Genomic DNA, 72,089 nt, shown 5'->3' on the forward strand with positions numbered 1-72,089 from the left:
TACTTCGTGAGGCGCAATCTGTTGCATTACTCACTGAACCACATCAGTTACCCCTGAGGCTGCAAGCAGACCAGAGAGCTCTGTATCACATTGAGCGTCTGCACCGCAAATCGAATGGTCAATCGTTCCTTCACCGTCTCATTCACCACCCGTTATCTCGCATGGGAAAAATGGCGGCATTATTTATGAATATCACTGACATTTCTGAACATGCTGCTTCAGTTACGCCTCCTCTTATATCACGATATCAAAGATATCACGAAACACGCATTCCCCATTTACCTCACAATTCCTGACATACACAAAAAGTCTGATATGCCTGTTTCGGCAATATTACAATTGGCTCTGTCTCACATGTGGCTCTATCTCACATGTTCGAAAGGTTTCCAGATTATCTTCAAGTATTCACAGATGCATCTGTACACAGCGACGGTCAAGGCGCCTCTGCAGCTTTTTTCTGCCCTTCGGACTCAAGTACGACATATCTTTCAAATACCTCATGTGGAGCTAGCAGCGATTAATGTTGCACTGAAATACGTGCAAGAGGAGTTAACCACATCGAAGATTGCCATCTTTACGGACTCCCGCGTTGCGCTTAGCAGGTTACAACGAAGTCAGATTGATTGCCCAGCTGTGCACAGCATTACTGACTCTGCAAACAAAATTTCATCACGTGGGGTATCTCTCGTTGCTCAATAGATACCTTCACAGGTAAGAATCGCCGGAAATGAAGGAGCTGATCGGCTGACTTGTACTTGCACTCATAACAACTGTGTCTGCCATGAAATTTTGTGCAAGCTTGATGACGCTCGTCTGCTGATTCGTCGCCCCCTACTCAAGCAGCATCCAGACCAGCGCGTCGCAAATGCAACGTTCCCGCCCCGTGCTCGCGGTCGAGGCTTGCCTCGTCGCGCTAGAGCGCAACTAATCAAGCTGAGGGTTGGCTGCGTGAACGCGCGCGAACGTTTATGCAGACAAGGACGTGTGGCCAGCCCATAGTGTACGTCTTGCGGCTGGTGCGAGACACTTCAGCACCTGATATTCGAGTGTCCCGCTTTCAGTGCGCAGCGCATATCTAGAGGAACGTACCCAGCGACTTTCATCGACATCCGTTGTCATCGAAAAATCGCCGGAGTAGCCCTCTAAGTGGCATGGGGAACGCACAAGAAAATGGGTTCACGCTTCAGAATTTTCGGTATGATGAACTAAGCTGAGCAGTGCAGGCTGCTTGACGTTCGGAGTCATACAATGACGCCTGTCCAACGCTCACAAAATTGGCGGTCTGCATTTCGGCGTAGACCCTGAAGGGATATACAGCTGGCTGTCACGATGGCATGAGTAGATATGCAAGCGGTTGAAAAAAAAGGAAAAATTGAAAGCTTCAGAAAAAAAGACAGGATTTTTTTTCTCAACCAGGATAACACTGAAAAAAAGAAAAAGAAGAACAGAGCTTCCCCGCAGAATTATTCTCTTGCGATGCGACTCCTTCCAACGTATCTAAATGTTTTGTTAAAGGGCCCCTCACCAGGCCCCATAGCAAATTTTGGTTATACGCTGGAAGTTGTTACATATCTTGTAGGGAGCGTTCTGCCGCAAAAATGTTTCATGTCGGCTCATCATAGCCGAGATGGAAATATTTCAGTGCCGCGAACCCATGAGTTCAGCAGGTGGGCTCCACTGCATAGCGAGACTCCCTCTCCACTCGCCCCATCTAGACTTCGCAAGCGAAATTCCTTTCCTGCGTTCTCCCATGCCTGACGTCGAGGATCGCGTGACGCATACGTCATGAGACCCGCCTTCACTTTTTTTTTTCTCCTCGCTTTTTTTTTGCGGTGCTACGCATTTCCGCTGACGGCATCGCGCGCGAGCTGTTGTCTCGTTCGCGCAGCGCACGATTTTGCGCGCTATGCACAAGGAAACATGACTAGCGGTATTATTCAGTGCTGCACGAATACTGAGGCAGAACAAGCGAATCGCAGAGCATCATCACGCGCTGGAACACGGTAGAAAATGGCATAGTTTCTGTACCTGCCCACGTGACCGCACGACCGTGGGAACAAGCAGACGAAGCGGAAGCACATCTCTCTTGCTTCGGTGCGAATTAAAACAAAAAACATGCAGGCATTCCGTTTGTGCGTTTTATTATTTCTCTAAACTTCATTTCGTCAATTCAAGCAACAGGTCATACAAATAACAGATGGTGCCTTGAACAATTCTCGAAGTCACGTGTCACCACGAGCAACGTCACACTGCGGACTCGAGTACGTCATCCTCCGGCTTGAAGCGCGGCGACCGCGGGAAGGAAAAACGGCGTTCGGTTTGAAATTTCAGATCTTTCCGCGGGGCGTAGCGATGTAATAGTTTGCAGACACGATCGTTACCGCGCAATGTATGCTCTGCGCTTGTCAGCTCAAAATGGCCAGACCTGGTGATGCGCCCTTTAAGGCCAGCATAGTTTCGTCAAACGAAGGAGTCTGCGAGTCCCCGAAGGAGCTGGATCCATCCACGTAGTGGCAATGACTTTGCTTCAACCAACCCTTGAACACCCTCGCCTGTCGCGTACTGCAGATTCCCCCTTCTGCGGCATGTGAAAGAAACTGGTCTGAGGTAGGGAATGTGCACACCAAGCTACGCTGCAGGCTCGCAGGGGATCGCGTGTAAAAACCTGTGTACATGCACTCGAATCTCAGTGTTTGGAAGGCGCTTCTTGCACTGCCCAGCGAAGCGTTGACGCGGCAAGCGAAAATGAACCGATCACAGATTGACACAAATGTTTGTCTTGACGCTTTGATACTCTAGTGCACTCTAGCTTTGATGTGACATCAATGCCTTGACGTGTAATCGTGCCTAGATTTTGAACCTGCGGAAGCTCTGCTTGGATTATTGTGATGCAATAATGTAATAGTTATATTCTTTTCAGTATTAGAGAAATAAATGTGTCGAGTTTATCATAGCTATATGTGCAATCGTCTTTCTTTTTCAATGTTTCATATTTCTCTGAAAAAGAAAAATATGAAAGAAACCAGCTTTTTTCACGCCCCTCAAAATTTCATGCAATTTTACATCTCTAGGCATGAGTATATCCCCTGAAGCTGCGCTCAACATCACATTTATCTTGTGTTATAAGAAAGCATGTGCCTGCTGATTATCAAAAGAGCAAATTGAATAATCGCGTACGTACGGTTGTAATTTTATGATATTACTTAAGCACGTTGAAATCAATTTGATGCCAATGCATTCAGTGTCATTTGAATCGATCAGCGAGGCCGCATCGATCCTCTTTGCTGGTTCGCTGAAACGGAGAAGTTCGATAACACGGTGGAAACTAAGCTTGGTAAGGCAGCGTACAACATACACTGCATTTCGCGTTCACCTTTATTCAAATGTGCACATCGGTTTAACGCTTTTTAAGCTCGAGGCGTTCATTTGCGTGTTTGTTTTTACCTTTTGTGCTCACACACGTCACCAGTCCCGGCCAGCTGGTGTTCATTCTTGCCGAGCCACGATACTGACACCGAAATTTACTAAACTCGGATGTTTATGCGCGCTTCAGCTCTAGTGTAGGCTGTTCCACCTCTCACCCGAACTGCAACTGCGTGTTCTGCAATAAACTGAGTGAATCCATTCGTAACAGCTCCTCATTAGATACAGTTGCTAATTCAGTGGAAAAACATCTCCTCGCTTTACAGCTCTGATTTACATACTCCGGTTTGTTACCGATCTTCATAGCCTAACACTTTAATCTATGAGTGTTATTTTTGTATGATGCATTATACGCATGACTACATCCTGTTTGTCACGTTCATTAGGTGTTTTATATCACGTGTGTTTCCAGGTGTTTTTTTTTCTTTCTTGTTTGGTTCTTATTTTCTCAGATTCTTCTTCGTTATAGCATATTGTACCCAAATAATACATTTGTGATGAAGTACTTAATTATTTTGTTTAGCGAAGCAAAAACCTTTGCAATAACACACTCGTGATTATATAATTTATTTATATTCTTTGTTCGCAAATGCTACCATATTTACTAGCCCTTCCTGTTATAATCCCATGAGGGATTGACAGTATGTGAAATAAATAAATAAATAAATAAATAAAAGCCAGAGTTATAGGAGCACTAAGTACTAGCATCACATGAGTTTATATTAGTATGGTAATGATTTCGAACCTTACTTTTATTGATTTGGAGGGAAAAACTTCCTTTTTACTGAATTGAATGAAGGCCATACTTTTTTTTTAAATTTAGCGCTAAAACCTCAGCGCCGGAACGTGAATGCGACATCAGAAATTTTAACGTTTCTTTATCGTATTGGGGCCGCTTTGGCGTAGATAAAGTCCTCGGAACTCTTAGGTCGACTATTTGGTTTCTTTAGAGCGTTAAGACGAAGCTTTAGCTCGGGTGCTCCTATCCAAATACATGTAAAAGGAGAATTCGTTTTTCTCGGCAACCACTTGCCAAAATTTGACGAGGTTTGTTGCAATTAAAAAGAAAAAACTTAAAATCTAGTGACTGCTGGTTTCAAATTTCCGATTTACATCATCAATGTATTATTAAAAATTGGCAAAAATCGATAATTTTCAGAAAACGAAATTATCAAGTTTACAACTCTGTAACTCAGCCATAAAAATAATAAACCAATTCTGCGAATTGCATCTAATAGTACATCTAAAACGGACAAAAATTTATATTGCTACGGAATAGTATTTCCAATGTCGAAGAGGCGATGCAGGATGAAGACGACGACGACGATTAGAGGCTAGCGCCGGCTGTTGCCTCGTGGCCAAGTGCGGCGTGTTTCCTTGTAAATATATAGATTTTCGTCTACGTCTTCCTACGTAACATATCTGGTGGAGGTGGACGTTCCCTGTACCTCGTCACGGAACTTCGCAGTGGACGGTACGTCGAGCTTTCCTTCATGGCTCCCGGCGACGACAACTCGACTCCGCCGGCTCCGACACCTGCTGCCACTTCGACGACCTACATCACTCTCCCCGCTCCCCGTGATCCTGGGGTGTTCTCGGGCACAGATGGGGAAGACGTCGAGGACTGGATCAGCCTGCACGAACACGTCAGCCGCAATAACCGGTGGGACCCTACTATCATGCTCGCCAACGTAGTCTTTTACGTCGGTGGCACACCTTGAGTTTGGTTTCGGACGCACGAAGATGAGCTCACCTGTTGGGATTCGCTTAAGCAAAAGCTCCGAGACTTGTTCGGCAACCCCTGCGGTCACCAACTTGCCGCGCAGAAGGCGCTTTCCGGCCGTGTGCAGACGTCAACAGAGCCCTACGTCACGTACATTCAGGACGTATTGGCTCTGCGCCGCAAGGTTGACGCCCACATGAGTGAGTCAGACAAGGTTTCCACATCCTCAAAGGCATTGCCGATGACGCCTTCAACTTGCTCGTTTTCAACAACGTGGCGACGGTGGATGCGGTTATAAAAGAGTGCCGCCGCCTGGAACTCGCTAAAAGCCGACGTATTGACCAACAGTTTGCCCGTCTGCCCAACACCCCAGCGACATCTTCCTGTGCCGACGCTCCTCGTCCCAACAACACTGGCCGTGTTACCATGATCGTCCGGCGTGAGATCGAGGCCGCCTATCCGGCTACCTTCGACTCCAGCCCCTCCAACGTACCTGCAGTCTCGGTTTCACTGATCCAGGCAGTTGTCCGCCAGGAGTTCGCAAACATGAGTCTTCACACCATCTGCTCGGCCCATCGCCCTGATACCCACCCGGCTTCTTCGATTCCGTCCCGTCCCGCATCTTCTTACCCACCACGTTTCCGCAACCCATCTGAATAGCGCACTGCTGACAACAAGCCCATTTGTTTTCACTGCCATCGAATCGGGCACATTTCTCGGCACTGTCGCAGTCGCCGGAGTTCCCCGACCCAGTCTACTTATACTGCCTACTCTCGCCCCTCAGTTGGCCCTTCTCGTCCCTATGCCACCCGCTCCGATAATGCCGCCACTGATTCTCCTGCGCCGAACCGCCCCTAGTTCTTCGCTGAAATAAAAACGGGTCCCAGATGACTGGCTGGTCGCAAAAGTGGTTCCGGTTCACAAGTCTGGTGAAAGGCAACATATTGGAAACTATCGGCCAATTTCACTCACGTGTGTATGCTGCAAGCTACTTGAACACATAGTTTCAAAGTCAATCTACACCTACCTTGAAGACAAGAAAGCTTTTTTCCCAACCAGCACGGGTTTCGACAGCAGCTTTCGACTGTCACGCAGTTGATAGAAACGATCAACGATTTTTCAGATTCCTTGAACAATAGACAACAGGTCGACGCTATATTTTTAGATTACTCGAAGGCTTTCGATCTGGTTGTCCATAATGAATTAATTAAAAAACTGATGGAAATGAATATAAATTATGATGGTGTTATGTGGATCCGCTGATATCTTACAGATCGGACACAATACGTTGAAATAAATGGTAACAAATCTAACCAATTAAAAATAACCTCAGGCGTTCCACAGGGATCCGTTTTAGGACCACTTCTTTTATGCGAAGCATATTACGAGAGCTCAACCCAGCTCCTCAGGCGCGGCGGTGTCGCCTTCAATACCACGTGACACCGTGACGTCACGACAGAGGCTGATTTCTCGCGCCGTCGCTCGGGGCGTCGCGGCGGTATATAAGCAGCTGCGCTTGCCTCTGCTAGACACTCACGAGGTGAGATGCCTCCTGGAGGCAGAGCTGCTCGTTGGAATGAGAAGCGAAGGCTGCGGCGTGCTACAGAGACTGATTTTCTAGGTGGCTTTGGCTCAACTCTTGCAAGATGGGCTGGGTGGGAATCGAACCAGAGTCTACGGAGTGTGAGACGGAGACGCTACCACTGAGCCACGAGTACAATGCTTCAAAGCGGTACAAAAGCGCCTCTAGTGAATGCGGTGTTGCCTTGGAAACGAGCTGTTTCTCAGGCGTGCGTCTCTTGCTCAGGCGCACATTTCGTTGCCGCGCCGAACGCTGCGTTGCTCGACGCTCACCGCGTCCAATGCGGGGCGCGTAGTCGCTGCGCCGTAGCCCATTGTCTTACACCCCTTGGAGGGTCGACGGGAACGCTGTCGCGTCCCACTTTTGAAGGCGAAGCAGAGTAACGCATGAGTTGTTTCTTCGTCTAGCCGAACCAAATATAGCCAAGCAACAGCAGTTCACCAGGCTAAACAGTGGTTCAACAACTAAAATAAAGGCTAGTATGCTTCGCATCCTGGGCTTAACCTTAGCTAAGCCACAGCCATTTTTTTCTAGTTTACATAAATGATATTGCTCATAACATAAGTAACGACATAACCATCCGGTTATTTGCAGACGATTTTTTATTATATCCTGAAATCAATAACCAAAACGATCAGGTGTGACTTAGTCAAGCCCTTAAAGCTGTAGAAGTCTGGGCCGCAAAAAAGTAAAATGAAAATTAACGAATCTAAATCAGTCATGCTCAGAGTTACAAACAAAACAAAGCATGTTATTGAGTGTAATTATGAGATGAACTCAACAATTCTTACCGAAGCTGAAACAATAAAATACCTAGGTTTAACAATTTCGAAAGACTTAAGTTGGAAAGCACACATAAACAGAATTTGTGGAGCTGCATAAAAAAAGTTATGGTTCCTTCGCCGAAAATTAAAGCTAGCAACGACACCCGTGCAACTACTTGCATATTTAACCTACATTAGACCAACGTTAGAGTATGCCAGTGTCATTTGAGATCCGTTTCAATCCGGAATTATAAACCGCACTGAGAAGATACAGAGAAAATCTGCAAGGTTCATTCTTTCCCGGTATTATCGTACTGACTCTGTTTCCGAAATGCTTCGGTTGCTTGATTTGCCTCCACTGGATCAACGGCGGAAGTTAGCTAGACTTAAATTTCATTTTTCGTTATCAAAAAGCCACTTCAATATTGAAACCATGCCCTATCTTGCTCCCAGGCAGGCTAGAAACGTCAGATCAAGCAATCATTGCGTGTTCTCAATTCCAAAAACATATCTGGACATGTACGCTTATTCATTTTTTCCGCGAACGATTAGGGAATGGAACAGTTTGCCGGCGTCTGTTTTGCAGTCGAGTAGCATTGAAATCTTTGAGGAACACGTTAAAAACCTTTATGAAATTTATTCTTAGTGGTGCCGTGCAAACATTGTCCCACGATTCTAGAAATACATACAATAGTCTTTCTTTTATACTGCTTCCAATATCACTGTCACAATGTTAGAAACATGTATTTCTTAGCCAAACTATTGTATTTGTATTTCATTATTTGTTTCGCATTGTATTTCCAACATTCATTGCTTCATGTCCTATTTACGTTTGTAAAGTGTTTACATTTTTTACGCTATGTGCAAACCAGCTGTGCCCACCCTGTTACGGCCAAGACGGCCAACAGTCATCATCATCATCATCAGCCTGGTTACGCCCACTGCAGGGCAAAGGCCTCTCCCATACTTCTCCAACAACCCCGGTCATGTACTAATTGTGGCCATGTCGTCCCTGCAAACTTCTTAATCTCATCCGCCCACCTAACTTTCTGCCGCCCCCTGCTACGCTTCCCTTCCCTTGGAATCCAGTCTGTAACCCTTAATGACCATCAGTTATCTTCCCTCCTGATTACATGTCCTGCTCATGCCCATTTCTTTTTCTTGATTTCAACTAAGACGTCATTAACTCGCGTTTGTTCCTTCACCCAATCTGCTCTTTTCTTATCCCTTAACGTTACACCTATCATTCTTCTTTCCGTAGCTCGTTGCGTCGTCCTCAATTTGAGTAGAACCCTTTTCGTAAGCCTCCAGGTTTCTGCCCCGTAGGTGAGTACTGGTAAGACACAGCTATTATACACTTTTCTCTTGAGGGATAATCGCAACCTGCTGTTCATGATCTGAGAATGCCTGCCAAACGCACCCCAGCCCATTCTTATTCTTCTGATTATTTCCGTCTCATGATCCGGATCCGCCGTCACTACCTGCTCTAAGTAGATGTATTCCCTCACCACTTCCAGTGACTCGCTACCTATTGTGAATTGCTGTTCTTTTCCGAGACTGTTAAACATTACTTTAGTTTTCTGCAGATTAATCTTTAGACCCACTCTTCTGCTTTGCCTCTTCAGGTCAGTGAGCATGCATTGCAATTGGTCCCCTGAGTTAGTAACTCGGCAAGGCAATATCATCAGCGAATCGCAAGTTACTAAGGTATTCTCCATTAACTTTTATCCCCAATTCTTCCCAATCCAGGTCTCTGAATACCTCCTGTAAACACGCTGTGAATAGCATTGGAGAGATCGTATCTCCCTGCCTGACGCCTTTCTTCACTGGGATTTTGTTGCTTTCTTTATGGAGGACTATGGTAGCTGTGGAGCCGCTATAGATATCAATAAGTATTTTTACATACGGCTCGTCTACACCCTGGTTCCGTAATGCCTCCATGACTGCTGATGTTTCGACAGAATCAAACGCTTTCTCGTAATCAATGAAAGCTATATATAAGGGTTGGTTATATTCCGCACATTTCTCTATCACCTGATTGATAGTGTGAATATGGTCTATTGTTGAGTAGCCTTTACGGAATTCTGCCTGCATGGTCCTTTGGTTGACAGAAGTCTAAGGAGTTCCTGATTCTATTTGCGATTACTTTAGTAAGTACTTTGTAGGCAACTGACAGTAAGCTGATCGGTCTATGCTGTCCCCTTTCTTATGGATTAGGATTATGTTAGCGTTCTTCCAAGATTCCGGTACGCTCGAGGTCATGAGGCATTGCGTATACAGGGTGGCCAGTTTCTCTGTCCCCCATCCTTCAACAAATCTGCTGTTACCTGATCCTCCCCAGCTGCCTTCCCCCTTTGCATATCTCCCAAGGCTTTCTTTACTTCCTCCCGCGTTATCTGTGGGATTTCGAATTCCTCTAGACTATTTTCTCTTCCATTATCGTCGTGGGTGCCACTGCTACTGTATAAATCTCTATAGAACTCCTCAGCCACTTGAACTATCTCATCCATATTAGTAACGATATTGCCGGCTTTGTCTCTTAACGCATACATCTGATTCTTGCCAATTCCTAGTTTCTTCTTCACTGCTTTTAGGCTTCCTCCGTTCCTGAGAGCATGTTCAATTCTATCCATATTATACTTCCTTATGTCAGCTGTCTTACGCTTGTTGATTACCTTCGAAAGTTCTGCCAGTTCTATTCTAGCTGTAGGGTTAGAGGCTTTCATACATTGGAATTTCTTGATCAGATCTTTCGTCTCCTGCGATAGTTTACTGGTATTCTGCCTAACGGAGTTACCACCGACTTCTATTGCGCACTCCTTAATGATGCCCATGAGATTGTCGTTAATTGCTTCAACACTAATGTCCTCTTCCTGAGTTAAAGCCGAATACCTGTTCTGTAGCTTGATCTGGAATTCCTCTATTTTCCCTCTTACCGCTAACTCATTGATCGGCTTCTTATGTACCAGTTTCTTCCGCTCCCTTCTCAGGTCTAGGCTAATCCGAGTTCTTACCATCCTGTGGTCACTGCAGCGCACCTTGCCGAGCACGTCCACATCCTGTATGATGCCAGGGTTAGCGCAGAGTATGAGGTCTATTTCATTTCTAGTCTCGCCGTTCGGGCTCCTCCACGTCCACTTTCGGCTATCCCGCTTGCGGAAGAAGGTATTCATTATCCGCATATTATTCTGTTCCGCAAACTCTACTAATAACTCTCCCCTGCTATTCCTAGTGCCTATGCCATATTCCCCCACTGCCTTGTCTCCGGCCTGCTTCTTGCCTACCTTGGCATTAAAGTCGCCCATTAGTATAGTGTATTTTGTTTTCACTCTACCCATCACCGATTCCACGTCTTCATAGAAGCTTGCGACTTCCTGGTCATTATGACTGGATGTAGGGGCGTAGACCTGTACAACCTTCATTTTGTACCTCTTATTAAGTCTCACAACAAGGCCTGCCAACAGTATTTGAAAATAAATAATATATTCTCGTTCGCCTTCGCCCCAACGACGACAATCTCGCTCCCCCCAGCCTCATCGCTCCTATTCGCCGACTGCTTTCGGACGCCACCCTCAGCCGGAAAACTAGACGATGCAGTGCCTCGAGGTGACGCTGCATTGCTCCCTATGTCGCCAAATCCTCTACTGACGTTGCCCACTCATCTGAACCTTCTTGACGTGCAAGTCGACGTTGTTTCTGTATCTGCTCTTATAGACACTGTGGCGCATTTGTCGGTAATGAGCGCTGACCTTCGTAACCGGCTGAGGAAAATAATCACGCCCGCCACGACGCCTGTTGTCCGTGTTGCCGATGGCAGAACAGCCCCCGTAATTGGTATTGTTAGGAATGGCCGTACGGGGTGACAACTTGCCACCTATTTCAGCCAGCTTCACGTGTTCCAATCCAACCGTACGGGGCGCACTTCAGAGAACTGCGAATAACCGGCAGCCACGTGGCGCGGGGTCAGTTCAGGGGAGTTCTCGAGGGGAGGTAATTGGCGGAACCTCCCCATGAGCTTTTCGAGACAACAGACAATGTGCTACCCGGCGTGCCACCCGGGACGGAGAAGTGTTCTACGAAGCCCCTCTGACGTCGGCTCCGGACCTTTACACCTGTGTGTGTGCGCGGCACTGAAACCCGTGCAACACGTGTATGTGAGCCCGCCTCCTCCAAAAGGGCGGGTCATCTTCAATGATGTCGGACTATGACGTCGAGCGGAGAGGACATAAGCAGCGATTGTCGGCTGCTAGAGTGTGCTCGTTGTGTGCTCGTTGTGATGCTAGAAATGTACTCGTGAGCTGCGTGCTCGTAAGCTGTTTGCTGTGTGTTAGTCTTGCGGACTCCATATGGGAGCCACGCTAGACTGTCGATGTATGTCTTGTCTAAAATGTTAATATGTAAATAAATCCGGTTCACCGAGTTCCTCTTTACGACCTTCAACTCCTTCAAATGGTGGCAGCGGCGAGATCGTCCGACGACTCCTACATCTGGTTGACAGCGGTGGGATCGTCCGACAACTCTTTTACAGTATGTGTGCCGCCCGCGTCTCCTTCGCCGATCGCTCCACTATCGTGCTATTCACAGTTGTCGCCCACTGTCCCCACGACATCATCCTCGGCTTAGACTTCCTCTCCGCACATTCTGCTCTCATCGATTGCTCCACCAGCACTCTCCACCTTGACCTGCCTGTTCTGGATCGCGCTGAACCACAACCCAGTCGCCTCAATTCTGTCGACTTCGTTCGCTTGCCACCTTCGGCGCCGACTTACGTTTACTTCGTGTCATCCCCACCAGTCCCTGACGGCCACTACATCGCGGCTCCTATGCAAGACGTCCTCCTTACACGGGATCACAGTACCTCATACAGTTTTATCTATTACAGCGAATTGCGTCTGCCTGCCAGTGGTCAATTTTGGCTTGACGACACAAGTGCTGCCAAGCGGGATGTCTCTGGCCGAGCTTTGGTCATTCGAGAATCACTCAGTAGCATCTATTGCAGTAGACGACAATTCAGCCGATCCTCCTCTACCATCGCAGTCGGCAACTTGTACCATCGCCGACTTACAGAAAATGATTGCGCCCGACATGCCGTCCGAGCACGCTCGTGAGCTCCACCGCGTTCTGTTTTCCCCCCACGATATTTTTCACTTTAACGATCGTCCTTTGGCCCAAACTACAGCTTTTAAACATCGCATTAATACCGGCGATGCCCCTCCTATTCATCACCGCCCGTATCGAGTGTTCCGTATCGAATGCTTGCCAAGAACATTATTGAAACGTCATGTAGTCCATGGGCGTCACCTGTTGTACTGGTAAAAAAGAAGGATGGCTCATGGCGCTTTTGCGTGGATTATCGGCACCTTAACAGGGTTACCAAAAAGGACGTGTATCCCCTACCTCGTATTGATGACGCCCTTGACTGCCTCCACGGTGCTCGCTATTTCTCCTCTATTGGCCTTCGATCCGGCTACTGGCAGATTGCCGTGGACGATCTCGACCGCGAGAAGACTGCTTTTGTAACACCCGACGGTCTTTATCAATTCAAAGTGATGCCGTTCGGTCTATGTAACGCTCCTGCCACTTTTGAACGCATGATGGGCTCCCTTCTTCACGGTTTCAAATGGTCCACGTGCCTGTGCTACTTGGACGACGTTATAGTATTCTCCCCAACGTTCGCTACGCACCTCGAGCTCCTCTCAGCAGTCCTGGACGTTTTTCGTCGAGCCGGTCTGCAACTCAACGCATCGAAGTGCCAATTCGGCCGTCGCCAGATTACCGTCCTTGGACATCTCGTTGACGCGAACGGAGTGCAACCGGACCATGGCAAGTTCCATGCTGTTACGCACTTCCTTGTTCCAAAGTGTGTCAATTTCACGGCCATAGCGCGACCACTAACCGAGCTTTTGAAAAAAGACGCCCCTTTACAGTGGGGCGATAACGAGGCCTCTGCATTCTCGCATCTAATGGACCTTCTCACAACGCCTCCCGTTCTGGCCCATTTCGATCCTTCTGCGCCTACCGAAGTCCGTACTGATGCCAGCGGTCACGGAATTGGCGCAGTACTGGCACAACGCCAGCGGGGCCACGACCGTGCTATCGCTTACGTCAGCAGGCTCCTCTCGCCCGCGGAGCGCAACTATTCCATCACTGAGCGTGAGTGTCTGCCCTAGTTTGGGCGGTTGCGAAGTTCCGCCCACACTTATATGGCCGACCCTTTTCCGTTGTCGCAGACTATCACGCGCTGTGCTGGTTATGCTCACTGAAAGATCCTACAGGAAGACTTGGTAGCTGGGCCTTACGCCTCCAAGAATATTCGTATTCTGTCACCTACAAATCTGGCTGACTACGCAAGGATGCTGACTGCCTGTCTCGCTACACGGTAGACAGTATAGTACCGCCAACGGCATTCTCTCTGTGCCTGCCTTCGTTAACATCGCCGATGAGCAGTACTGAGACCTATCGCTGCGAGCACTCATCGAGCGTCTGCGCTCTTCACCTACCGACGCATCCGTTCGCCGATATGTCCTCCAGGGCGGCATTCTGTACCAAAGGAACTTCCTCCCTGACGGATCTGATTTTCTTCTTGTCGAGCCAAAACATCTACGACAAACTGTGCTCTTTGAGATGCATGACGCACCCACTGCAGGACATCTTGGGGTAAACCTCACGTACGACCGCGTCCGCCGCCGCTTCTATTGGCCTGGGGTGCTATAACGTAAAACTATTCCAAACTTTTCTATTCCAATTCTCTAATCATCCCTCCGCGATTGGTCAAAAATTTTTTTGCACCACCCCCACTTCACCTGTCTGTCACGCGACGTCACGAAAACCGCGATAGCTAACCATCTGATATGACGTGTACAGTGCTCACGGAATGAAACGCGACAGCGATTATTTGGTAGAACCCAGCATATGTGCAGAGAACTCGAGAGTACCATGTCATGTCGCTATGAATCTGGTCACTAAAGGTGACTCTGACTCCTCTCTAAGTGTACACACCAAAGTTACGTCGATGTGACACGAACTGCAGCCGGTACAAACGAAAGTCTGGGCATTAGTTAGCCCTAAATTGACGCGTTTCATTCCGTGAGCACTGTACACACTGATTATGTATGATTTGACCGAAAGAAAGAAAAATAGTTATTTCTGATTCGACGCCTTTTCGCCATTAGCTCCCGGCTATTGGTCAGAACTTTTCGGGCTGCACCCACTTCACCTGCCTGTCACGCGACGTCACAAAACCGCAAAAGCTCACCGCGTCAAAGTGACGTGTACGCATTAAAGATGCAATAATATGCCGAACAAAACTGAATTTTCTTCTGAATATCCGCAGGCTGCCCCGTTCCGAAAGGAATAAAAGATGGCAGCCGACGATCGCTCGGGCGCTGGGTACTCGCACAAGCCGGAGAGCATGGGTTTATTTGCGTATAATACAACTTTTTGTGTGGCCCTGCAACGTTTTCGAGCACTTTCGGCACGTTTACGACCTCATTCTGCCAACTCTTCTTTGCTGAAAATCCGTTTTAGGGTCATTCTTAAGCTTCCGTTGCATGCCGCCGCGATTTTCGACTAGCCACCGCAACCTAAGTAAGGGAAAGCGGACCAATCGCAGACGCCGGCACCACGTTCTTCATCCGCTTATCAACTTTCAGTGCAGTGGCTCGGCCCTATGGAATCCCTCTCCACCTGAGCGTTCTCATCGCCTCTTTTCAGCCAATTAGAAAGACAAGCCGCTCAGTGTAGGCAATGTTCGTTTTTCAAGCAAACAAAAGTGACCTCCTATGAACGAGAAGAGCGTTTGATTGGTCTGTCCAGACAACCCTGCGGGTGACCGTCCGGTGCTTGCGTCGGCGGCTACGCAAATTTGACGTCAGGAGATTGGAATAAAAACATATTGGAACAGTTTTACGTTATAGGGCCCGTGGTATCGCTCGCTCCGTCCGACGTTATGTTGCTGTCTGTGATCCCTGCCAGCGTCGGAAATCACCCCAAGTGCTACCTGGGCTGGATGACCGGCAGGTAGCACGCCAGGTGCTACCTGCCGGTCATCTCCAGCCGATCACCGTCCCTGTGGGACCGTTCTTTCGTGTTGGATTAGACCTCCTCGGTCCCTTTCCCACGTCATCCTCTGGGAACAAATGGGTAGCCGTCGCAACTCATTACGCCACCCGATACGCTATCACGCGGGCTTTCCTTACCAGTTGCGTCACTGACGTCGCGGACTTTCTCTTGCGTGACATTATCTTGCTTCATGGCGCCCCGCGACAGCTGCTTACTAACCGTGGTCGTAACTTCCTCTCGAAAGTTATCGCCGACATTGTGCGTTCCTCCTCCATTCAACACAAGCTTACTACCTCATACCATCCTCAAAACAACGGCCTGACAGAGCGGTTAAACCGTACTCTTACCGATTTGCTGTCCAAGTACGTTTCCAAGGATCACACGACTGGGACATTGCCCTTCCTTACGTCATATTTGCGTATAATTCTTCCCGGCATGACACCGCCGGATTTTCTCCATTTTATCGACTGTATGGTCGCGAACCGACCTTGCCCCTTGACACGGCACTTCTTCCTGCTGCGATCTCAACAAGCGAGTATGCGCGCGACGCCATCGCCCTCGCTGACCATGCACGCCAGCTTGCCCGTACTCGACTGACGGCCTCGCCAACACTCAGCAGCGTTAGTACAACGCCCGCCACAGTGGCGTACAGTTTTCGCCTGGTGTGCTCGTGCTCCTGTGGTCGCCCTCTCGTCACGGCTTTTTTTTTTTTTTTGGACCGTATCGATGTCGGAAAGTCTGCTCCTGGCCAGCCACCGCACTGGGTCTTGCCTCGCTAGAGGCTAGGCCAATCACTGGTAGCGCACCCAGCCCCAACAGCCATGGAGGTGCGATCGCAGGGCGAAGACTTCGACCCGACAACGTTCAGACCCAGTGAGTGGACCACGATACTCCGCGCGTACAGGTAGGCAAACCAAGCCCGGAAACGCTGGTTGTGCCTCCTCATGCAGGCCTCGAGCTCTGGTTACGCGGCGCCACTGTACCGGTACATGCAGCGCCACATGCGGCCATCCTCGGAGATTTCAGGTTGGGGGCACTACTGTTTACGGCCGCGCCGCGCACTGCGCTATGGGTGGAGATGGCGTTGACGAGTGATCGGCGTGTGTTGTTTTGCGGCTTTCTAAAGATAGAAAATATCGATGGCTACCTCAAGAAGAGCTGCTTACGCATGGGTGCGAGGTTGTACTATAGCATGCACGTTTACGCAGTAAGAGAAGAATCGGTGAACGCAAGAGGCCCGTCGGACATCGTCGGCAAATGTGTCGCCCAGATGAAAAGCGTGGACTACGATGTGCGTCTTGAGGTGAACCAATCCTTTCTTCAAAAAATAAAGAAGTGCCTCAATATCGCTAACCGCTTCATTTTTTTTTCTTTTTTAGTTGTCAGAAAATTGCTGAAATATTTTGCACGCAAGCTGTACATGCAAAGCTGGCTGCGGAGGCTGGTGCAAGCACGCCGCGGCCATGGCGATATTCGTAAATGAATACGAATATACATCGTGCACTGATGTTCCATGTGCATGGAAGAAACCATCATCGCGTCCCAACGTCGATGTCAAAAAAGTCAATCAAGGAAGTCTTTTCCCGTACGGGAAGTTCGTTTTTTACTTTTTTTGTGTGTGTGATGCGACTTTGCCGCTGATTGACGCAATCAATTTTGCAAGTCGACCTTCGCGAAAACCAATTCTGCAGATGGTGAACCCTGCTGCTCTTTTCTCGCAGTTTGCAGGTGTAAACTGTGCCATTAAGGAGCTTGAGGAGGGCAGGGACATGATCCAGGTGCCGTCGACGGCACATCTAGCAGACGACAGCTTCGACCGAGAGTTGCTAAAAAAAAAACTAGATAAGGAGGGCAGCATACACAGTGCGCTAAGGGTCACTTCGACCTCTCCTTTTATTCTGAAAAGTGAAAACATGGTCTGGTACAAGGCGGCATCACTCTTTTTGTAGCAAGGTGGAAATATTGTTGGAATGTACGCTGGGTGCTGAGCGATGTTGCTTCTCTCGTTTCCGACGAAGTGAGCACTGCATATTCGCGTTTCATTCCTTTTCGGTTGCCACAGCTCTCCCTCTGAGCTGTTAGAAAGCAAGAAGATAACGTGTCTGAATACATAAGGCGCACAGACTGGCATTATAAAGGCAAAAGGCGCAGCCCATCAGAAACAGGTCAAAAGAACACAGACGACACACACATTTGGCGCTTTGGTGTGTGTTGTCTGTGTTCTTTTGTTCTGTTTTTGATGCGCAACTACTTTGCCTCCATCATGATATACCAAGAAGCCCAATGTGCAACATTATACTGGCATTAATCGATAGTAAGACATGTTTACCTTGCTCGGCGGACAGCTGCGATCCACCTCTGTCTTCTTTCATTCTCATAAGATTGCCTAGGAAAACGGTAGAATTTGATCGGCGGCAGTTATCCAGCAGTGTTCCTGTAGCTGTTGTGACAGCCATAAACGCAGCAATACGGCGAATTGCCTTTCCTGGACCCGGTTTTCACAACCACGCGACGAGGCGCCATGCTCCCCTACGTTGTCAACGCGTCCACTTCGCGTTCACCCCCAACCTATAATCGCCGTCACCCGCGACAGAGGGCGCTACGTGCGCGGCTTGAAGCTGCAGTGCACGAGGCCTGCCGCACCCGCCGTCGGTGCTCCGGCCGACACTGCCCCTGCGACCTTCAAGCCGACATACCGTGCTCAATAACAGCTGCGCGTGACGCACGTAATCGCATTGCGAAGTAAGCAACTTGCTTCACTCCCTCCCGGCACTATAAGGGTAGTCTTTTGACCAAGAGGAGGCCTCGCTTTGAACGGAGCCATGGCGCAGCCACTCATGAAAGCTCTGCGAGTCACCGCCGCTGACCGGGACCTAGAAGCGTTTCACCTCCGGACTCACCCGACGAATAACACCTTCATGGTCGCTACACCTCACGAGCCAATGGCCCTTCACCTCGTCCAACTCAAGGAAGTGGCCCTTCAAGAAACCAGTTAGCCCGTCGCCGCCTACATCGCACCGCCGCCCGCTGCTGCGCGCGGAGTCATCTCGCCAGCCTACTGGGCGGAAACACCGGAAAAGGTGCTACAAGATCTCCAGACTCGCAACCCGGAAGCTGATATCATCGCAGCCCGCAGAATGGGTACGACCTTTTCCATATTGATCACATTTGCGCATGGTCCAGTCCTTCACACCATACGCTACATGAGTGTAGCGTATAGATGCACGACGTATAAGGGAAGTCCAGACGCGTGCACAAACTGTCGTCGACCGGGCCACAGATATGACGTGTGCCCCCACCACAAGAGTGGTCTCTGCCCGCGGTGCAGGGACAAGCATGAGCCGCAAGATGTTCCCTCCTGCATCCCGATCTGCATTCTCTGTGGGGGGCAGCACCTCACGGGCACCGGCTCGTGCAAGGCAAGAAATGCCGCCACCAAACGACTTAGCCCACCGCCCCAGAAGACAAAGTGCCCTACCAAGAAGGACTTTCCTCCGCTTAGCACGACCCTCCCGTCTACCTCTACATGGGCTTCCAACGTTCCCAAGACGAACATCATGACCTCCCAGGACTCGGACGTGAAGGCTCTGCGGGATGAGGTAACGCAGCTCAAGGCAGCCCTCTCTACCTCCACCCCTTCTACCCCCAACTCCATCATCCCCATCTTCTTCATCCAGCCCGTCCGACCAACCTCCGCAGAAAAAGAGGAGGCCTGATGAGAGCCCAGTCCAACCTACAGACCTGGAAGCCAAATTTCAGGACCTCGCCCAAAACCTGGAAGCCAAGTTCACAGAGCGTATTACTGCGCAGGTCACTGCACAGTGTCAGGCTGATTGAAGCTATCATTACCGGTATAATGGATAGGGTCATATCTAGCATCATGGCCAAGGTTGAGGAGCGGTTAGCTAACCTTATGTCTGGACTCTCAGCGTCCTCTCCTCCCGCAGTCCCAACTTCTGCACTCCTCCTTCGCCCCGCCACCCTTCAACATGGCTCCTCCAAGGGACCATAATTCCTTACAAATTATTCAATGGAATTGCAGGGGCTTTCGGCGAAAGCGTGACCCTCTGCAGCAGATTATCGCCAATTCGTTGTCCCCACCAGACATTATCGCTATCCAGGATGCCAATGTTTGCAGGCAACTGCCACGATACGCTGTTATCCCCTCTGACTCCACTGATCTTCCTCTGGTGGTTACATACGTCTGTAACACCTTGCATTACGCGGAGCACGACGTTACCTCCCTTATTGCTCACACCTTCATCGAAATTTTACCCCACACCCCTGCACAATCTCCCCTGTTCATGCTTAACTGCTATCTTCTCCCACGACAGCCGATTCATCTACTTGCTCCACTCCTGAAATCCGTAACCCAAATGGTCAAATCAAACCCCCTACTGGTTGCCGGTGATGCGCTCACGTGGACTGGGGCTATCGACGCACCAACCACAGTGGCACAGTTTTATACAATAATACGTTATTACTTCACCTGACCATCTTTAATGATTTTAGCCTACCTACGCGGGTTGGTAACAGTGTTACTGCCGATACTAGCCCAGACCTCACACTTGGTAGAAACTTGGCCCACCTACAGTGGGAAACAACGCAAGCCACACTAGGCAGCGACCACCACCTGATTCGCATATAGCGGTGAACTATCGCCGACCTCAGCGCAAATTTACCGCTAGGCACACTAATTGGGATCAGCTCCGTAAATTTAGGCAAGCGCAGCCAGCACAGGACCCCTGCGACCTAGACATCTGGACTACTTAGTTACAGAAAGACATTCGCCAACATACCCAAACGCTCGATACTACTCCAAACACCCCCGTTATCGACAGTAAGCTCGCCCACCTTCTTGAAACTCAAGAGAACATAACGCGAAGGTGGTGAACTCAAAAGCACAACAGGAAACTAAAACTCAAACTCACCCAACTTCAATCCCAAATAGAACACCATAGTGCCACTCTTTGCAAAGGTAACTGGGCTCAGGTTTGTGACGGCCTCCGAGACAATCTCTCCACAACCCGCGCTTGGTACCTGTTACGCCACATGCTTGATCCCACGCAATCTAAAACTCAGACGCGTCTTAGCATTCGCCGCCTCACTCATAGCCATCGGCAGGACACCGACGCCTTCCTCGCGCAGGTGAAATGCACCTATACCACCCCAGGTCCTCCTTGCAAACATCCCCAGTACACGGGCTCACCCCAACCACAGCTTGACGCTCTTATTACAGAATCTGAATTTCGCGCAGCCCTGTTGAAATTGCGCAATACCACACCCGGGGAAGATCAAATTACGAATGCTGTCATCCGAAATCTTCATGATGTCTCCATATCTCACCTCGTTACCTACTTTAACGAGTGCTGGGAGGCAGGTACCCCCCCTCCCTCCTGGAAGCATGGAAAAATTATATTTATCCCAAAACCCCACAAGCCCATCACCCTCGAGAACATCCGCCCCATTTCTCTTACATGTTGTCTCGGCAAGACCTTTGAGCACATAATCCTTGCCCAACTGACAGTGTACATGGAAGAAAACCACCTTTTCCCCCACAATATGGTGGGCTTTGGTGCGCATCTATCTGCGCAGGATGCCCTACTTCAAATTACGCACGATGTGCTTGATGATAACATCCCCCATCTTACTACAGCCATCCTGGCGGTTGACCTCATTAAGGCATTTGACAGAATTCAACACGCTGCCATCTTACGGAAACTGCAGGAACTACAGGTAGGCCCTAAGACCCACTACTACAATCGCGCCTTCCTCTGTGGCCGCCCTGCCTCCTTACACATTGATCAGCTCAGCACACCCTCTTATACACTCGGTGAATTTGGAACCCCGCAAGGCGCGGTCCTCTCCCCCCTTCTATTTAACATTGCTCTCATTCCCTCAGCCCAGAAGCTCAATCTCATCCCACACCTAAAACATACTCTGTACGCTGATTATATTACCACATGGACCACTCATGGCTCAGACGGGGAAATTGAGGAAACTCTACAATTAGCAGTCGACACGATCTCCGCTCACGTATCATCTATCGGACTCGAGTGTTCCCCCTCTAAGTCCGCGCTTCTCCTAATTACACCAAAATCTGCCGCTAACTCACCCATCCAAATCACTTTACAAGGATCCCCTATCCCCATCACTCCCACCCTGCGCATTCTTGGCCTCTACCTGTAGGATTCCGGACGCAATGACCATACCCTTAAAACACTCGAGGCCTCCACGCAATTAGTGTTGCAGCTTCTACGCCGCGTATCTTCCCTGTACAAGGGTTTAGACGAAGCAGACAACATGAAAGTTGTACATGCTTTTACGCTTAGCCGCATTCTTTACGCCACTCCATGTCTCAAGCTGAACCGCACGGAAACCGAGCGCGTGAACTCCATGATCCGCCTTGCAACTAAGGAAGCCCTAAACCTAGCCCGCAGTACTAGCACAGCCAAACTCCTTGCACTAGGCATGCATAACACGCTTCCTGAACTAGTTGAGGCACACCTTCAGACGCAGTACTTAAGACTAGCCGCGAGCGCCACTGGCCGCCATATCCTGACCTCCCTTCGCATCAACATACCCGCTAATCAGTCAACCCTTATGGCCATTCCGCGACACATTCATACACCCCTCAATTGTAGTGAAACCCCTTCCTCGAAACGTCCATCCCCAGTATCACATCTCTCGCCGCGTAGCTCGCGCAAATGCCCTCCACAAGTATTACGGACAAGTCGAGAAAGCCATCTGGGTAGACGCCGCATGTACAACGCATGAAGCTGTAGCAGTTGCTTGCAACCCAACCTTACCCGACCCCTAACTCACCATCTTCCCTCGGGCTCTACACCTGAGGAAGCAGAGGAGACCGCCATCGCCTTAGCCCTTGCCTTTTCGGATGCTGAATACACCTTCAGAGATTTAAAGACTGCTTTGTCCAACTTTGCCAGAGGCAGAATTCACGACCCTGCCTGGAACTTGTTGAACATCCCCACCTAGAATTTACCACGCAGGGTAGAGCTCCGATGGGTGCCGGCTCACTCTGGGAACCCCGGAAACGAGGCCGCCGATGAATTGGCCCGAGGGTTAATATGCCGGGCTCAGGATAGCCTCGATCCGGGTTTCTCGAGGGAGCGGATGCACAGCTTTGCGGAGCTCACGCAAATACCCCGTTTGGACCGTCGGACTTACCCTCCTCCCCACCCCTCCCTGACGCACTCCCAACAGATCTTCTGGAGACGCCTCCAGACCCGCTCTCTCCCATCCCCTCAGCTGCTATATCCCACTACGGTGGCATCTCCCCTACATGCTCCCTATGCGGAGACCCTCGCGCCACACTCTCCCACATCCTTTTTGGCTGCCCTGCCGATCCTCCCCCGCAGGGACAGCGCGCAATCTGGGAGGACTGGGAGGTCCTGCTCTCGTCTACGGACCCGACATCGCAGCTTACTGCGGTGGCACGGGCTGCCGACGTCATGAACAAAGGAAGCATGAACGTCTCGACGTAGTGCGGGACCGTGCGGTGGTCTAGGGACCCAGAGGATACTTGTTGTGCGCAAACAAACAGGGACGAAGAATAGGGGCAACACAAGGACGAGCGCTTCGTCCTTGTGTTGCCCCTATTCTTCGTCCCTGTTTGTTTGCGCACAAGTATCAATATGAATATGTTCCAACTAGGCCGACTCGCAGTTATGACCCAGAGGAGTTCAAACTCACTTGCTATGAATAAAGTTTTTCTGTCTGTCTGTCTCTCGTCACGTCGGACTTTCAGAGAAGCTCCTTTCGCGATAGACAGCCCTACCCCGTGCTGCACCAGGTGACGCCGGTACGCGAAATTGCTCCTGTGCGTTCAACCTCGTCCTCTACTCTGGCATGTAGTGATGTCGTGCACGTCAGTTGGCTCAAGGCCTACTACACTGCTTCCGAGTCCGGCCTTTAGTCGCTCCGGGACGGCGCTTTTGCCGCCGGGGGTAGTATTTCTAATGACGAAGAGGCGAGCAGGGTGAAGACGACGACGATTAGAGGCTAGTGCGGGCTGTTGCCTCTTGGCCAAGTGCGGCGTATTTCCTTGTGAATATACTTGTACATAGCTTTTCGTCTGCATCTTTCTACGTAACAATAATATGTTACACATGAATGTCAAAAGATTTGGCAATATGGAAATGCAGCTTTTGTGGAACCCTTGTATACACAACCTAACAAATTCACGTAAGGTATAAATTGACTTATCGAATTTGTCCGCTTTGAATGATCTAATGGATGCCTTTTACATAACCGCAATATCTGTTTTTGATGCTCAGCTATTAATCTATAAACTTCATGCGTCTTTTTTTTTTCAAACTTTCAAAATTTTGAAAATCTTCATAAAATTCAGGCCCTAAATCGAAATTCCGCTACCAACAGTCACTAGAATTTAACTTTCTCTCTCATATATACAACAAATTTCATTAAAATCGGTTCAGGGGTTATTTCAGAAAAGCGTTTTTGCGTTTTACATGTATTTGAATAGGCCGCGTTGGAGTTGGTCATTACTCAAAAGACTAGCGCAAATAACAGGGACACAGACAGAGGAGGCGACAGGACGAGCGATTAGCGCTCGTCTTGAGTAATGATGTCATACTAACTAGCCCAGCTTTCTGCCTTCGTCGGAGCTGGGCTCGAGCTAAGGTTTCTCCTAAGTACGGAAGGCCCGAGAAGTACAAGTGAGCTGATTTATTCTCCATTCATCTCCCGCGATTGCGTCTTTTCTGGCTTATGAAGCCTCCTCTCATGCTGAGACTGACTGTTTTGATACTGCAAAAGCCCAATTTACTCATTCGCATTGACCTTATTTTCTTTAGTGTCTTATGTCCTCTGAGATGTTGTGTCGCGTGTGAAAGACTCATCACAATCACGGAGGCCATGCAAAACTGTGCACTTGCAATGCGCCGCCAGAGTGTTCCGAACGTTACAAAATTGGGCATCACTTCATAAGTTATATACCATAGCTTTATGTAGTGTCTTTGAACTTCTATTAATTTGGAGCCGTACCTGTACTTACTTTCATCCCAACAGTTCAATCATGGTTCCATGCTGCGTGTCGCAAATTTACATTACATGAGGAAGCCTGAAGCTTATTTGCACTTTGCTTTAATAATACGTACCTAAAGTTTAGATTGCACTAACAAATTACGTTACCTACACTTAATGAATTGCATTGACTTCTAGCGTCCTCTTTGCAGATTGAAACTGCAGCAGAGTTGTGTATGTCACGAACGCTCCCACCGCATTTCCGGCCGGAACTGCCGGAAACACCTTTCGGAAACTGCGTCCTGTGCCTCCACCACTGAAACTGCACGAAGTAACAAGCTTCTGGTGGTGTTGGTCACGGTTTCGCGCGTAACATGGTCATTTCCGGATAACGCGGACTGCTTGGTCTGCGGCTTCTTATCTACAGCGAAACATCAATTGGCGCGCGGCGGCGAGATGAGCTTCCTTTTGTAAGTTATTATGCGCTCGAGCGCGGTCTTCGACGGGCTTGTACAGCACCTTTGCACGCCTTTGTTGTCTGGAGTGGGGAAGCGCCGTTTTGTCGCCTCTCGCGAGCTACTATTTTCAGTGCGATGATTAAACGTCGGTTGATAGGCTTAGATCAGCTGAAGTTGAGCAGACAAGTCACGAGAAAGCCCCTCTACCTTCTGCGCCTTACACTGTCGTGATTTGTAACGGAACTGCACAGTAGACACAGGGAACTGTAGTACATACGTAGATGTTGCGCGCAACGTAGCAATCCTTTACCTGCCGTGCTCGTTTCGGAATGCCTTCATGTTCCGAAACGAACTGAGCGGGCTTGTGATGTTTGGTTGTTACGACTGAATGAACATATTTTGCTGCAAGCTTGACCACAATTTTGCGTGACTGTATCTACATTTACACTAGAGTTTCGTACTTCCTGTGTTTAAGATTGAGCGTACCAAGGAGGTAACTCATGTCGTACGCAGTATGCGTGTTTCATACTTTCACCTAACGTGTACTTGTGCTGCAACGCCTGGCGATGTTTTGGCTTGTACAAATAACCACCACCGAAAGAATAAACTGTGCAAGTGAACATGCTGTTTTAGCCACCTTTCAAACCACGTTGATGCATGCAAATACGAACAAAGTGCGTCTTACAACGAGACGGACAGGTCCTCTATTGAACTATGGTCGTTGTGTTTTATTCACTTTCTTTACTTGCTCAGCACACTGGTCTTGCATTTGAGCACTTGCCGAACACCGTGCGAACTGCCTGCATTTATTTTCATACTGAAAGCTTGCCTCTTGTGTTGTTGGACACGCCTGTTGAGATGCAGTCGACGTCAGTTCGGCAATTTTTTGACGATTGTTCAATGTTTGTTTTCACTTCGTCAGTAGTTTATTAAATAAAAGTTCAATTTTGATAGCGGGAGCTAGTGTCCTCGGTCAGGTGCGTGAGCTCCTTTCCGCGCTTTCTCGCGAAACATGTTCGGTGTAAGGTAACAGGAAAGCGTCTACGGGGTCTGCTGCGCGCGGTGCAAGTAATCGCACGCGCTCGCGACGTTTTCAAGAAGTTTTGGCAAACCGTTTCGGTGAGGAGTCATGCGAACGAAGCTGGTGTGCGCGAGGTGACGTTAAGGAGCCGTCACACTTCGGTACACAACGCGCGGTGCATATGGTAGCGTTTACCGACGTGCGACTTTTGGTGGTGAAGCCAGTGAAGTCTTCCCCGCGACCATTACCATCCCCACCAGTGTGTGTGCAAGGATGCGGCGCTTCTCGTGATAAACTTTGCTGACCTGTGCCCGGCTGGCGGAGGACAGCCAGTTTCGTTGCCAAAAATAAGCCGGCCGAGCGTCGACTCCCCGCTGTCTAAAGTCGGTGGCAGCCATCCTGAGGCGGCGACGCTGCAACATTGTTGTCACGCGCCGTATAGTCTGGAGTGACATTTGGAAATAGGCCGAAGGCAGGATGCGGTGTGGTGCTGCGCTTTAAATTTAAATGCGTGAAATCGCGGCCGACGACTCCCGTAAACTGCGAGCTTCCAGCGCGACTGCTCCCCGCTGAGTACACAACACGAATAATTGGTCGGGCCTGTGCAGTGCTATCAGTATTTGGATCATGTAGTGAAGCGTGCACATGTGCTTCACTTGTTGAGAGGAGATGTGACGAGAAGTGGACAAGTGAAGCATTGTACACTGCATGTACTGCCTCTGCTCAAAGCAGCATAGGCCAATGGAAAGACTGCAGAAACTGTTATAGAGAGGAAAAATGCAATGTAAGCATAACTAATAATAGTATAAAGAATGCAATATTGTATGTAAAACATGTAAGTGTAAAAGGTAGAGGCACAATAGTAGCTTGAACAAAGCATGTGGAAATGGTGATTGAGAATGTGGATAACTTGGGATGCCGCATAGGAACTTTATTCAGTCATATTTTTGTAACTTCAGTGATGCTTTAACTCTACAAAATGCTGGAACCTGTGCACACTGGGACTAACTGTTAGTAGAGGTTAAAATTTATAAAGTTGAAAGCCTGCCTCCCTGAGCTTCATTCATGTGGCTTTTATCAAGTTGCTTATGTAATATGCGTGTCGTACAGCGCAGTTTTGATCACGGTCAAGCCCGACCCGGACCTAATTTTTCGGTCGCGATTGGTTCCTTTGCACAAGCTGCGCGAGGGAGCCAATTGCAGTCCAATATTTCGATCCGGATCGGGCATAATTGTGATAGAAAGTGGCCGTGTGACACCAGTATAAGGGAATGCAGTGACAGGAGTCTGCAGTAAAAGTGAAAAGCTTGGCTAGTTATGGTTACAGTTGAACCTAAGCACTGTATTAACCGATGAAGGCCCTGTACGAACAAGTACACTTGGAAGTTTAGTGCTTGTTTGTGGCATTTTCCCAGGATATGATGTTTAGCCTCGACTGGAGTCTTTTGCCTCTATCTTTCCTTGCACGCTTAAGAGTGTTCAGACCGAGTAGTCCCACTTTTACCAGTGCCTGTTATGTCTCCTCCTTATCTGTGTTCCCTCAGACTGCTTGATATATGCTGCACTGTGAACATGAGCCATAGTCCTGAAAATCGGAGCTCAGAATCAATGAGGTCATCTCTCCTGCAATCGTTAGGGTTGTCTGGCTACAGTCTGGTGAGTTCAGTCGAGAGCAGAGCTAGGTATTACATTTGTAGTTGTAATAAATGTGCCTGTAGGCAGAGATACAAGATAAAGTTTTGACTTTGCCTAAACCCATTCCTTTTGCATTTGCATACTGCTTACTGTGCTGCAGGTGGGAGAGCATTATAATGTTAAAATTTGCAAGTGCTGTGTGTGTCGTTTCGATGTTCAAGGAATTATTGGGGTCTAAATAGACGTTTCACCTGCAGAATCACTTTAGTTTCATTCAACAAGCACTATTGGTTTAGTAGTGTATTTGTTGGTTGTTTGTGCCTTGTGGCTTTTCCTCTATGTGCAGTTAGGCAAGCTTCCTAATTTTATTTTAAAGGAAGGTCTGTTGGCATCTGCCAGTTCGGCATCATTTAATTTGGCATTTTGCTCGATTCAATCAATCAGGGGTTCTGATTGGTGCCCTTACAAACACATGTGCAGGAGAAAGCTTGTTAATGTGATCTCCTAAGCACAGAACATTGTGTCATTTAACGAAGAAAGAAGCCATGGCCAATTGCATGCTTGCCTATCCGCTACACTACTGTGTTCTGAAATCTGAGAAGAATCAAACATGCAGTGGCAGTGACTGAGAGTTGAGCAAGTTGGTAGGGATTCGTCTTATTGAAAGGCAGGCGTGCAGACACCAACACAAGGTTTTGTCTTCCTTCTTTTTCATTATCATGTGACCATTCAATTCGTAGTCGTTGATAGTTTCTATAGTTGATAGTTAGGACCACCATTTAATGTGGAGTGAAACTTTGAAAAGTTGTATGGAAGAATTGAAATCAGAGTAGTCATGAACATGGTTGTGCATTTTAATTTCTTGTTATTGTATCAGTTACAGTTTGGTTGTCTTTTATAAAGCTCGAAACTTTTATAAAAAAACATTTTATTTTAATGTGTTCGCATTCTTAGGGTACTTCATGCACTTTCGAGGGGCTAGCTTTCTGTGTATCTGTCTTTAATCATTTTCTCACCTACCTGGGCCACTGGGTAGTTGATGGCCATTTGGTAGTCAATCGGATGCTGGGGAACAGAGTTTGCAATCAACCAGCAAACCATTTTGGGTCACAGAGTATGTGGCAGTTTGTACATATGGGCCACTCCTCAAAAAACCTCTTTCAGGGAGACATGGGTCACTCACTGTAAATGCTGGAGTGGGTATGCGCCACTCTTCAACGGAACTCTTTGACGCCAACTTGGAGAACTGTGTATGTGCCACTTTTTCTGTGCTGGTCTTCTTTGATGCCAACTTGGGTCGGTGGATATCTGTCAAAACATGTGTCGCTCTTTGATGAATGTGTAAGGAATCCTGAATTGAATAATGACCATTCCTGAATAATTAACATCTAATAACCCATTGACCCAAGTTGGCATTAAAGAGGTTCATTGAAGATAAGCACAGAACAAATAACATATACCCAGTGCTCCAAGTCAGTGTCTAAAGAGTCTTATTGAATAGCAGTACCTGCCCAGTCCCACATCTACAGTCACCCAAGCCAGCATGAAAGAGGTTCATTTAAGAGCAGCACAAATGTACACATTGCCACATACTCAGTGGTACAAGTTGGTCCGGTCCGATGGGTGGTTTCAAACCCTGTTCCCTCAGCACAGCAGCCTGATGTGCTACCCATTTGACCATGAACCACCCAGTGACCCAGGTATGTGTGAAAAAGGTTGGAGACCCACACAACCCTTGGAAAGTGTGTGAAGTACCCTAAGAATGCTAACGTCATTAAAAGGTCCTTTAAATGTCTTTGATGCTGGGCAGAATCAAGCCCACGTCGCACAGGTTCCTGAAAGGCAGCAACCCGATACTTTGGCAGTGCAACAAATGCACTGGGTATGTGCAACTTTTCAGTGAACCTCTCGCTAACTTGGGTCAAAGACCATGTGCCACCGGGTGTGCGGCAAGCAAACGAACAATTCTCAGTGTCTGCACGCGCTGGTGCGCCACACTTGTCATGTCAGAGGCCATGCGCAGACTTCTTGGCAGCGCCACTGGATAGTGCAGCGTGTCCAAAACGAAGCGCCAGAGGGGAGCCCGGCTACCGCATGACACATTTCTGAGTGTTCACATGTGCCATCGTACCATGCTGTTTGAAGGCCGCAAACAGGCTTCGCAGTGGTTCCACTAGATGGTGCAGAATGTTCTTAGGGAAAGAAGAGTGCTGCTGCAGGACACGCCTCACACATAACTCATTTCACAGTGGCCATACATCGTGTCGCTATATTGATTCAATGCTATGGGCACAACCGTCGACAGTCATCGTAAGATAGGTTCTACAATATTTTTTTACAGCGAAGCTGTTTATGCGGACCCTGTGCAGTTGTTGTCGGACTTCGCTAAAAAGGGGCCATGTGACCTAGCGGGAGAGGAAAAGAAGAGCTCAACAAGGGGAAAGGGGTTGGAGTGACCCCTTTCCCCCTGTGAGAATGCTATCTTATATGTAAATCTTATACGGTTGTCACACGGTGCATTTTCGGCGATCGAACTCGATCCGCATCGAATTTGTCGACGATTGATTCCACCCTGCCGTGAAATAAACAAATGTTATGCTGGGGGTTTGCAGCCAACGAACAGTGCCCAGTGATTGAAACGTGGTACTAGGAGCGCATGGCTGCCAGCACTTGCGCCAACAAAAAGTACCGGCAGCCACGTCAGTCATCAAACCAATCCAACCAATGGCCAAAACGATTGCGGCGCGCGCATCTCCAATGGTGGGCCTTGCACTCAATATACAGAGCTTTGTATTAGTGGTTCCGCACATTCCATCGCAGCTACAACTATGGGAAGACCACGAGTAGTGTGTACACCTAAGGAAGAAGCTGCCTACTGCGAGAGTTGGTTCGTGAACAGGCTCGTCATCATAGGGCCGACCATCAACAAATACAACATTACACTTATACTCCATTGCATGGTGTAACACTCAGTGTAACTAACACAGCTTCGCTATTTGACCTTCTTCATGGACTAAAAGGGCAGGGATTTTTTCATAAATGTATCTTGCAGAGCTCTTGAATATTGCAAAAAAGGACAGTGGTGTGCCACACATTTGGAACTTTATCTAGATACCTAAAAAAAATGTTGGGAAAAAATTTTTTTTCCCTGTTTTATCTAGTTTTTACTGCCACTAAGATATGGTTCTTATTTGTTTACTAAACTCCCATTAGCCTGCGGATGTTCATTCTATTTCCAAAGTTGTATGAGGCACTAATTCATGTTCACAAAATTTAGTTTGCATACACGTAACAGTTTTTTAGAAAAAGCTACTACAGTATCTAAAATCGCATTCTGAGTCAAGTACAAATAAAGTCGTATCGAACTACTTGGTCTATCAAACTTCCCAAGCTGGAGTACTCTTTTTCGTGGTCCGCGTTATTGTAGCCTTTCTCTGCGTCCTTGCAGCCTTTCTTTTGCAGGTTTGCTTCAGCTTTCAGTTAGAAGTCACTTTTTTTTTGCCCACTGCGAGTCCATTGATAGAATGCATGTGAAAACACACAATGGTCCAGGAATGATCACTAAGTGCTGTAGCACACTTGCACTGTAGTGGCTGCCATAAAATGTGTGCTTTTGTGTTAGTCTTTGCGTTCCTCCCATCAGTAATTCCAAAAGAAGGCACAAAAGAGGTCCTTGACAGACGGGAGATAGAAGAGGACGCATAACCATAAACAAACAAAAGAGGAATGCACGACAGCTACAGAGGTACCCCTAGTGACTGCAAGAAAAAGTCTCAAAACCAAAGCAAAAACTTGTTTCAAACACAAGTTGTTTTGATGTGATGAAAGTTTCGCACAAAGTTGAGGCTCGATGATGTGTCATGCCCACTCTCCAGTCAACGTGACAGCCAAATAATAAGTACTTTTTGTAAGTCGCATATTCCCAAGTGTTATATATATTTTTTGGAAGCTAAAGACAATGCATTATCAAAAGAATTCACCATCAGAAAATCTATAATTTAGACCAAACAATCTCGTGCCACCTTAACACAAAAGAAGACAAGTTGAAAATGTCATTTCAGTACTCCTTTAAAGGGAATGCCTAATTAGCATTCCATCCCTTATTGCAGCTCACTTCTGATATAAAGGCTTGGAGAAATATTTTATCGCTATGTCTGTACCTAACTCATCAAATTGAGCATTTACTTCCATTGAAGTTGACAGTGTATCGAAATGATGTTGGTTCCTTTAAACAATGACTGAACTGCACACATAACTTTTAATGTAGCATTCATAGGAGGTGTCTAGTCAATTTGGGTGCCTTGAGAAGAGCAGGAACTAGGCAGATGAGGGCTTGCAAAATCCGTTTCTCAAAGGATCTTGGCTGCTGTCATATTACTAACCAATGATAGGTGGAAGCAGTGTACACTCCTGATATAAAGTCAAAATTCAGAAATTTTAGAAGCAAAAATCTGCCAGATATGAAAGTAATGACACACATTCAACCACATGGGGAAGTGGGATGGCACCCAGTTGATGAGTGGATGACAAATCTTTGTGGCTCAGTTGGCAGAACAGTGAGCAGTGCTCTGTGACTGAAACACAATAATCGGAGTGCATGGCTGCCGGCGCTTTTTGAACCATTATTCAGCGCTAAAGACACCGAGCTGATGCATTGTGGTACGCGATGAAAGCAAAAGTCTTTGTAATTTGTGACCGCATTTGGGCCCCCCGTAATTGTCCAACACTCTCTACAGTGGCACAAATAATGCCAGCTGCCATACGGTCCGATTATCGTGTTAGAATCTCTGCACACTGTACACTTACAGACAAAAGTCTGGATTCTGTCATGTGGGGGGTGTAGCATAGGGCACACCAAAGCACACTCCAAAAAAGCTGTCCAGAGCCCTGCTTTATTATCGTACATTGCATATATGCACATTCATTACATCACAGTGGATCAGATATGGCAGTCGCAGCTGCCGATAGCAGTTGACGTCGTGCGTCAAACACAAGCAGGCAGTTGCAGCACAAATTCTATGGGTGCTGCAGAAAATCTACATTCGTGTCTCATGCATACAGCCTGAATTTAAGATGGCATGCTACAGTGTTTTCACATGAATGTTTAGGCTGCACGCTCAGCCTGCAAGGAATATGCAACACCTGTGCAGTTAGACTTTTGTCTCTTTGAACACTTGTGGTCAGTCGTTTCTGTGCATATAAACTGAACTTGGCAATTCACTTTGGTGGAACTATGTGAACTACACCTGGCGACAACTTTCTGTGGCAGCAAAGCCAATGTTATGGAGCTGAAGTGCACATTTTTTTACTGCACATATTTATCTAGTCTGTGAATGCAAGCAACTGGAAGCTGTGTAACGTAAAAGAAATTGTACCAATTATTCTTTTAATTTTTTTTGTTCAAGATTTATTTCATAACAAATAAAAAGCTGGTTTAGGAAAATGATTTTTCCTTTACTTGCTGTTCCTAGTTTTGGCTTTCTGGTGTCCTTGTCTAGTTTTCCTGGCCCTATAACAGAATGACAGCACTACTTGGCTTGGTAACACAAAAGCAGAAGCTCCGCATGTGCCAGCACATGCACATAGCTTTGGCTATGCTGCCACAGAAAGTTGTCATCAGGTGTAGTGCAGCTCATTGAGGTATATTCTGCTGTTTATGCAGTTCATGGCTCTAGGCTTGCTGAAATGTACAGGTTCTTCAATTTTATGGGGTATATGTGCCTTATATGTTGCCTAATGTGGATATCTATTAATGAAGCATCACTCTGCTATATTTTATGCCAAAATGTCAACTGCTATGAGTGCTTGAGTACTATTTAGTTGTTTCCTTTAAAGGTGTACTACCCTGTACATTAGAAGGCGCAGCAAAGCTTCTAGATCTTAAGATACACAAATACTAAGAAGGTAGTAAGTCCTGGTTGCATGAAAACACTGTGCGGTTTGCCAATTGTACACAATGTGTTGTGTATAGGATTGCTTTGTCTTGTGACAAATATTATGTTGGAAAAACGGGGTGCTGTTTTAAAGGGCCCCTGAAATGGTTCGGACAAATTTTGTAGACGCGTGGGGTACAGCTTAAGTAGAACATTTGCACCACAATTTAAGTGAAGCGTTACGTATTAATGGAGCTACAAGCGATTATAAGTTACCCTCCTCCCCAGCCATGCTTTTCCTCCTCAACTCGTCCGCCGAGCGAGCGGGGCTAAGCTCCGCCTTCACTGGTCCTGCGTCACGATGTGATGTCACATCGTCCACTTCCGGGTGTTTTGGAGCCCGCCCCCGCCCGCGCGAAACCTCTCGGCTAGCTGCTTGGCTGTCGACCCCAAGCGAGAGCTATCGAAGCAGCGTGCGTTGCGAGCATTCTGTCGTAGCGCCGAACGTGTCTGGTATTCCGTTAACCACAGGCAAGCTGGTCATTTCGGCAAATGAATGGAGGCATAAACTCAAGCTGATGACGGAACTTTGGCGTAGACGTACGTGAGCGGCCTGATCGGTCTGCATGGTCCAGACACTTGTGGGCGCAGCGCTTAACCAGTCAAACAAAGCGCTAATATTGCTCTAACAAAGTGTAAAACATTTTAAACATTTATAAAAACAACGTGTTGATGATTACATTCCTGCGAAAAGTACGCACCAGCAGCAAAGAAGGAAACGCTTCGTTGCTGCTACTGTGTATGGTTGAGCTCTATGCCACCAGGTGGCTGCACCGTGCAGACCATTCACATTTGCCCTGCTGCTCATTTCGGCTCATCCCGTTACGGCACAGTCAAGCGGCCAGATCCTGTCCCCTTGCGCTTACGTTTGCCCTAATACGGGACTCGCGAAACGCTATTGCGTTAGTAATCTTCCGGTGTAAAGTGACGGCCACAAACGCGCAAATCCTGCGCAGCAGCCAGTTCGCTGGTACGCTGCCTTGCAGAGGGACACGATGTCGCAGCTTGACATATTGCCAGTCGCTACGTTTGCAGCCCACAAGGCAACAAAGTCGAATCATAGTGCTCGCGAAAAGACTGACACCAACTCTGACCTCGGAGCTCTCGTCAAAATGGAGTACGTTGTAACACAAGCAGACGACACTTGCTGTGTGCCGGAAGTGCTTAAGTGTACTGAAAAATTGTTCTTGTGCATTCTCTTTATGCTACTTTCTTTTTATAAAAACAAATTAACTAACATTCCAACTATTACGAAGATCATTTCTTTACCATAAAGTTAGAAAAATTATCGATCACGCGCCCTGGTCAGCCAATCGGATAGCTAGCCCCACTGACGTCATATGGGTGATTTCGGTCATATGGGTAGGGGCGGCTTAAAATTCAGCCGAGCAGTGCGCTGCGATCGGCAGCGATGTGCATTTTTAAAACCTTATAATAAATTACACGCTTTACGCAGAGCACTTAGACGTGTCAATTAATGATCAGAAGGACCTACTCTAATGACTCAGTACGTTTGTAGAAAATCGTCAAAAGCGTTTCAGGGTCCCTTTAATGACAGGCTGCAAGAGCATAGCAATAATGTTAAAAAATGAGAGAGCTGCAGATGGTTTTCTTGCTTCTCATTGCAAGAGCTGTGGCTGCACACCTGACTTCAACAGATGTGCAGTTATAGGACATCATCATAATCAGCTAACACATGAAATAAACAAAGCTGAAGCTATAGCAACATTTGGACAGATGTGTATAAGCTCGCAGTCTCTGGCTTTATCATGCGGGTTGTTTGCACTGAGTATACAGTAACCTCTCAGTTGTACAAACGTCAGTTTAACGAATATTTCAGAATATTGAACCGTGGTTTTCCTAGGGATTCTATGCAAAAATATTTCAGTTGAACAAACTTGATCAGTGGACCCGGGCTCATTCTTTAATTCAGTTCAACAAAGTTTTGCGCTCTGTAGCACTGGTGTAGCCGATGCCCACTGCCCCCAAATCACCCCTCCAGCGGCGGCTATGTGCAATGTGACAGTAAACCCGTTACTTGGTCTGAACTATCAGATCTGGAAATTGTTTCCAGTGTTCGTCCCGAAGAAGAAGAATGCAATAAGGAATATACGTAATGTCAGAGGGCAGGTTCAAATCATGTAATTCTAGCTGAGGCTATAGGATGCCTTGGAAAGTTGCGAGACTTTGTGTCTCAGCAACATGCTGTGCCAGAGGAAATGCACAAAAACGTAGACTCTATGGACAGATTTGTTACTTCTTGTGCTTTAGGAGCACCAGTGCAAATCAATGATAATTATATATATATATATATATATATATATATATATATATAATTTTTTTTTTCAAAGTGAGATAGGCAGCAACGTAACTGTTACGCACATTGCATATATTGATTTATATAACTGCATAAATTAAATTTCACACTTTTAACTCTGTGTCTGCTGTGCCCCTCTGCTGTTCCATGTTCTAGTTCTAAGGAATATTCAGTTTAGTGAACTTTCAGTTAAGTGAAAGTTGTTTCAGTAAAGTAAACAATATATTTCCTTGGGTCCCTTGAAGTTCACTCAAGTGAGAGTTCACTGTATAAGGTTTCACAGGGTCACGGCGGCCGCATTTCGATGGGAGTGAAATGCAAAAACACCCATGTACTTAGATTTAGGTGCACATTAAAGAACCCCGGGTGGACCAAATGATTCCGGAGTCCCCCACTACGGCGTGCCTCATAGTTGGATTGTGGTTTTGGCATGTAAAACCACATAATTGAAATTGAGGGTCACAAAATCAATCTGAAAGTTAGCATCCCTTTGTGTCTCGTGTTTCGTCGTGCTCATCTTGTAACCTTAACTCTAAGGTGTACTAATTCACGAAAACATTGTAGAGACCATTTCAATTAATGATTCCAACTGTGGAAAGTGCTTTAATGTTGTAATTTTGTGTATAGATGGCCATCTAGAAATCTATGAAAATATGTCATATCCAGAAGAATATAATATCCATGAATAGGAAGTTTCAGAAATTTTTGTCCAGCTTCCTTTATTCGTTTTTAGATTTTATAGGCCATCATTGGATGTAAATGACAAGAGAGAGGGAAAAAGTTCTCTTTATGTTGATGGACATTTTTGTAATAATAATTTTTCAGTATTGTTGCTCACCCACCAGAGTTAATTAGAGGCATGGTGTTCCCTGTGCATGCAGCGGGGGTCGCTCCTCAAAGACCTTCAAGCCAAAGAAGAACATCCCAGAGGGCACACACCAGTATGACCTGATGAAGCAGGCTGCAGCCACGCTGGGCTCGGGCAACTTGCGGCTCGCTGTCATGCTGCCCGAGGGGGAGGACCTGAATGAGTGGGTGGCTGTCAACACAGTGGACTTCTTCAACCAGATCAACATGCTGTATGGCACGGTGACAGAGTTCTGCACCGAAGGCAGCTGTGCAGTCATGTCGGCAGGCCCCAAGTACGAGTACCACTGGGCCGATGGACAGACAGTCAAGAAGCCCATCAAATGCTCAGCCCCCAAGTACATCGACTACCTCATGACGTGGGTGCAGGACCAGCTCGACGATGAGGCCCTGTTCCCCTCTAAAATAGGTGTGTGACCGCTCTCGCCACTTTTTTTTCCTTTGCTTCTGCCCACAACGCTAGGAACCGGAAGGATAAAGCTGTTTCCTGCCCCGTCAGATGTGTTAATTCCAGCGTAGTTATGGCTGGTACTGTGGGGTTGCTAACTTCTACCAACACAGAGTACCATGAATGGTTGACAAAAGTTGAGTGAAACCTTGGCATGGACCTTCATGTTGGAACTTGAGGCACCATAGCACTATCAGGGAAAGCAGTAACAGTTCTAGATTGCATAATGACGAGTGTAGCCCTAACCACACTTTTGTTTATCAAGCCAATGTTCATGTGGTTAATGCTTCGTGAACTGTAGGATGCAATAATTGCTATATGCTTTCGTGGATTCTTGTTGAACTGCTTTGGTCGTATTATATACATCAGGCCAAGTTCTTTTGAACCAAGCCAAATGAAGTTTCGAAAACAAAACTGCACATTTACACGTGATGCGCCATTCAGCATGTTTACATAGCTGTGTTCGCCCTTTTGATTTCAAAAGAATGTCTCTAATGATGCCTCAACAAAGGCACACAACAGTGCACAGTACGAATGCGGGCACAATGAAGCAGGGAGCAACTGACAGCCTATTCCCATTGCCGTTTTGTATTCGCCTCAACAGGTAGCATGTTGCAGGATAAACCAATGGAGCTCTTGTGGTAGTGCTGGTACTTGTTCATGGCACAGTGACTTAGCAGCATTGCGTGTCTCAGAGAGACCACCTAACTCTGGTTACTTACTGGCCGACTCACGCACATGAAGAAGCACTTATGTGCACCACCTTGTAATGAGGCATGTGCCAGCTCTACCGTTGCACTTATTGCCGCGAAGACAACGCCCCTTGTAAGCAAGAACGCCAATCATTATATATGTGTGTGTGTGTGTGTGTGTGTGTGTGTGTGTGTGTGTGTGTGTGTGTGTGTGTGTGTGTGTGTGTGTGTGTGTGTAGAATGGAATTTTAAACAATGATTATAGTGCACTTAACAGCCGACTTACATAGGTCAATGTGTAATCTCATGGTGGGCCACAACACTAAGTACAAAAGTTTCACACTAGAATGTTGCAGCATACTTCTTTCGTAACTTTCTGTGCCTACTTAAAATGAGAGTTCCTATTTAATCCACGAATAGCATGTTCAATTCTATCACTATAATTTATGGTCTCTTCATTTCTGCCAAAATCTCTTGACACGTTCTGTGCGGTTGTCAGAAAGGGTGGCAGAGTTTCTGGCTGGGCAAGTTAGTACATACTTGTGAAGCAACAGGATGCCAGTCTCATCAATTTCTTCCCTCATGTAAGCATCTGTTAACTGGTTTCCTGTTTGTTCACAAGTACTGCAAGGTACCTGCTCATGAATATTTTCTAGCAAAAGAATCTTTAATGGGCCTTGGATCAGTGGAGTAATCTTTAGTCAAATGGCTGCCACTTCCTCTCTTATTCGGCATCCAGCAAACTGTGTTGAAAGCTGTGCCTATGTGCAAGGACATTTTCCATACTCTACCTGTCATCGCATCCAGCCTTTGTATAAGCACTATTTTGAGATTGTAGCACAGTGAGACTTGCACATGACAAATTACATGTAAATAGTTCTCAAAGCTGTGTTGCCTGTTACACTGTGTCCCCGCTTGTAGTGGCAACGATTTAGTCTACAAAGAAAGAAAAGGATGCAAATGGCATTTATTGCACCAGTGTGAGACTGATATAAACGCCTCCTTGAGTACATCACCGTGGCAATCAATCAGCGTCATGACTCAAGAACTGTGAAAAAGGCCTTATCACAGCACACATATTTCGAGGATGCCAGTTTGGTTTTGCTGATATAAGCTGGTTCTTCATGTAGGGCCCAATAAGAGCTTGCCATAGCTGTTCTGTACGCTTCTCAGGCAAAGTATCTGCAGGTTTGGGTAATGCAAGCAGCTTGTTATTGTAGCTTTAATCACAATCGAAAGGTTGAATGTATGTGGTTGATTTACATTAATTCGACCCTGATAGGACCGACAAAATGAATCGACTTATCCGGCGGGTCGAGTTAAATATTATGCAGAAAAACAAAACACACCGCCGGTTCATTTGGTAGCATTTGCCGGATTCTAACACACCCCCGGATCAAACGCGGGCTCATTTTCTATATGTCCAAAGTAGAAATCTAAAGTATAAATTATCTTAATGTTGCTAACTAAAGTATAAATATAATGTGCGCTCAATTTTTTTGCGAGAGAAATGGGCAAGGGTCTAATAGGTGTTGCACAATGGCGGCTGGTTTACTAAAATCAGCTTTGCTGCATAATTTCATAAAGTCGGCCTCGCCGCAGTGCATTTGTGTTATGTAGTAAAGCATACGAACGTTGTGAAGGCAGTCTTGGTTTCGTATCTGATTGCACCACGCAGGGAATTTTCGAACCAAATTTCTTGAGGGGGGAAAAAGGAAATCTTTAGAATTGGGTAAATAGTGTAATCAGACATTGTGAGTTATGGTTGTTTCTTGAAAATTTTCCAAGGGCAGGCCAAATGTATGCGTTTGTGATGGGAGATTTTAAGTGTTTTCAACACATTCACTGTCCCCTAAGCTCCACTGAGACAGATGCTGCCACTAAAGGGGTTGCAACTGGGGTCACCATAGAGGTGAAGTTCAAGTTATCCAAGGAAGGCTAATGTTAAGATCAATATAACGAAAGTTTGGCATTGGCCAGGATCTTTGGTCGAGGTCGAATTACTAACTGAAAAATCGAATTAACGTAGGTCTACTGCATTTATAAGCTAATCATAAGGTATATAACTTGGACAATCATAAATAGAACAGCGTGATTAAAAGGTTCGCTATTGCTGTTCCTAGGATCTAACTGTGGAACTTTGTTCCTCTGGCGCCAAGGATGCAGCATTCTGTTGTTAAATAATATGTGCATTTTTAATTATGCTGGTCTGGTGTTTGAAACTGGAAGTGACCTACTCTAGAGCATTTGCAAATTCTCTTTTTAGTTTGACCTATTCGATCACGATTGCTTGAGGAACTTGTGTTTAGAACATGCCTTGTGTTTGCACTCAGCAAAAAGTTGTGCACTTGTCTGGGGAAACACTGTAATAGATCGTTCATTTGCAATGGCTGCTATTTTACCATAGCTTTGGCTCGTTCTATGTGCGGTGGAAATCCATTAACAATCGGAAGCCTCAGCAATCCTTCAAGATGTTTCAAGAGACTGTTCCAGGGTTGGCATTGTTGTGACCATAACTATATGCAGATAAAGGAAGCAGTTTAATATTCTTACACATTGCTTTGCTTTCGGAAATTAATGTTGCTGGAGTACAGCATATTCGCATTACAAATATTACACAATCGACTTATGCAATAGCTGTGATCCCAACATTAGCCAGAATTTTTAGTTTTTTTTTTCTTCTGTTGTATAAGCCAAACACTGAACTTTAGAGATGAAAAGAGCTGTTGCCCTGTGAAAAGAGTTACAAAACTAGTTCTTTGTCTGTAAGACATAGTATTATATTTTATATGGTTGTTTCACTTTAATGCTAACAGACTACATTCTGCAAAAGAAAAAATATTTCAGTATAAAAAAAGTCTTTGTATAAAAGTGGGGTATGTGAGGTGCCTTGTGCGTACTGCAGACAGTGCATGGGCACTAGGGCACAGAAATGGCATAACAAGTTACACAGCTTACATTTATTCACACATTTAAAAAGTTACATGCTTGGCGTATGTTACAGCTAGCAGCAGTCTTACAGTCTAATTTTGCAGTCATGCTCACTCCCTATTCGTAGTCGGCCCATTTGTTTTGCAGAGGGTGTTTGGGCACTAGGGTATATAAATGACCTTCCCTAGTAATGGCGCTGAAACTGCCCTGCACTGCTCGAGCCCATCGCACTCCTGCACTTTCTCTTGCTCTTGCCTCATTCTCCTGCACTTGTGCATCTTTTGGAGAAAGACATGTTCCACTGTGGTCGAAGGAGTTGGATATCTCTGCGTTGCTGTGCAAGTCGCTCCACGCTGTTTATGGACCGTATGTGTCAAATGCAGGGGGGCCATAGCCAAGCAAGCATGAAATTTTTGCAATATGTTGGACTTTTGTCGACCTTATAACTCGTGATGAAGGCCAGTAGAGTTTGATAAATTATATTTACTATGGCCTACTGAGCTTTCTCAAATGCGATCATTTCTTCGTGCTTAAATGGACAAATTAACTGCCGAGTTACCCCTTTCTGAACGCTGTGCTGGGTGCTAGGCTAAATTTAGCTCCAATTGCATAATGCATGGCATGACAACAGCATCATCTGTGCACACAACACGTGCATGATCGTGCAATGGCTTCTTTACACAATGATACCAAAGTGAAGCTCAGGACATCTATTCACACATTAAAATGTTTACATGCGTTAGTGGGTGTCCATGCAGCTAGTGGGTGTCCTACAGTGTAATCTTGCAGTTGTGCTTGCTCCCTATTTGTAAGGGGCCTGATGTGGTCATAAGTGTACTTAGATTTAGGTGCACATTAAAGAACCCCAGGTGGTCGAAATTTGCGGAGTCCTGCCTCATAATCAGAAAGTGGTTTTGGCACGTAAAACCCCACTTTTTTTTTTTATGTGGTCATAAATGGTTTGCACAAATTGGCATCTCTTTGTCTTGCTGCACAAGTCTCCTCATGCCATTTCTGGACCCTGCATGTCAAACGTGGGGTGCCAAGACCTAGCAAGCGGGAAATTTCAGCAAAAAATTTCGCACTTGTAGGACTTACAACTCTTGATGAGGACAGGTTTGAGTCTGATGGATTATACCGACTATGGCTGAGCGAGCTCTCTCAGGTACCAGTCCTGCTCAGATCAACTAATGTGTACTGCCAAGCTTTGTCTCTCTAACCGCTGAGTAAGGAGTTAAATTTAACCGCGATTGTGTCATCTGTGCACACGACACATGCATGATTAAGTAATGGCTTCTTTCCTCTACACAATGTTACCAAAGTGAGGTGTGTGACAAGTACAGTTGCAAATATACACGCAGTAATGCTATAACAGGTTTTCATTAGATGTGGTATTAGCAAGCAAAACCCCCTCTGACCGATTTTAGACTCCTCACATTAATAGCTGCATCCCTACATTTGAAGTACATAGCAAAGATTATTTGTTTAGTTATTTATTCAGAATACCGCTGAAGACCCTGTTGAAGAGGGTATTGGGGGGGGGGGGGGGAGGGGGGCACGCAAACACCACTCTGTGTAGTAAAATCAAAGTTTGGATAAAATCAAATTAGCACATAATTAGAAGAAATTAGAAAATTGCAGCACCTAGAATTCAGAATGCATCAAAGGCACTCAAACGTGAATAATTGGAAACAGTAGCTGATGGATAGTGAAGGTACCAGAGGAATATAATATAGAAAACAACTTTAAAAGAAATTACATTTTCACATTGGGCAGAGACCTCTTATTCTGATATACATATGCAGCATTTGTTGAAATTTATGGGGGTAAGCTTGAGTAGCAATGTCTGATGGTAGATTATTCCAGTCAGGTATTGTTCTGGATTAAATGACTGCGCATAAAGAGCTGAGTGACACACCGGGTGTTTGACTTCAAAAGGGTGATCTCGGCGAGGGAAAATGGCAGAGGGTGACTGAAAGAAGTAATCGGGCAAACGCTCATGATGATAAAGTTTATGAAAGAGTGATAGGGGCACATGGGTTTCCGTTGTAATGATAGGGAATCCAATTCGGCACTGTTTTTTGTTTTTTATTTTTTAATATGTAGCTCCAGAGTGCGCAGAATAATCTGAAAAGATAAAATGGGCAGCACAGCTTTGCAAAAATTCAAGGTTACGTACTGTGTAGTCCTGGTTCGGATCCCAGATGGTACATGCATATTCAATTTTAGGTATGATTAATGTAGTATACGCGAGTTTTTTTAAGTGTGAAGGCGCTTGCCTTAGTCTGTGTTTGATTGATCCAAATGTGCGGTTAGCAGATGCAAGAGTGACGATGTGATGATGCCATGTTAGATCAGATTGAAAAGTGACTCCTAGGTATTTATATGTGGTAGTAAGCTCAACAGTATTATTATCAAAAGAGTATGACGTTGCGATGCGAGATGAGTGTGTAAATGACATGCATTTAGCTTTAGTACAATTTAGGATCATTTGCCAGTCTGAACACCATGTATTCAATATGTTTAGGCCTGATTGCAGTGCTTCATGGTCAGTGCCAGTAGAAATTTTACAGTAGGTAATGCAATCATCGGCGAACAGTCTTACTCGGGACAACATGCAGTTAGTGAAATCATCAATATAAACTAGAAAAAGCAAAGGACCAAGCACATTCCCTTGTGGAACACCAGGCATAACTGGAATAAAGGAGGAGTTGTAGTTATTAATATTTGTGAATCGAGTTCGATATGACAAAAAAATCTTTTATCCATGCGATGATGTCTGCATGAATGTTAAGATATGTTAGTTTAAGTAGTAGCCTGTGGTGAGGAATACGGTCAGAAGGTTTTGAAAATCCTACGAAGATGGCGTCAACTTGCTTGCCAGCATCAATCCATGAAAGGAAGTCATTAGTAAATCCAGCTAGCTGCCCATCATGAATGTCCCTTGCGAAAGCTATGCTGATATTTAAAGATTGTTATGTTGTTCTAGGTATGGCATGATTTGCGAATGTATGGCATATTCAGGTAATTTGCAAACAGTACTATGTATTTAACGAAATGGGCTGTTAGTTAAATGGTTATGAGTGATAGGCAGGTTTAAAAATTGTTATTACCTTGGCTGTCCTCCAATCATTAGGAATTTGGCCTGATGACAAAGTTTGCAAAAAAAAGGGGGCACACAAGATTCCCAAGATGCCTTGTGATGGTACAGATTTTAGCTGTGTAATATATATGATGATTTAACTTCTTTATTTAGCAGTTACGAGTACCTTCCTAATGTATAGAAAGACGATACTTGTATGCTTATCACTTGGGCCACGTGAAGAGAACTGCATTTGGAGCAATAATGCTCTGCAGTGCTATTCATATGCGAAGTCTGTTGCCAGAGCTTGAATTTTTCTGAATTTCATCATTTTCTCTTAATGCGTACTTTTTATTTAAAAAAAGGAAACTTATAGCAATGTTTTTGTGGTTGCCAAAAACATGTATTGGGGGCTTTACTGTGTTTCACAGTATTTTCTTGTTTGGTTTTGTATCAGTATGTTGGCTAGTAGTATAGTGGTAATTTTTGCCTAACCACTTGGGTACAGTGCAGTCCAATTTGTAAACATTGCAGCTTTCTCTACCACATCAGATGCAACTATTGTACATCTTCATTATTGAAGGTATCCAAAATCAGCCCAGGTGCAAATATGTGTGCATGTGGTTATTAGAGCCACACATTTTTAGGCTTGTCAACATTAGCATCAATGGACTGCACTGTATGTAGAGTTCTGTCATCATTAGTAATGGACCTTGAATGTAATTGCTGCCTTTGAGGTCTGTCACTGGCTGTGTGCTAACATGTGTCCATGTGACATGCAGGTGTGCCCTTCCCCAAGAACTTCTTCTCAATTGCCAAGACAATCCTGAAGCGACTGTTTCGTGTTTATGCTCACATCTACCACCAGCACTTCTCAGAGGTGGTACAGTTGGGTGAGGAGGCGCACCTCAACACCAGCTTCAAGCACTTCATCTTCTTTGTCCAGGAGTTTGGGCTCATCGATCGGCGGGAGTTGGTGCCCTTGCAGGAGCTCATTGAAAAGCTTACCAGCAAGGACAGGGATAGCAACCCCTCGCGCTAGGACATGCTGTCTCCCTGCTGCTCTTCCTATCTGAAACCCGCCGTGGTTGTTTAGCGGCTATGCTGTTGGGCTGCTAACCACTAGGTTGCGGTATCGAATCGCGGCCACGGTGGCCACATATTAATGGGGGCAGAATGCAAAAACAACCTTGTAATTAAATTTAGGTGCACGTTAAAGAATACCAGGTGGTCCAAATTTTCGAAGCCCCCACTATGGTGTGCCTCAAGATCGGATTGTGGTCCCCCCCCCCCCTTTTTTTTTAAACTATCTGAAACACATGCCACCGTTACTTTTGCCCACCCCCCGTGTTGTTATTCTGCCTCATGTTGTCCTTGAACACTACTGGAACACCCAGGTGCTTGCCTTGAATGCTTGTCGTCTAGGAGAGGGAAAGCAAGGACTCTTGGTGGCGCCTAGATTCACTGCACTGCTGTTGCCACACTGACACTTTTCACCTTATCTTAATTTCCGAGCACTCTGCCCATGATGCATCTTTTCACGAGGCTAGAAGCACGCTGTGCAATTTTAAAGAACATTGCTTTGAAACTCTGTTTATGTTGAATGCGGTGCCATCAGCTGTTGTAGGGGTTGCAGGCCACCTTAGCTGAGGGAAGCCTTCGCGGTATTTAAGTGAATTTTTCAATGCCACAGTCGCGGCCACACTGCTCGTGCTTGTGTGCAAACGACCAGTTTCGTTGTCGTGTGCCAGCCTGTTGTGCCACTTTCCACTGTGGTACTAAATCGTCCTTTTGTACTTGCTGCTACGCTGAATCTGCAAGGGTGCACAAGCCTGTTATATATACCCCACTTAGACGGGGAAATTTAATGACTCTTTGAGTGGGTACAAATTGCTGCAGGGAGTGTCACTTTGGCGGCACGCTGCCAGATGAGGATGGCAAATGTAATTTGGAATTGGTGGCAGTGTCTATCGGTAAATTAACTCGGAGGTTGTACCTTTGTTATTTTATGCAGTAATTGCAAGGTAACATTGACATAATCAGTCGTGAGCGAAGACAAGACGGCAGTGCATACAACACTCATACGACAGGCTGTGTGTTAAGGAGATTTGAAAATGGTGAAGCATTGATGCTTAAAAAAGTGCCTTTGTTAGCCGACAAAGAACGACTCTTTTCAAAAGTAGGGACATTTAAATCATTTGAAGTTTCAAAAAGTTGGTTTAAGAAGCAGAGACAATCCTGCATTGTACATTTATTTTTGAAACGCTGCTATGAAGGCTTTACACATGAACACAGCAAAGTTTACTGAACACACTAACCTGTGAGTTATTTTTTCAGCGAGCATCACTAAATGTTTCCATGTGAAAGCATGCGAATGACACTAACAACATAGTGCACTCCCTCAAGATGAAACTTACCCTGGTATTCTCAAATGATCCTCGACTCGAAGCTCTTCCTCCATTCCACCAAGTTGAGCACAGTGTCACTGCCCATCGGCTGAAAAATGTGCTATGCTTCTTGATAATTGCAGTTGAGTGCCAATAAAGTGCAGTGACAGCTTATGTCGCGAGGTAGCGCTGCCATCAGCTTTTCTGAGTCAAGGTGGAGCTTTGAGTGGGGGGTTGTACTAAAATACAGGGATAAATTTGCCTGTATAGCAGGGGTATAACACTGGGCTACACACACTGATTTATCTGTCAAGGTTTTCTCCAACATGGCATTGCCACTTAAAAAATATCTTAAATACAGCCACCAGCCTAAATATTTTTTACCATAAATGAATTTATCTTAGCTCAGAAAAAGCATAACCAGCCATGCTGATAGTAATCAAGAACTGCGGAAGACGGCTCTCATCTGTGATGTAGTTCTCTGGCCTTGATTTTGCACTGTTTTGCCTAAATGATTCGGTTCAGAGCAGAATTTCTATTGAGGTAGCTTTTGCGCATTGTGTAGGTGACACATTTGAGCCTGTGACTACTCCTTACTTCTCAATTAGCTTCTGCTCATGGTACTTGTAAGCATTTCATTCCGTGCACCCTCTACTCTCTACTGATGATTATGGCAGTCTCATTGAGAATCTGTTCTTGGAGTTTTCCGTGGATTGTTGCCATTATGTTTGACCATGCAGGAAAGTCTGCTCAACAAAGGAACTGAATGAAACGTGCTCAAGGAAGTGTTCCCTGCTGCACCACATGTGAATCACAATTGAACAATTTCTTTAATTTTTAATAATCCACACAGCAGACAAAAAAAAGAAGCTTATGGTCTTGTCCTGTTCAAGGAATCTGCAGGTCATCAACTACAACACCAGAGTATATGCAGAGTGGAAGGCTTAACTACTTAAGGAAGACCTCTCTGCTGTCTGACAATTGAGCAGTGCCTCAGCATGGTGCCCACTCCTTTTGCCTTGCTTCCAATCTTGGGACTTGTCACACTTCCGGGATCTCTAGGCTTTCCTCCTCCAGCATCCTTTGCAAGTGTTGCGCTCAACCTTGGTTTGTGCACATTGGACCTTCCTGCCACTGTGCCATGATATTGTGCAATTTTGAGCATCTTCACATGTCCTCATGATGTCCTCACAGTGAGGTAACTGTGGCAGGCAGCCTGCCTGCAGCGTGACAGATGTGGTCATAATAATGGCTGCGTCTGTGCCTGACTGCTGTGTGTCTTTGTCTTGCCACTTCTGCAACTTCCGCATGGCGCAAAGTTTATGGGAGCGTGTTTGTTGAACACTGCACGACTGCTGGCTCATTCACTCACTCTGGCAGGCCTCCCACTGTCTCTGTTGCTGCTGCTGATGCAGGGCACTGCACGGTGTGTACATGCTATCAAGTTTTTCAACTCCACACACAGTCGAACAGCAGTATATCAAACAGTCCGATGATGATCGAATAGTTTGATCTATAAAATTAGAAGTGAAACGGGCGAATAAGCACGGTGGCTTAACCCTTTCGCTGTCGGACCTTTCTGACCGTGACGCACCCCCAGTGTCGGCTTGGTTTTAGGGAACGAGCATAACAGGGAATGAACATAGCAATTTATTTTTGATTATGATTGGTACACAAATAACATAGTCAATGTAATATACACATTTCAGTGTTCTGCAGCTGTTGTTAGTAAACATCATCATCATCATCAGACTGACTATAAAATCCCTTCAACATCCGAATCTGACGATGCGGAACCCTCTTCCTAGCATGCGACTCTGTCCGAGTCCGAATCCGAGCTCGGCTCGTATTCTGAATCGGAATTGAGCCACCGCTCCAATGAGCAGACGAAGGTCCCGTGCGCTGAGCCATCCGAAAGTAACCGCGCGCAGGGAGGATGCGCTTTCAGTCGCCCGCACAAGGGAGATAAATGGGACGTTGCGTGATCAAGATGACAGAGAGAGATGGAAAAAGGCTAAACAAAGTTCGAAGGGCTTTATGTTTACTGCTGCAAGTCGAAAGCGAGGGTGCGGCGAGAGAGCGAAAGCAGCAACGAGTCGAGTCGCTCTTTTCGGAGAGGCAACGGCACGTGCGCCTGAACTTGACGCGCCGTAGCAGGCACACCAACAGAAGAAAAATAAAAACCTTCAAACCAGCGGAGATGGCAGAGCAACCCTTGAACCCATAACCACACGTGCGCGACGCATGATTACTCAGCAAAGAGAAAGTGGGGAGTGGCCGTCGCGCTGTACTCTTCAATACATGGAGTAACACAGGTCGGAGGGAATATACGAACTTGTAGAAAGAGTCAACAGATTGCGTGGCCAATCCAGGAGCGCCAGCTTTGCGCTCTGGCGCGAAATTTTGAACGCACGATAGAGAACGTACCGGTACGTCAGTGACACTTTTGGGGGGGAAGCGCGATGACGTACCGGTACGTCCGTGACAGCGAAAGGGTTAAAAGAAAGCATCTCGGCATTGCATATTGCAGCTTTCCTAAAGTCAACTACACCAATATGTGTGTCGTGCTGAAGCATATCAAAAGGGGAAAGAGGCCACTACGTTGCAAATGCGATTTAGGACTCTTGTTTTGGGGCCACGAGAGGGTGTGAAGAGAAAGGAATCGCGGTCAAAGAGCATGACATGAACCCTGCCGATGCATCACTTGGGTGGCTTTAAAGGGGCCATTCCAAAAAAAAGAAATAAATTGCAGTGGTGACGCCAAAATAATTGCCTTGACATGTATATGAGCAAAGCAGTTGGACAAGAAAACCATGAAAGTTCGCAGTTATTGTTACAGAAATAATTCAACACCAACAAACCTGAACTATAATAACATCAACTTGATAAACTGAATAATTTCTTACAGCTAGGGCTGCACGTGTCGCCCCAAATCAAAGAGCTTAAATCACCGCAGCAACGTCAGAAACTGTTCTGAAGGACTGGCAGTGCAGTTGATTAAACATCTCTGTGCTTGTACAGGGACCGGAGACTGCGTGTGCACACATGTATAAGAAATGCATACTAGTCCCCATTATGGTCTTCTAAATGGGGTGCACAAGGTGTGCGAAAGAAGGGCTCAAATTGCCTCAGCCACGTCGAAAATATCTCTGAAAACTAGCAAGTACACTTACTAGACATCTAGGTGCTCGTACTGCAACAGGAGAAAGTGGGAGCGTGCATTTATGACAAAACACCTACCAAGTCCTGTGATAGCGGCCCCTTTGCACTCAAGTGCTTCACTGCAACACATTATGTATGCTCGACGATGTAATGTAACTGTATTGAGGCGAAGCCGACTTTGGGGAACCGGCTGCTGAGTTATCTATTGGGCGTCCGAGCAAGTTAAATGCATGCAGTTCTCATGGTGATTCGACACCTGTTCAATATAAGCTGCAGTTCGATTTATCAGTGTTTGATAGGACATTTTTGGACTCTATACTGCTTGATTTTGGGAAGTTGCTGCCAGCAAAACAGTTCTCAAGCAAGTCATCAGTTGTCAAGCATATCATCAAGCAAATCATCAGTTGTCAGTACCGCTTCGTGTTGTCCCTTCCTTCAAATCTCGTGTTTTGCTTGCGGCAATCTCCCAAAATCATGAATCGCCAAGTGGCCAACATCCACACTATGTTCTGTACTGCTGTCACCATAAAAAGCCAGTGGCGAGGTCTGAATAATGGAATTTCTATCCTGCAAGCTCTTTTGTCTATCTTCACAGCATTCGTTACGTGGAATAAGTTTTATACACTTACATTGCTATGCCTTGAGAGGCTTTCACCTTTTCTAAAGGCTGATAAAATCAGAGATGCAATTGAGTACTTTCCTATGTGAAAGTAGCATGTGCATGTAACCATGATCTGTCATAACAAAGTATCCCATGTAAAGACATGATGGCGAGTGCATAACAACCAACTCGAGACGTGGGGTGCATGCCCTAGTGTTTTGTTTCCATGTTTGTGGATTGTCTATTTTGCACTCTTCATCGTATCTCTTAGACAAGCTCGGTCTCCAGCCAGCAAGTTACTTTACGTTTTCCCAGAGTTTTGTGTGTCCTAAACGCTACCCTAGTGTTACTTCATGGCGTACTTAGTTCTGGCTCAATCCCTAACCTTTGGGCCTTCCTGACAGCTTTCTGCAGTGAGTTGAAAAGAGTGGTGTGTGCCTTGGAAGCACCTGTCTCTTTCATTAGAAATTAAATTTTGCTTAACAGCACCAGGGTGCATAGAGAAGTCTGCAATCCACCTTTGGTAATACTATTGTTCTCATTTGTTGCCGCCAAAGCATCGATGTATCTATTTTGGGAACCCCTGCCCAAGCTAGATGCACATATCACCCCTCCTTTCCTGGCAGCACTGTTGGGAGGTGATCTAGGTGCGTGCCTGGGCAATTTCAGTGCGCTGCTGGCTCTGTGTTGCCTCTTTGAGTGTTGTTGCTGAAAGCCTGTACAAGTATTCTCATTATACATTTTCAAGTGTTCCAGTATAGCCCTATGCATTACAGTTAAGTGCTGCTACGCTTCAGTAGCTTCGTTGCACAGTTCTTGTACATATGTGCATAAGTGTGCATGTGTAGATGCTGAAAAAAGGTGTTCCAGAAATTCGCTTCTTTACTTGCTCAGCTTAAAGCCTTTGGTAAGCGGAAAATTGTGAAACAGTCTGTGCTTGACATGGCTCACCCCATTGCGTTGCAGGTTAGTAGTCTCAAAGGTGTGGTGCTTACAATACTTTTTATAGGTTGGTTTCATGTTTACCAGTGAGACATCTGGCTTGTCCTGCTTTGAGTTTTCTCTGAAGTATGCTGTATTTGCATAAACATGACGCAAGGTTTTTTCTAGAATATTGCTTCTAAAAAGCTTGGTTCTCCTCCCCTTTCCCTCAAGTCCTCGATAAGCTTCATTCCCTAAGTTTTAACGTATGGCAGGCTGAACCACCAGGTGACTAATCTTAACGAAAACTCCAGCCTCACAACGGCAGGAAACACTTGCTTGAAAATAGCAAGTGTGCAAGTCTGCCGCGAAGAGGGTAATGGTGGCAATGTTTAACTTCTTCTTCAATGTAACTTCTTCAGCCTACACACATCTTGCTTCTTGGCGCAGTGCTCCTGTTTGAGCATTTTAATGTAGCATGATTCTGTTGTAACAGCGCACATACACCAAGGCCTTGGCATGTGCAGGTGGTCCCACGTGGTAGCTCATCACTGTGCAATGCTCGGGAACCCTGTTCTGAGCTCACACACACAGTTGAAATATGGTATAAACATGTCTTCCCCCTCTCCTTTTTTCCCTGTGCCAAGTAGTGAGGTAGGAAACCAGTAGGAGACATGTTGGTGTAATTGGTGCTTGCTTAGCAATAATGTACTGCTGAGGCACAACCACAAAGAAAAACACAAACACATCATAGGCACCATTAACAACTTTCAGAGGTGCTACTAAAAATGCAGCAGATTCAATGTGCCCTGTTGGAATCTATACACAGCGAAGCTTGCAAGACGGTTTTCATGTGCAACTTCTCATCTGGCTCAAGGATGACCCAAACGAGGAGCTTTGCAATGCACCTTTGAATGCAATCACTGTTATAGAGGTTGAAAGAGGCAAGCTTGCTTCCTCTTTCTATGCCAATTGTTTGGGGTACCCCACCTGCCCTTGGAGGCGCAGATGCCAAGAGGCGCAATGCATGCGCAGCGCGAGGCCATCACCTCGAGTACCGTCTCTCCCGTTTCATTGTGGCTCTCTGCGTCACATCCTCCCCACTGTCTCCACCAGCGACCAATGACCTGCATGCGCAGGCTGGCTTCCCCCTTCTACCTTCCACTGCTGCGAGCAAAGTAGTATGAGCCATCACTTGTAGAAGACGCCGCCGTCCTGCAACGAAGTGTAAGCTGTTCGCTGAGAACACACGAGTAGCAGCAGCAGGCGGCAGCCACGGTCTGCAAGAGAGGCGCAGGGGGGGTTCGCAAAGGGAGTTCACTTTAAAAAGTTGTTAATAGCGGAGCTGATAATGTCTTTTTTTTTTCTCCGTTGTGGCTGTGCTTCAGGCACTGCATTTGTCACTAAGTGGGGAAACCAGGTCACCGTTTCCCTTTGTCAATGAGTGTTACATTCTGAGGGGTTTGCAAACAGCAGAAATGGTGTTGTGCATGATGCAGCAGCAAGGTTGGGACAGCCAATATACAAGTGTTCACGTGTTGCAGCATTAACATTGGCACTGAATGTTGTTCAACTTGCACATGTGTGTCTGGAGGCAGAAGTAGTACACTGGTGATCCCTATGAGGCAGAAGTTGGTGGGGTTCAATAAAACGAGAGCAGGTGCTTTACATCTGCTTACTCGTGCTGAGAAAGCCAAGGAATGCCGCATCTCTGAAAGGAAATGGGTGAGAGTGCATCGAAAGCATCACATTAATTTGCGCACCATCAAAGCATTGTCAGAGTGTTGCATTGAGGCACACTTTGAGGTCTATGGGATGTGGACAAGGTATGAATAGTTAGTCGAAGCATTCAAGGCTATTCAGCGAACCCTCACAACATTGCTACTGACCAGCAGGCACACTGCCCTCCTAATCCTGATCTTCTGCCTATTCCCCTCTGACCTCAACCCCTTAACTCGCTCCGAGCCCGTAAAAATTTTCTCCGGCAGGACACACGCGCTCTTATCCCACCGTATGTCTGCACCCTCCCCCTTCACCTTACTAGGGCGGAGGAAGTTGTGCTTAGGAGGCTTCGGGCCGGGGTGGCCCTTACACTGGCTGTTATCTCAAGGTGGAACTGGTCGCATTTACCACTGGGTGCTACGTGGCCGTACTGCTCCGTTCCTGTGATGGAAGCAGATGCATACTACCCAATATGGACATGTACTGGTTTAAAATCGTAACGCTCGCGTCTCCTACTGCAAGCCGGCCTCCGCTACAGTGTGACAACCAGCTATGACCACTGAATACATGACAACAGATTCCACAAAACACTGCTTCAATTCATACACAACACAGGCCTCACAGCACACATATAATACACATATACGCACCAAGAATGATGCCTTAAAAGCAAGTCTTTATCGCAATTTTTAAAAAAAATTGGTCGAAGGAATGTGATTGCTGAATGTACTACGTAGTGCATGGAGGAGGGGAGGTGAAGGTGGTTCAATGGTCATCTGAGGTGTATGCTTAGGTGTGGCATAGGAAAGCAAGTGCTTAATGCTGTATTTTAATTGTGGCTGCCTTGAGCCAGTAACCATTTGTATTTCCAAGTTGTCTGAAGGGCCGGCCCCATAAGGTAGCATTCATGGCCCCACCTTATTTGTGTATTTGTGCAAATGTAGTAAGCATGTGAAATGCTTTTATGATTGGTGATAACATACATGGCATTACTTCAGGAGCATATGATCGTTTTGTCGCAAGCAGCATTCTTCAGGTCAGGCTCGATTTGTTAAAATTTTTTTATGGGTCGTTTTCATTTGGATGTATAGTTCACTTCTGTTGATTCAACCCTGACAGGGCCGACAGCACTGATTGAATTATCCGGAGGGTCGAATTAAGCAATGCACTAAAAAAGCCAAAAATACTCCTCTAATTCATTTAGCAGTATTTGCAGGTCTAACGTGTTAGAATTGGGTAAATACCGTAATTTGACATTGTTATCTACGGTTATTACTTGAACATGTTCCTAGGGCTGGCCGAAAGTAGACGTTTTTGACGGATCATGACTTTTTGCATGTGATGACTCGCGAGCTTAGGGGACAGTGAATGCACATTCACTGTCCCCTAAGCTTCGTTGACAGTCACTGCCACTAAAAGGGTCGCTATTGGGGTCACATAGGGGTTAGGCACATGCATGCCGACTGGCGCAGTTGGATTTATTTGACGAAGGCCGATTTTAGGATAGAAATAATGAAAGTTTGGACCTATAAAAATGTATGGGCACTGACTGGGACCTTCGGTCAAAATCGATTTAACGGAACTCAAGTTTAGTGCTGTTCAATATTGATTGTTTTTATTATTGCAAGGTATTCTGGTTAGTCATAGTGCTCCTCAGTCTAACTTTGGCCTTATGCCAGAAAAACCTACAAATCAGCAATATTTATGATGTTGCACACAGTGCAAAAGTTCATTAAATTTTTGTAAACTGCCGCCACAAGGAAAAAAAAAGAAAGATTGAATGCAACGAAGCTGTCCTGTTGTGTGAGTATCGCGGTGCACAGAAATGAAGTCAGCTATGCAGCAATGTTACAACTCCTCGGTGTATTTCACGAGGTTTATTTCTGTGGTATGCACATATTGCCCTTCCCCCCCACACACACTCGCACATTTTTTACATGTCTAAATATTTACCTAGAGGGCATTGCATTTTATGAACATCACTGCACCCAAAAAGTGATTAATATCGTAGCTGACTGAGATAGGGCCAGTGCTAAGAGTGCATGAAAAGCAGTGTGCAAAAGATGACACATAATCTGAGCTACTTCTGTGCATATCTGTGCACAGAACTTTTTTGTTGTAAGATTGAAGTTGTACAGATACTAGATTTAAATTTTCTTATGTGATTGCGTGCCCCTGAATTGGCAGTGCAATCAATGTCTTCGTTCGAGGCAAGTATAGAGTACACACCTCAGAATTCTTGCTACTTGCATGGGCCATGTGGAAAGCTAAATTCTTAGAGCTTCCATGTTCCAAAAGCTTCTGTTAACCACTGTACAAGCATGTGTGCAAAACTGTGCATTTCTTTTGGTGCGCTCATTTTCCAGGCTATTTTCGTTTGGAACAGCACTTGTTTTGTATGCATAGCAACAGGTTGGATCGCTATATTCTAATTCAGTTACTGCACTTTTTGTTCTTCACATTTTAGCCTCCGCTTTCTCATGCTTGAAAGAGACATTTGCTTTTTCTTGCGTTTTTGTTCTCATTTATTGGGAGGCAATCGGAGTAGTGAATGTGGGCAGCCGTTGTGTGAATCTGGCCATCCGATAAAAGAAATTGTGCTGTTTGTGACTGTCGACTCTCCAAGAAGCTGTTGCATGCTTATTTCTTTATGAGAAGGCCATAGAAAAAACTGGCTGTTGTGTTTAACAATCCTTGTAACGGTTCTCGGTGAGCGCCCCAAAAGCTTGTGTTCCGGGCCCCCAATCCTTTGCTCTCGCTATCCACCACTGTAGCTGTGATTTGGTGTGGTGGAATCCCAGTTTCCTTACTTTGTGATGACCCTGGTGTCCCCCATTTTCACGCTGTGCGCGCTGCTTCTCATCTTGAGGACGAGGACCTTATGAAAGCTTTAAGCATGGGTTCCTCAGTGAATAGTCAATGGTCACCTGGAGCACACATTCAACGAAAAGATGACTGCTTATCTTGCCATGTTCGGAGGTTGGCATACTGAACAACATTCTTAATTTTTCGGTGTTGTGCTGTGGGAACTGAAATATTAAAGTGCTGTGTTTCTTTTTTTTTCTTCTTTTTATACATTGTACTTAGCTTCTACACCATGGTAATGTCATGTCTTTTTCATTGTTGATTTTCTGGTGGATACTTGCATACCATCACTGTCATGTGGTCATTGTGTTTTGACTCATTGTTGTGTGTTGCAAAGTCTGTATGCTACATTGTTTTTGTTCGTTGTGAATCTTGTTTTAGAAAGTTGTTCCTTGAGTGGTTTTTAATCAACGCAATTCTGGTTGGGAATGGCAGTGGCTGATGACTTGGACGCTGAGGAGCCTGTGCCCTTTATGTGCATAGACTGCTTGCTCTCAGAGTTTAGCACAAAATGTTTCTTGTTCTTCCTGGCATATTACTCTGTGCTCTGGGATGTTGCAGTTAGGGGTGCACTCGTAGCTGCAATTTTGGAGCTGTTTCAGTCATGACTGACCATCAGAGTCCTACTCCTTACTGTAGTCAGCTTTTGCAAGTAATGCGAGCTTTGGATTTGAATTGCAGTGGTTGTATTTGTCCACCAATTATACTGATTGCTTGTTTTCATGCTCGCAGGACCACACACACACGCAACCCTCCTCCTTTCTCTCACACACACACACATCAAGGCTTTTTCATGAAAACTGAGGAACAGTAATGGTAACTTGACCTTTACCAGCGTACACAAAGGATCTACGTAAAAAGACGCAACTTTCCCCACAAGTCGCACCCGTCCAACTGACTTCAACACTTCCCAATGTTTATAATGCTGATGTGTGCCCAACTGAAAATTGCATGTTGAGTGCATCAAATTAGTAGATTTTCTCATAATTTGCTGCCCTGTTGGTACTTGCTATGAAAGCTATAAAACATTTTCTTCTTGTGGTGTATGGCATAAAAGATACGAAATTATGTGAAGAAAAAAGAAATGGAAGAGCTGTTTCCAGTTCTGTCTTTCTTTTTCTTTGCATAGTTTCACATTTTACTGCGCAAGAAAGTATGAACTAAATATTTAGCCCAGCAACAAGTGGTAGTAAAAAGTCTATTGTATGGCTACAGCTACATAGCACTGTTCCTTGGATTTGGCCTCAAGTACGGTGAACTAGGGTAAAGTGTAGAAACAGTGTATAGTAAAGTGCTGAATGTCGGACAATTCTATGTAGACGTGTGGCTTTATTAGCTCCCATGCCTCACATTTTTGAGGGTTTTACCACATACTGCACGAAGTGACCTTATGTGACATGTCTGCCGCCATAAACGGTCAGCACTATGAACTGATATTTCTTCCATGATCTGCTAGCAACCTTCAAACCCTGAATGAACAGTATATTTTCCTTTTTTTGTAAGTCTGTAGCACAGAGGCAAAGATTTTTTTACCGAACTCTCAATTTTGTACGAGGCAACAACACAGCTGCCTTTGAGGCGTTGAGCCGTGCACTGTGACAGTGCATGCTTTTCTTTTGTATGCTGCACAGTATCGGACATCACATTCACATGTGTTTGATAAGCACCTAGGATGTAAATAAATTATTTGATATATGACTACATTGCCCAGCTTGTTTGACTGTTTCTGAACCACAACTCTGAAATCCTGAATGACAGCCTTGTCTGTGGAAGATCATCAAAGTGCCATAGAGACACAAAAAACAGCACAAAGCAACAAGGACAGAATAAGGAGTATGAATACTGCATACGCAGTGCAGATGGTGCAGTGCAGTGCAGTTTTGTATGTTTGGCTTTCTGCAGTTTCACTTGCTCGGGTTCTTCAGTAATGTGAACCTAGTGAATCCATCTTGGGAAGGTTGCTACCATGTACAAGTAGCCGTAGGTATGGCTCCCAAACAGGTGTCTGTGTCACTAGTTTTGCACACATCAGAGAACCACAGGGGGCCAAAATTAATAGACAGCCTGCCACCATCGTCTGCCTTGCACACCCAGGTTGTAAACTCTTATGGATGATTGGTTGCAAGCTCCAGCAACTGATTAATGATCCACTGTTTGTGGTGCTGTTGCCTCTCAGAGGCTGGAATTGAACAGCTTTTAATGGTGCATGTGTCTATAGGCCGAAACTGAAGTGTGCGGATTCGTTCAAACTAAGAATTTGCAACATGGCATTTCATGCACTTGTAAATTTATTATTTCACACCGATAAGACTAATGCAATAGTCTAAATTTTTAAAGTCAACCTTTATGGGGTCTTGTGCAACAGAATGAATCGGAAAAACAGATGTCCGGGGATGGGCAGGGCTTTCAACTTCATTGTCCATTTTTTTATTGCTTGTGCATTATCTCAACAAGGTCATGAAGGTTGAGAGAGTTCAAGCTGGTTGCCTCCAAGAACATTTTGTATGCATGTAGCTCTAAATAGTATATATATCCCCTCGTATATACAAGCAAAAATCCTGAATTGAACATGGTATGATGAGAGTTTTAGAACCAGTATTGCATCTGGCGCTTGACCATCGGCCTTTCTAACAAAGCAGACGCTATTAAGACTTGATTGATACATATGGGGTTTAACGTCCCAAGGCAACACAAGGGCTACGGGAGTCCGTAGTGGAGGGCTTGCACCTAAAGTACGGTACACAAACATTTTTGCATTTTGCCTTCGCTGAAATACGGCCAGGAATTGAACCCGCGACCTAGCAGAGGGTCAGCGCTAGTTGCATTTATGTATCAAGTGGAAGCATAAGTCGAGCCCAACTCCGAAGCGGCCTATTCAAATGCATGTAAAAGGCAGAGAACCTTTTCTGGTATAACCAGGTGTTCTGTGATGTAACCCTTAGGCCGAATTTAATGAAATTTGTTACATTTGAGAGAGAAAGTTAAAGTCTAGTGACTGTTAGAAGCGGAACTTCGATTGAGGGCCTAAATTTTGTTAGAAGAATTTTCAAATATATGAAAATTCGTAAAAAAAAATGAAGCACGAAGTTTACAAATTAATAGCTCAGCATCAAAAACAGATATTGCAGTTCTGTAAATGACATCCATTAGATCATTGAATACGGACAAATTCGATATGTCAATTTATATCTTTCGTTCTGTAAAAGGGTTCTGCAAAGGCTGTATTTCCATATTACTAAATCTTTCGAGATTCATGTGTAACATCAATTTTGTCCGCTTTAGATGTACTATAGACGATGTTCACAGAAATGTATAATTTTTCATTGCTCGGCCCCACCCCACCCAAATCGCCGGGCATTTTCAATAAAGTTTTTCATCATCATCATCAGAGTTGCGAATTTTCGTTTTCTGAAGATTTGCGATTTTTGGCAATTTTTTATAAACATTTGACGACCTAAATAAAAAATTCAAAACCATCTGTCACTAGATTTTAAGTTTTTTGTTTGAATGCAACAAACCTCGTCAAATTTACTGCATTGGTTGCCGAGAAAAACGAGTTATATCCTTTTATGTGTATTTAGATAGGAGCTTCCTCGTAACATGTACACTGTTTATTTAATTTAAATGATTGAAAACAAAAAATAAACAAACGGTATTACAGCAACAACCGAAAATATTCTTAACTCTGTACTCAGGCGAATTCCGTTTGCAGTAGTAATCAAGCAATGCATTATTAGAAAAAAACCGTGCTGCAAGCCGAGCCTGATGATGCACATTTCTTCCCCCAGCTTCGGAAGTAATTTATTTAGCTTTACCTGAGGTGCCGTCTATTTGCCATACAGCAACCTATAGCTTGAATACAGCAGCACCGTTAAAATGTTTGCTAATCTGGCTGGTTCTGGTGTAGTCGAAACTAGACATATTACTTAGAATTTGTCTAAGCACTTGGCGAAAAGGCTGTCATTAGCTTGCCAAGCTTCACCTGCTTTTTTACTGGCGCTTTGACGTGCGACCTGATATTAATACATAGGCTAAGAAGAAGAAAACGGTAACCAAAGTTAACAGTCACTTTCAAATAACCCGCTAAAATGAGCCAGTGGCGCTCGCAAGCTCGACCCTTGCTGCCACCTTGCTGCGGTACAGCTAGGGAAACGATGGAGCATGTTTTATTGTAATGTGAAGATAGCCCAGTGGTCGATTTGGGAATCACTGGCCTCCTTGAAGCCCTTGGGTACAGCGAGAGCAGGGGGAAAGTAAACATATCCGCAATAGAGATTAATATATTAATCTCCAATCCACTAATATTCCACCAATATTCCAATTGCTTCTTATAAAAGGCAATTGGAAGATTGGTGGAAGAAAAGTAGAGAAACGACAAACAACGGAGACATACAAAAACAAAGTTCACAATACGGGTTCAGAAACTTTGGTTATGGAAATTCATTTTTTTTTTAAACATAGGTAGAACATTAAAAATACAATAACAAGGACTTGGTGGCGCAACCCACTACCCTATTTCAAAGGAAATGACCGTGCATTTATCCACCAATCCTCGCACCTTCGCGAAAAAAACGAGAGTGCACGAACTTTTTTGCACTACAGTGTTTTGTGTTTTTCGCAACCGCGCTTCGCAGCAGCGTTGCCGGCCGAGTTTACCATAATATCCCCGATCACGCCAGAAAGTACCTACGAATCCCTACTGTTCTTATACTTGTCCCTATGCTTGAAGCAGACATCAAGAGGTTATCACTGTTGTTTTTTTAATCCGAACAAAAATGTATGCGAGAGTATTGTGTGCTTCTGTAGCATTTGCAGCATTACATGTCATAAGACAACTATTGACCTAAGAAGGAACATGCGATTCTTAGCTAAGAAAATTTATTATCGTGTGTGGACAAACATTCGACGTGAAATTTTGTTTTTGACACTGAGAGATCAAGTTTTTGTGTAAACGCGGTGTAAACTCTGCGGGCTAAAGGTGTTTTGGTTTCGTTGTTTGTCAAACCAATTAGCCAAACACGCGTACGCTCTTATCTTGTTTTCCTTACCTCTCTCTTTTGCAGCATTTCAAGAAAGAAAAATGGTGGGCGTCGTCATGCTCGATCGATACTGAACTTGGACTTTGGCGTGAAGCTGCATTAAATAAACTATGGGAAACAGGGTCAAGAGCCCCGCTACTACAGTTCAAAAATAGGGTGTTTCTGATGCCGCACAAGATCCTGAATGCCAGTGGCAGTGAGGGAAAAGTGCCGTGCAATGTATTCGCATATCCTTTTTCAGACAATGGGTCACAGCTCTGTGCCCTCAGTACTACGCTAGCAGGGCGTGTCGTTCGTCTTTCCGGTCTTTCCTCCTATTCGAGCCTTGTTTGTTTACCTCATTGGTTACCTAGCTCGATGCGCTGCTGGCGCTAGGACACGGAGTAAGACATATGGGCGTCTTGCGCTGGAGTTTGAGGTATAGTAGCGGCGCTTGGTGGCGGCGCGGGAAACGACATCTGGGTCGTACCAGCTTGGGTCGTATTGAGCCCTGGCTGTGGTGAAGCACGTTTCTAGGCCGAGTTTTGCGTCGATCCGCACTTTTTTCTGCCCTGTTGCGAGTGCGAAAAGGCTCGTCACTTCTCGCAGACCATGCCGACCACGCTGCGAGCTCGCCACAGCCTATAGTTTACCGAAAACGGGCTCTCTGTGTGCCGTGGGACGTAATGCTGGGAGCAGACGGAATCGGTGACGCCGATCCGGAGAGACTTAGCCCAGCCTCGAGAAGGCGTCATCGTCATTACTCCTGCGTCGTGGGCTGCCATGAACAAGAAGGCCTGAATACCAACATCAGATTCTACCGTTTTCCTTCAAGGCCTCACGAAGTGGTGCGTCGGGTGCGCTGCATAGCTGCAGATCGCCGAGCTGAGTAAGCGAAACTTCGCGCCATCGCCTGTCTTGAAGCTTGCTTGATTATCTGCGTTCTAAATTTCGGTCTTTTGCACCTACAGTCCCGACAGCACACCGACATAGCAGCAGGTATGGCTGGTAATTCACGATTCGAGACCCGGCCACAGCGACAATTAACAATTCGACCGATGCGAAGTGGTTAAGTGACCGTTTGTGTAAATGACCACAAATGGCCGGGCTGATTCGGTGACAATTCACTGCCCCACTACGAGCAGCACAGGTTAGAGTTAAATGTGCTCATACTTGACCCCATCAAGTCAGCATGTTGAGGCAGCGCAGCAAGGTAGTATTGATTACAGCAGATTAAGCGAGCAGCGCACGAGCTCGCGCTGCAGCGCGATTCGCACGTACGTGCGAGCTCATATGCATTGCATCAGTTATTAGCAGTTACTAAAAGGGACAGATGGCCGCTACGACAACGCAGGCATAACTACTTGTTTAGCGGCATGCAGTCAACAAAGATTGCAGGAGGCCCGCCGTTTCGCGGCATGTCGAAAGACCGCTGCCTTCGCGGCGCGTACGATCGTGTGCTCGAGCAGTTCCGTACACATGATGTCTGCTTATCGCTGCTAAGGATTCATTTATATCAAGCATTTCCTCGCGTTTGTGCGTCTGAATCTAGCAGCGTGCAAACCTAACCTGAAGTTCCACTTCGTACGCGACTCGCTTCACTTGCGATTGACAGCGCGCTAAATCTTCGCCGCTTAATTCTTGAACGGCATACAGGTATTCCGCACTGCATAATTTCTTGCCCTTACGCAGCGTGCCACCCCTGAAAAAATCTTCGGCACCGGATATTCACTGCAGGCCGTGATAAAACACAACCGAAAGTGGCGGGTCCATATTGTAAACGTGCTTTCCGAAGCAGACGACAGAGCTTGGTACGACCCATTTTAGGACAGAGGGCGCTTTTTAGCACCTTTTTCGCAGCGCCCCCTGGGCAATGCAAGAGCCCCATAGGAGGTGAAACTCCCGTCAGCGCGAGCGAGCGCGGGCGACTACATAGAGTTACTATACTGACTCTAGAGGACAAGCTACCCATAGGGCCCATGCATTAAAATCGGGAACCTCAAGAGCGCCGCCATGTTGCTACGCGCCGAGGTTGCCAGCTCCTGAGACGCTTGCTAGACTTGGTGACAGTAGTCAGTTTTAATCCGGCAACAGTAGCAGCGTAACAGCATGGCGTCTCGCTTGAAGTGTTGTGATGTGTGCGTGCAGCCGTGTGTTTGGGCTTCATAAGTCGGTTCTTTATTCTATGTTGCGGGATGGTGTAGGTGTGGTCCATGTTGGCCGTAGAGCTGGCAGTTATGCAACCGAGGGATGATCCTGTTCAAGCTTCTGGCGGTATGCGGTTTTCAGCGGCCACGCCTGTTGCAGGAGTGTCACTCGACGACGTTACGAGCTCGAAGCTGTGGTCAGATTCCTCGTTGGCGTTCCGTAATTATCTTCGCACGGGCGCGGTATGTTGCAAAAGCCGCTTTCGCGATCTATCGTCGTGACGATAGATCGGGTTTTTTATTATTATAAGTAATGATCCAGCTGTAGGGCACATGTAACCGACAAACGGAAGTCTCAGGAGAGCACCTGAGATGGTAGTAGAGCAGGCGGCGCAGGAACTCCAGGGCACCCGAGGGACAGTGGGGGGATCAAAGCTCGAAGCAGAACGGTACGTAGGTTGGGGCCGCCGAGGCAGGTGTGTGCCAGGGAGTGTTCGCACGGACAGCTCCCCTGGCACGCGCAGCCGTGCCTCGCAAGGTCGAGATACTTTAAAGGCACCTGCGCCCATGGTCTTTCTTTTGCCTCGGCGCAGTGAGCACGATTAACGAGAATAATGTGGAGGGCATCCGGTGCAGTCGCGAATGCATCATGACAAATGTAGCTCGCGTCGCCTGGCGTCTGTAGTAATATCAGAGTTGGTTGTATGAACTTTATGCATAATACGTTTTGTTACGGTACCTCAACGGAATGGGTCTAGAGGACGATGTTGGTACATTTTTTCGTACCGCCCTAATCCTATACCCCCACTACAAACACACACATACCCCCTTTTTTTTATGTATACATACAATTCCTTGCCATGACGGATCATAGCCTCCTTTATTTTTGAAAAATAGAGGAGGCTATGGACCGATTGACCAGTTCAAGTTGTCAACTTGTCAGTAACTGTCGTAGGAATCACTGTAATAAACATAATTCCACGATCGGATTGTTTACTTTCATTTTTTGTTGTAACACTGAGGACTACATAGAACTTTATTTTGTATATGTGAGAGAAGTATGTGGATATCACGAGCTTAAGCCAATGTGCGATACACAGACAAAGCAGCTGCTACAACATGAACTGCATTGAGGGCCACACAACACATACGTAATTAAAGGTGCAAAATATAGGGGGAAGCTTCAAAATACGCTCTGTAGCACTGCAAAGTATAACATATATTGTATGTGTACAATAAATGTTCAAAAATACAATGCATCAATGTCCCATTTGCCTTCAAGTTTATTATGAAGTTCAAGTTTACTGAAGTTTATTATGAGCATATGTACAACAGGGATCAACTAACACACCCGCAGTCGAGGTGGCTGTTCGAGGTGTGCTGGCTGCCTCAGTGTAAGAAAAAGAAATTGGGTAAATGTCGACACCAGTGCCACTGCTTCTTGCCTCTGACCTGCACGTTTTGTGCACAAGTGTGCTGGCGTGGTGAGGCGTAGGAGTCATCCGAGAGAAAGAGTATTGTTTACATGGAGGAGTGGCTGTTCACATTGCCTGTCACTTTCCCTCAAATGTTTCCTTGGCGACTAGGGTGACACACCCGCAGTCAAGGTGGCTGTTCGAGGTGTGCTGGCTGCCTAAACGAAATAAAAAGAAATTAGATGAATGTCGATACCAGTGCTATTGCTTATTGCCTCTTACCTGCATTTGCCTCCACGGCCTCTTGGTTTGCGGAGTCTGTATGAGGGAGCTGCTGTGGCTAGGCGTAGGCATTGTCTAAGCAAAAAGAAAAGGCCATTTAAATGGGGAATTATGGAAATAAATGCAGTTATGTCTGCTTCTTGCACTCTTCTTGCCTAAAAGTTTTCAAACATAGTGTCCAGAACACACCAGCACTTTGACTGCTTCTGCTTTTTACCTGCAGGTGTTGTTGCGAGATCCTTAGTATGGCTGCATGCAGCATTGTAACACTTGGTGGAGGCATTTGAAGTGGTAGCCAAAAATATAAAGAATCATCCTTGTCTGCACAAATGCTTTCAATTTCTAAATGCAGTGGTAACTATCACTATTGGTGCAAGGCCCCCCCACATCTATGCGGGAAGTGCCATAGCTCGAAACTGAATTGTTCCTTTATGTTTCACAAGGCATCTGATATGTCCACATTAGATGTGATGTGTTTGTTTTTATTTATCCCAGTGTGGAGAGAGCATCATTAAATGGCTGAAGTACTATAGCGCCAAACAGACGACACAAGAAGAGACACGGACGAGCGCTTATGTCCGTGTCTCTTCTTCTTGTGTCGTCTGTTTGGCGCTATAGTACTTCAGTAATATGCACCAACTAGCCCAACAAAAAGTTCTGCTGAAATATCATTAAATGTTTTGTTTATTTTTGCGTGTCTTGTTTTTTGGTTTATTTCTGAATTTATCATGATGCTAAAGTGACTTATGTAATGGCAATCAGCTTTTGTTTTGCAGAAAAACAATGCATTGCCTGACCCATTGTTTGACATCCCCTCACTCGCATAATTTTGCAGAGTATTCTACCTATATTGACTTGCTTGACCTCCACTAAAGGGTCTTGCATTTTTAAATACGACTCTTTCCTTAAAATCATTCGACACTTCTCATAATTTCTGTACCTTGGGCTTCTGATACTCTGCATTCACTATTTTTGCTTGTTTCTGACTAGAAATGTCTTCTTTAATTTAGAGCTTAAATTTTGCCTTTGGAACACACGGAAGGGCTTGCCATTGCATATCTGCATAAAAGGGAAACATGTTTCATTAAACATTTGCAAAATCCCATTGAAGATTGATGAATGCAGCGTGCAGTGTGATATGACTGAATGAGCCATAAAAGTAACTCATCTCACTTGGTAAATGAAAGCACATATTAGTGTGATGCACAAGATACGTTACACTAACGTGATGTGTTCTCTTGCTTATGAAGCAAAATAATCGGTGCACGAGAAAAAAATTATTTTTGCATAACCCTTGTACACACTGACTTAAGGAAAATGAGCTGGAGCTGTCCGCATGATGTACTCATTTTACCTGCGAGTACGGTCAACAAAAATGTGTCCCAGCTGCTTAGTGGTATTCCGGATTATGTCAGTATTGCATATGTGCCTGTTGTCGAAAATAATTGAATTTTGAAAGTGCTCCCAGGGATCTGATGTGCATATCTGCAGTTTATGGGTACATGTAAAAGACTCAGCATCAAGTGCAAGTGAACGGTCCCACAGGCCCGGAGTCGATCATGCAAATAGATTCGCTGCACAAATTTGTGACCAGAAAAGATATGCCACATGAAATGGCATGCAAGGAAGTGTTGAAAATATTGCACAGTTAATAAAACGCCTAAGCTATTAATATGTGGCTTGATGCACTCGTTATGCAAAACGGAGGTGAGGCGTGCAGACAGGAAACAAGAGTAGAGTATTTACAAGCAAACAACACGCGCGCCGCCCACTTCTCTACTCTTAATTGTGTCCTGTCTGCACGCCTCACCTCTGTTTTGCATAATGAATCCTTACGAACTAGCTCAGCTTTCTGTCGTTCTAAGTCTCGATGCACTCTATTTCGTCCGCATTAGGCACTCGCCTCTTGATTACTGCGTGGCACAGAAATACTCGGTCATCAGGCTGTTTTTCTGCTGTGGCCTTTGTAGAAGCATGATTGTTCAAAGTGCAACAATTAAACAGATTCTTTGAGTTGCTTGTGGCTTCGCCAGTACAATTCCGGTGCGCTGGTCCGCCTGTCCAGCAATTTCCTACTGAAGGGAAACCTGCAAATAAAAACACCGCTCCGCATGCAGAAAAATGCTCTACTGTGACGCTTCTCGAACGATTGTGATGTACCACAAGAGCTGCCTACTCGCGTGATATTCTCAACAAGGAGATAAATTCGTTTACTTACATGTGAAGGTATATGCCAGACCACTTCGGGGCTTCGGTGGCACATAAGGCACGAGTGTGTCATAGCGTCCGATGTCGACGCGCGATCGCATGTCAAACGAAACTACTACGCATCCAAAAAACAGATTCGAAACCGAAATTCGCGTCATCCTTTATTGCATGAATGTGTACATCGTGATTTACATAAGTCACGGACTTAGCGATCGCTTTCTGTAAACTTAATATTAACGTACCACCTTCATAAAGCCATCAGGTATGCGTTTTTAGGTGACAAAGCATAAGGTGACCTGTACTTGTTCTCAGCTCTTTCAATAGTAATTGCGCTGGCCACATTGACCAGTAGCAACAGGGCGGCGCCCTAGAGGTTCCCACTTTTCCGGCCCAGCTTTTCCTCTAGAGTTGTTCTACTAACTCTATGGGCGACTAGATACCTATGCAGTGGCGGCACCAGGCGGCGCGTCGTAGAAGCCGCAGCGGAAAAAAAAAAAAAAAACAGCGCCCGGCAGGCGGCTCGGCAGCACCGGCGCTCACTCCGGCGGCGCCCGCTCAAAGCAGACGACAAGCAGACGACACGGGTGTTTGCTTCAGCGGGCACGCCGTAACCGAACTGCGTAGGTGCGCGCGCTCAAGAAAACTGTTTTGTTGTGCGCCCATCAAAAAAAGCAACACGTGTGGCAAACTTCCGCTAATCTTCCTCTTATCGCCAAGCAGCTAGGGCAACTAGTTTTCGCGAGTCTTATTAAAAAGAAAAGGAACGGAAACACATGCACGGCGGCATCGATGCCGCCGTGCATGTGTTTCCTAGGACTTCCTAAGCGTACCCCTGTGAGCACTAGAGCGAGAAACAAGCGGTCGCCCTTTGAGCGATTAGGAACGAGATAGCCATCAGTTTCGCAAGCGCAAAAAGCCGAAAACCGCCCGCCACGGAGCAAGATAGCCCTGGCTACAACCAGAAGCTACGTATCATCTTATAGCTGTCATGGAAAACGCGTTTTATTTTTTACTGTGCTCAAATGGCTGAAGCGTAGCAGCAGTTGCTCTTCGGGCTACAAGCAGTAAAGAAGCGCGCGAGAGTGCCCTCAGTAGAAGTGATGCGCGCGCGGCCGAACGGGAGCAACACTCGACCGGTTGCCCTGGCAACCGAAACAGCGGTAATTTCTTCCCATGCCGCCAGGTGCCGCCAGCATGAAAATATATCTGCGGGCTTGTGACCTTTTCTGGTCGCCGCAAACAGCGGAGTTTCCACTCCTATATTTCTTGCTCCGTGCGCTAGGACGAGGCGAGGGAGTGTAAGCAGGCACCCTATCGGCCCTATCTAGGGACCATTCTCAGATGCCAGCCACTAACCGCCCTAACGGTACAGTACGCGATTTCCCTACGTGGAACGCTGGCGCTCGGCTAGGACCATAGGACACGCCAACTCCGGCTCGGTGTTGCAGTAAAAACTCCACGATACCGACAATACGGTACATTTGGCATGGCATCCTGTGCTGTGGCACATATATACGCGTTAAATTTACTCCATGGAGAAAGGAAAAGAAGTATTTACCTTTCCTCCATAGTTTACTCTTTTTCGCTTCTTTTTCTTTGAAACAAATTAAAACTGATACAGTGCTACAAGCTTAAAAGAAACGACAATGAAAAGCAGCAGCGCTTATGTGATGGCGCTAGTTACAACACCCACTTACATCCACTGATGCGGAACGCTGCCTCCAAAAGAAAAAAGAAACTGCGGATTGTGTACGAGCAACGCATGGTTAGATCATCCACGTGTTGAATGTCTGCCTCATTTACTTCACTCGGTGGCAACGCTGGATTAATAGGGGCTAAGGGGGCTGCAGCCCAGGGCCTCACTTCAGACGGTAGGAGAAGGGGGTCCATTTATTCTAACCTTAGTATATGGAACCATGGGCAACGGAACTTCGAGCGACGAGAAAACCAGAATGAGCAGACGGGGCCCCCCGCCTAATGTAACAGCATGCATTTTGCCTGATCATTTGGGGAGAGCTTGTCGAGCTGCAAAAACAGGAATCCCCCGCCACCCCAGCGGGGCCCTCTTTCTGACGAAGCGAGCTGCGTTTGCTTGGAAGAGTTTTCGTGGTTTCCTGTCGGTCCGTACGTCTGTCCAGTGCTGTCTGGAGAGGAGGGGCAAGGGGGAAACACCTAAAACATGTAATGTGGGATAAGGACCAGCATTTTCCGCTGAAATCGTTCAGTTTGCGAACTTTCTGCACAACTCTGTGTGCAAGCTAGGACACGAGTACCCTGGGAATAATGAAGTTGCTGCACGAAGGAGAGCTTCTTGATGTGTTTCTGAACCTTTCTATTGCTTCAATTGCGAATGTACTTAAGCATACCCGTGGCGAACTGTGAGACCGAACGATTGTTTTCCAAGTTGTCGCTGATAAAAAATTGCCTTCGTTCGAACCCCCTTGATGACAAGGTGAACTCGATCGCTTGCTATCATGTACATTGAAAGTGATCTCCGCGATCTATCCTTCAACAGAACATATCTTTCGCCAAAGCGAAGGCGCGAAAGATGCCAGTTTAAAAGAGGACTGCTGTTTGCGCATGAATAGTTCCAATAAGTTCCTTGTGTCGCCTCAGCCTCCACGTTGCCAATGAAACGCTGAGCAGTGTAATTCAAGATATGCAAATCTTCGTTGTTCGTCTCTTGTTTGTTTTTCTTCTGATATTTAGCGTGCTTATAAAGAACTGCATTTTTGTTGTTTTTGACAGTGCCACGTTTATTTGGTGTCGTCCTTGCTTGTCTTACCTTTAACAAAATACTTTCAAATAATGTTTTGTAATTACTGTTGGTAATTTTCATCTGTATTCTAGTGCATTTTATGGTGTTTGTATTGCCTTAATTATTGTATGTATCTATTGCATATTTATAGAGTAACGTGTATAACGATTACTGACGTCTGATGCTTGAATTTTAATAAAGAACGTTTCGGATCACGGGGGAGGGAAACTCAGGAGAGGCCCTGACGTCACTCTTTGTGAAGCTATAGTGAAGCCGGAAGTTAGAGTTGCTCATGGTGTTGCTCCGCCTATCGGGCCAGCTCTCCTCTCTTGTTTACATTTCTCGTGAAACCACGCCACGCTGCGCGCAACTGGGCTGCACGTTAGCATATGATTCCGCCACAGGGGGCAAAATTTCCCGCGGATATTCCTTCGTCCGTTGCCATTGCCGTGGCGCGGTACATTGCGTACAGCGTTGCATGCGCGTTCATTTCACAAACTTTAGTTCCTCCTGTCCCACCTGGCCACAGCAACATCCGCGGTAGAGCATGGTCCAGATAACGCAGCGCAACAAAACATGGAGACCAACGCGAACCTGCCCGCACGGCGCCTTTGCCACGGTACGAAACCTACGGAGCAACACGTGTGAGCGCACAGAATAATAACAAAGCCGCCATTGTAGCGCGAAAAAAAAATTGCGCTACGTCCGTTCACGTCCTGTCCTTCCTTAATATCGTGTTTGTAAAACTGAGCGCAATATAACCATGAAAGTACTAACGATTGTTTATTATTGCTGCGGAGCGCGCGGGTCCGAGCAGCACGGTTCCGCGCAGCGCGGCGTGGTTTCGCGAGAAATGTAAGCAAGAGAGGAGAGCTGGCCCGATAGGCGGAGCAACGCCATGAGCAACGCCAATTTTTGGCTTCACTTTCGCTTCACAGAGACGCAACCTACGCCCGGCGTTCTTCGGACGTGCCTCGCATGGGCTCCGCGATTTCTTCTCCTGGCTTTGGCATCTCGCCCGGAATATTCTCCAGTTTCTGCTACCGAGCACGCGAAGGTGTAAGGACCTTCCTGACACCTCATTTGCCCGGACCCGGTGACCACCGTTTCACCAGAGCCTCATCTTTGACCAACGACGAGGCCACCGAGCTAAGCCCAACGCTCGGCGCAACGCCTCCTCGCCCGCAGCGCGCAGCTGCCCCTAGCGTCGCACCGGCGTCCGCTGCGCCGGCACTCGCTCCCGTTGCCTCGAAGCCGCCGATATGAAAAGTATAGTCGACGGTACACTCATCTCCCAACAAGAATTTGATGACGACCCCCGCTGGACCCGAATGCTCCAAGCCCACCGAGTGGCCCATCCAAAGGAAGCCGTTTCAGCCACGAACGCCCACCTCAAGACCGCCATGGCAACTCCGCCATTAATGAAGACTCACCGCCTACGCTGCCACGTCCCGCTGCCTCGACTCCCAGCGGAAGATTACAAGATCGTCTTCCGCCCTGGAGGTGGCCTCGACCTCCGTACAACCACCAATGGGGCCCTCCTTGCCTCACTCTGTTCTAGCGCCAGCGTAGAGTACGCCGCCGCCCGTGGCGATGACCGCGTACGCATAAACCCATACAACAACTCTTTCACCGTCAGTACGTGCATACCTCTGAGTTGCGTCTCGCCACTCAGCTGTACCCACTGCGCGCTTATTTGGCCGCACCTGACAACGCCCTCCGCGGCATAATCTACAACGCCGTGGACAATCAAAACCAAGAGGAGATAATCGAGGACCTGCAGGCTATGAATCCTAGCAGCACTTTAATTACGCCATCGCCGACGCAAGGCAGATGGGTCGCACCCGGTCCATTCTGATCACTTTCGTCGGCACGAAAGAACTCCCTCGCACCGTGGTGTTCAACTGCGGCATGTTCATCTGTCACCCCTTCCGCCCCAAGGCTGAAGCTTGTGTCAATTGTTGGAGCCATGGTCACCGCTCCGACGTGTGTACCAAGCCCAGGTCCGGACGCTGCCCACGCTGCGGAGCTGTGCACGCGGCTCGGGACCCCCCTGACTGCACTCCTAAATGCATCTTGTGCAGCGGCACATATGTCACGGGATCCCGCCCGTGTAAGCTCCGCTTCGAACGGGGAGGTCCCTCTCCACTCACATCCAGTACCAAGTCAACGTCATCCAACTCAGCGCAGTCAGCACCATCCGCCAAGGACTCCCGTTCATCCCGTCCCCGTCAACGATCCAGCTCCCGATTAAGCCAGGACCGCAGCCCCCGCCGCCGCTCCGTCTCATTTCCACCGCTACCGGGGCAAGACACCCCATCAACTGCTTCCCAGGTGAGCTGGCGATCGCAGCCTCCCACACTCGACCCCGAAAAAGAGGAGCTCAAAGCTCAAATCGCAGCCCAGAGCAACGAGATTGCCCTACTAAAAGAACAGCTGCAAGCGCTGCTCGCGCGCCCCCACATCCCCACCTCTTCCCCTCAGCAAACCTCACACTCTATCGCTCTCTCGCCCCCACCGCCACCTCCTTCCGCCCCTATGTCCGCCTCCTCTTCGGCCGCATCTTCTCGTGCCGCCTCGCCTGCCGCAGCCCTCCACATAAGAGGCGCTCCTCTACCGAACCGGCCCCCAGCCCGGAGATGGAGGCTTTCATCCGCCAC

At 46.4% G+C, this 72,089-nt stretch overlaps 1 protein-coding gene and 1 long non-coding RNA gene across 2 annotated transcripts; one reads left to right on the plus strand and one right to left on the minus strand.

Moving 5' to 3' along the window:
- Window positions 1-24,833: 24,833 nt before the first annotated feature.
- On the plus strand, window positions 24,834-57,299 carry LOC139051309 (MOB kinase activator 1B). The gene is made up of 3 exons (XM_070528313.1): window positions 24,834-25,029; window positions 36,805-37,199; window positions 44,726-57,299. Exons 1-3 carry the CDS (start codon window positions 25,016-25,018, stop codon window positions 44,983-44,985), a joined length of 669 nt encoding a protein of 222 aa, XP_070384414.1. The 5' UTR covers window positions 24,834-25,015; the 3' UTR covers window positions 44,986-57,299.
- Window positions 57,300-64,060: 6,761 nt separating this feature from the next.
- On the minus strand, window positions 64,061-64,964 carry LOC139051283 (uncharacterized). The gene is made up of 2 exons (XR_011509310.1): window positions 64,464-64,964; window positions 64,061-64,399 (listed from the first exon to the last, which is right to left on the minus strand). It is a non-coding gene; the product is annotated as an uncharacterized lncRNA (long non-coding RNA).
- Between the last annotated feature and the right edge of the window lie 7,125 nt (window positions 64,965-72,089).

This window comes from Dermacentor albipictus, unplaced genomic scaffold, assembly GCF_038994185.2.
Source record: "Dermacentor albipictus isolate Rhodes 1998 colony unplaced genomic scaffold, USDA_Dalb.pri_finalv2 scaffold_11, whole genome shotgun sequence".
Classification (NCBI taxonomy): Eukaryota; Metazoa; Arthropoda; class Arachnida; order Ixodida; family Ixodidae; genus Dermacentor; species Dermacentor albipictus.

Excerpts from the sequence above, each read along its gene's own strand:
- LOC139051309 (XM_070528313.1), top strand. Across the intron at positions 37,200-44,725 it reads CCTGTTCCCCTCTAAAATAG|GTGTGCCCTTCCCCAAGAAC; the intron begins GTGTGTGACCGC and ends TGTGACATGCAG.